Raw genomic sequence first — 72,089 nt, 5'->3', positions numbered from 1 at the left:
TTTATCTCTGTTAAAACCCTCAGCCTGATCTCAGCAATGTCTCAATCATCTGAAATTTTCCCAGATGATCCCATTACTGAACCCAGTTCAGAGAACATTGTGGGTGATGAGAGAAATACTATCCTGGTTGAAGCTGCTTGGAAACCCGAAGGTTTACTGAGACTGAATTAAAAGAAGAAAGTCAAACAGACAGCTCAGATGGACAACACAGTAGATGATGGGCACCAGTCCTCTAATATGATTGATGAGACTGGCCTTGACAATGTGACTGAGAAGAACAAAGGGAAGTGTATCACTGGCTGGATCAATTAGAAATTCAAGGAGAAATGTCAGAAAGCCCAAGGGAAGTGCATCGAGACAGAGGAGGACTATGGACATTCTTCACAATATGTTATATTGTTCATAAACACTACATTAGCACCTCACATGTTCAGCCATAGCCACCCTATGTAATATATTCTGGTTAAATGTCAGTGTTACTGTTTGACATTAGTCACAAGTTTGTAAGCCTCAGAGGTTTGGAATTACTGGAATTATTGGAATTTTCTTCTACATTTAAGTTATATGAATTATCTATTATTTATATTGCTGTTATTGGAACAAAACATCATATCTCATTTTTTGTTGTTTTTCAGTTTTTGACATAATTTGAAAATACCTGTTGCTCTTTACATTTTGCGTAACTTTCTTGAGGAATAATGTGAAAGAAATGATCCAAAATGACTTGTAAAAATGTCTAGTTCCATTGACTCATATTAAAAGTAACGCATGATTTTTCTTCTCCTGTAAAGTTACCATCTTGAGATGTGAGGTTTTCTTCTGACAACAGCGATATGTCAACACATAATTTATTATAGAAGTAGTTTCACACTGAATTCCTGTGACATCAAAAGTTTGAGATGGCACCTCCCACATTGTTCTGTTTGCTTTGATCAAATAACAAATGTGGCAAAAATGTATAGGATGCTATTTCTTTAAATGAAAACTACATTTTCATTCATCATAAAAATCATTTTAACTTCTTAAATGTTGTCACAGTGGAAGGAAAGGAAAGGATCTAGAGGCCAGAGTGGAATGAATGGAAAGAGAAAAAAAAGCAGAGAAGAAAAAACAAAAATCTGAAAAAAAGAGCAGGCCTGAAACTTCACTATTCTACCCCTCTGTATTTGAGGCCACCCATCTCTACCTGTTCTATCAGCTGTGCGCCCCTCTTCTGCATTCTTCATGTGTAATTCAGTGAGGCTGGGTGAATGTGCAGGGGTTCTTTAATGAAGCTGAGGAGAACACAGTCCAAAATATAAATCTGTTTAACACAGAAAGGCCTTTCTAAAACATCAGTCACAGGCAGGCAGAGATAAGTAGCATGAACACTGAAGCAAAACTACACAAAGCAAAACACAACCACACTACTGAGAGTCATCACACTCCCTCAGCCTGTGTTTATTTGAATGTAAATCAGACAAAAATAACCCTACTTAAATTCAGGTGCAGGTTATCACCCTGCACTATGTAGTAGTATTTGAGGTTCCAAAGAGTAGAAAAGCTTTCTGTTTTGGCCCTGATCAAGCTGGATTAGTTTTTCTGTGGAAATTAAGTGATTACATACATGTTTTCTGTGCTTTTAATCAAGTATGAATCTACAGTGTGGTATTTTTGACAGCAATAATAGGTCAGTATTGACAGTAACGACTTACAATAAATAAATAAAGAACTTACTCGCAAATAAGATCATGACAGAGATCAATACTAATTGATCAGTACAGATTTCACAATCTGATCCTTAAGTGTCCTGCAAAACTATGTGGAATATCTTCATCACATTTCCATGAAAAATCAGAGACGTCTTACCAAGCCATGCAGATTTCTATTCTATTCTATTCTATTCTATTCTATTCTATTCTATTCTATTCTATATTCATTTCTGATCTTGTGGTCAAGAGTCAGGAGCACTGATGGACCTGAAAATCATCAAATCAACCATTAGAGATAAGCACGTAAAGGTGATCCAGAGCACTGGTAATTTACTGCAGTATTGACAGAGGCCAGCAGGGGGAGGATGGCTGCAGTGAAAGCTGACCTCTGGATCTATTGTAGTTGTGACCAGGGGTGTACAATACTTTACTTACTTTACTTAAGCATTATGTTGCATGATCCGTACTTGATGCTAGGTTTACTGAAATTGTGTACTTGTACTTACACTGAATTACATTTCCAGGAAAACGCTTTTTCCTCCTTACATTTTTATTTAGATTATTTATTTTGTTATCGTCAGTGATGTTCCTACATATTTGTTGGAGAACCAGTGTCACCCATTTTTAAAACCATGTGCTGACTCTTCATTGTGTGTTAAACTATTTGCTATTTACCTTTGTACACTAGAGCTTGTTTAAATTCCAGGTTTTGGCTTTCAGTTTTAAATAATGAGATTTTGGAGCTGTACTCACACTTTCACTTCAGTATAGTTTTTCTGTACTTTTTCCACCTCTGGATATGGTTATAGTAAACAATGTATGGGGAAATTATAAAACTATTTTAATAAATTGATTAAATTTAATCTTTTTGCTTTTTTTAGTTGATTCCTCAGCTGGGTGACCAGGGTCCTTTCTGGAGTTTGTATGTTCCCCCTGTGTTTGTGCAGGTTTCCTCCTGTTGGTCTGGTTTCCACCCACAGTGCAAAGAGCATGCAGGCAATCCAGTTGTACATGTTAAATTACCCTTAGGTGCGAGTGTATGTGTGTGTGTGTGTGTGTGTGAGAGTGAGAGAGAGAGAGAGAGAGAGAGAGAGAGTGTATAGATGTCTGCCTGTGTGCCTTGTGATGGACTGGCAACCTGTCCAGGGTGTTTTCTGCCTTCTGCCCAATGACCACTGGGATAGACTCCAGCACCCCTCACAACCCAAAAAAATATGTGACTTAGAAAATGCATGTATGTATGTATGTATGTAAAAATAGTGTGACATTCTGTTGAAATTTTCTTTTCTAAGATTTCATTTGTAAAATAAAGTATCACTGAGCTCACGTGACAGCTTGTGCTCACTGCAACTACTGCAGTGCATAAACACAATAAACAAGCGTAAAAACAAACCTAAACATGTATCTGTTGAATTAAAACAGTGCTAATTAAAATTTAATTCAAGAGAAACATTTAGTCTTCAAAGATTACATTAATGGTATTTCAATTCAATGAAACTGCAACGCCATTTCCAAAAAAGTTGGAACGCTGTGAAAATATAAATAAAACAAAATGCAATGATGTGAAATGTATTTGAAAATTTGAAATATTTTTGAGAAATATATGCCCATTTTTAATTTGATGTCAGCAACATGGTTCAAAAAAAGTTGGGACATGGGCAACAAAAGACTGAACTGATGAGCAGGTGAAATCCTATATTATAAAATCATTTCACTTTCAAAGCAGCCAGTCTTCTCAGTTCAAAAATGCTTACAGAGTGTTGTTAAAAAACAGAAGAGGTGAAGAAACACAGCAGTAAACATGCCCCTCAGAGGCTGTTAACTAACAGTAGATGCCTGTAAGGTAGATAAGTAGTAAAAGTTCTTATTTAGATAAGGAATATACTACAACTGTTAATACAAAACTGTTGATTGTTAATTTTGAAAAAATTTGTTTACAGTATGTCACAATAAGTTTTTTTTAAGGATATCATGCATCGTGTCAGTGCTTAAGAAAACAGTTCCTAAGTGCAAGTTTGAATAAAAAGACAGCATAATTAGTTCTATAAAATTAGATTTAGTGCAGCATAATTTGTAAAACAATAAATTTAATGAATACAAAATACAAAAAGTTCATTTAAATTAATTAATCTTTACTGTGTTTTCTTTTCCTAAAACAGAACAATGGCTCCCAGAAAAAGAAAGGGTCCAAAGATTGGTAGGTATTGTCACCAAAAAGGCTCATTGCACACATTCATTGCACACATGAATAGTCTGAGACATTTAAAATTAGAACACCTTTGGAGTAGCAACTGGATTTTCTTATTTTCTTTCTTTTATATTTAGTTTCCAGTCTTCAGAACCACACTACCACACATGAAGTTGACCTGCCCAAAGCAAAGCAACAAGTACACAAAGTGCCTATCTACACCCTTCCACGTACAGTATTAAGTGAAGACCTTCACTACTCTGGCATTAGTACAAACAAGGACCAGACCTCACACACAAATCCATACCCTTTTCCTGAGAGTAGAACAGATACACTCACAGATACAAATGTTGGTTCTATTTCAGTGGACATGTCGTTGATCTCAATGTTGGCCTATTTACATCCATCCATTTTCTAAGCCGCTTCTCCGTCAGGGTCGTGGGGGGGTGCTGGAGCCTATCCCAGCAGTCTTCGGGCGGAAGGCAGGATACACCCTGGATGGGTCGCCAGTCCATCGCAGGGCAGACAGACAGACACAGACAGTCACTCACACACTCACACCTAGGGGCAATGTAGCATGTCCAATTGGCCTGACTGCATGTCTTTGGACTGTGGGAGGAAACCGGAGAACCTGGAGGAAACCCACGCAGACACGGGGAGAACATGCAAACTCCACACAGAGAGGAGCCGGTCACCCGGCTGGGGAATCGAAGCCAGGCCCTCCTAGCTGTGAGGTGACAGCGCGGCCTATTTACAGTTGGACAAAAATAAAAAGATGTGCCTTAAAGATGAGCTTAAAAGCATTGGCGTTCAACCAGGGCCCACAACATCAGTGACATCACTGCGCATTAAACTGTCTGAGGGTACTGTGATCACAGAATAGGAAGCCCTAGACTCTAGGTACTTCAACTCTGTTCCTGGAAAGCTAGTGTCCAGCACAATTTGATGATTTCCCTGCTCAAACACACCTGATTCAACTTGTTAATTGTCAGGTTTAGTAGAGGTATTTGAACAGGGTAATCACCAAACTAGACACAGGCTCAAGAGATAGAATTGAAGAACTCTGTTGTAGACAAAGGCAGATGCTTCAGACACATCAACATGCTCAATTTAAAGACATATATTAACACAAAAATAACTAGGTGGTCTTTATCTTTGCTGTCAGAAGTGGGCTTCCAACAATGTCCGTTCTATTTTCTGAAGGTGAGGCAAGAGACCTCAGCCAAAGTGTTGGCTGACTTGCTGCATACATTACATTCTTGGATGCATCAATGATTGACCATAGTAATCCAGCAGTTTCAGTTGGAAAACTGTCTTCTAACGTATAAAGTCATGGGCTAAACCTATTTTATCTTTATCTGTTAATCTTTTCCATTTCATTTTTTCAGTCAGGGACATGCTGCAGAGGGCTGCAGACTCCGTGAAAGCAAACAGTCTGTCACGATTGGCCCCTCCCAGTCTCCTCATGTGCTTTTTGTTTACTTTTGATTTTCCACGTGGGTTTGTTTTGGTTGTCAGTGTTGCCCCCTTCTTTTCTTGACTCCGCCCCTGATTCGTTTCACCTGTTTCCCACCGGTCTCTCGTCATCCTTGTGATTATTTAAGCCCTGTGTTTGCCCCTAGTTTTGGTTGGTCTTTGTTTGTATGTATGTGCTGTATATATTGTTTGCAGTGTTCTTGTTTGAGGTTCTGTGCTTCTGTTTGTCATGTCTGATCCACATTCTCTCCGTGTTGGCTGTTTGAACCTGAACCATTTTGACTATGACCCTGGATTTGCCCAAAATAAATCTCGCTTATCTCAGCGTATGCGCCTCCCTCGTCGCTCCTTGTTACACAGTCAACATTTCAACTTGGCTTCACATGGTTTGGGATGGAGCATGCTTGACATAAACATGAACATTTTCAACAAGTGTGTAACCCAAGAAACAGACAGGCTTCAGAGAAACAGGTTTTAACTGTACTGTTCACTTGAAAAAAATGAGGTTAGTGAGTATTTATTTTTGTTTTAAACTAGTGTTCTAGTTAATGTAGTGTACTAACACACAGTTTGGTTGGAATGACAATTTATTTGAATTTAGAGAGTTAAACAACAGTTAAAGTACAATGTAATCTACATAAACAATTTTTATTCTATCACAAATGTAAAACTTCACTTGTCAGTTGAAAAAAAAAATAATAATGTTGTTTTAAAAAGTGTATATATAAATCTACTGATCCTGAAATTACATAGAATATACCGAGCTCATAAAATGCTGAAAATCAACAGTTTTTCCTTTCAGTAGTTAATAAACTGCTAGGCTTGAACAGATTATTTACCTGAGCACTGTTCTGTTTTACCTTTCAGTAGTTAATAAACTGCTAGACTTGAACAGATTATTTACCTGAGCACTGTTCTGGATTTACGCTTTTTTCCCACTCTTTAAAGAATAGTCCTGGAACTTTGAATCTGGCCTGTGTGTGGATGACCTGCTATTTTAAGTTTGTAGTTATGCATATTATGAACAGCATGTTTTGCAAGTTCAATTTTTTGTGTGTAGTCATGCGATCTTGTAATTTTTTTCTTCTGGCATGTCTTAACATACTGCCCAAATGCAAGCATATGAGCATGCTGGACTGCAGTGTGTATTTCAGGCACCTCTCTGTTGTCTGCGCCCTCACACCAGTCCTTGAGATCATATATCATCTGTTTAACAGTTTTGCAGTGGTTACTGAAAATTGACTGATTTTCTTTTTGCATGCTGCTGTCAGTTTGTGGCTCAGTAAGCCCTAACAGAATCTCTGATAGCCTCAAACATATACATATTTCTCCAAGGCTATTTGCTAAACAAGTACATAGTTTAGCTTGCAAATTAACATCCTCAAATCCTCCTGAACTGTTAACATATACATGTTCTTTGTCCAAATAAAAAAGCTGTTGTGCCAATAATGAGTGTGCTTCCTCTTTCCTGTTATCTTTAACATCTGTGTTATTTTGCTTATGAATCATCTGAACAAATGCAATATGTTTACATAAATTTGCCCCTTCAGACACTGGGCATTGACATTGCTGCCTCCTCCACTGATGCTGAAAGACTCAATCCTGCGTCTGGAATCCGTTCTGCCCTATGGAGTTCTTCAAGATGTCTGTAAAAACGGGCAGCGGTTCAGTCTATAAACTCCACACTTTGTGTTCAAGTGCAGTAATAATCTAAAATATATGTAAAATATTATTCACATATTAAATATGCATTCTATAAATTTCTGGTAGATATGGAAGATACTAACCTGTAATACTTAATGACCTTCTCATGTGAAATTAGAAGTTCAACCACATGCTTGTTGGCATAACCACACAGAAACTGATACTTCATGCTGTAAAAAAATCTTAATAAAGAAAATAACTCCACTTTTTTATCTATATAAAATACAGCCACAATACAATTTTTTGAAAAGTGTCATGCAGCTAACCTCACCACCAGATTGTTTGTTTCACTGTTTTGATGAAATCCCTTCTGCCAAAATCTGCCCACATTTCAGCAGACTAAAACCACTGACCTTCAAGATATTTAGAGATGACAGTGCTGCCTGTTAGTTTGTTGAGGTTGTCTGTTACATCTTTACTTTTTTTGGCAAAGTCCTCGGCCTGTAATGTGAAAATATAGCAAAAATATAATGTATACAAGGTGTGCATGGGCCACTACTGAATACAGGCATTCTCATTACCTTTAACATACATACTTTTACACATTTCCTCAGGAGAGCCATGGAGCATATAACTTCATTTCTCATAGATGTACTTCTACTGTATCCTCAGTGTAGGGTGACCAGATTTTTGTTTCTGAAAAGGAGGACACCTTTTTTTGGGGGGGGTCATCGGTGTATCGGTGTATGATATGACACAAATGACATGGTGTCTGTGTAAAAATATAAAACATATGTACACCAACAAAAACATACACTGACATTTTTTGAGTGTAATAGTAATAGACTAAGAAAAAAAAAAAGAATAATAAAAAAAAGAAAAGGCTCCTCTTCAGTCCTCCTCTTGCGGGGTGTATGTAGGTATGAAAATCTTTGCAGGTCATGTTCCTGAAATTGTACTGGGTGCACAAAATCCCTTTCAGTGAATCCACAGACATGCGATTCCTCTCCTTCGTCCACTGCGCTTGCATCAGTGAAAAGATGCGCTCCACATCTGCATTGTGGGCAGGCATGGCAAAAAAAACTGTACCATCTTGAGCAGCTCTGAATGAAAATCAACACTTTTTGACCTTTCAAAAAATTTGGTCCACCTCTGATGTGCTTGTAGATCACTGAATTCTGCACCATTTTTCTCAATGAATTTCTTGAGATAGGTGACCTGATCAAAGCACTTTGCATCATCAACTTCGACTCCCTTTTCAGCCAGGTTCTTGATGCAGGCCTCTACATCATTCCAGTCTGGAATTTCACTCAGATCCATCCACATAAAAGTGGAGAACTCCTCCATGGGTGCCATCCATTTCTGAAGGTAGTCGAGACATGAACTGTACAGGCCCTGAACCTGAGCACTGAAATGGTCACACCTTTGCCCATATCCATCCTTCTTCTTTTGAGCCAGCATACTCTTGACTTTGAGAGGCATGAAGTTGTTCATCTTGTGCTCATGAAGGAAGCAAGCTCTGGACCTTGTTCAGAATCCTCTTCACCTCCACAACAGAGTTATCCTCCCTCTCCATCTCTTGAATATTGCACTGAAACACTGACATCAGTGAATGCATTTGCCACAGGTAAATCTCACTGAACTCATCCTCAAAAAACGTCTTCATCTGCACTGGTGGCCTGTCCTGGGACAAAAAGAATGCTTTCAAAGCTGGATACATTTGCAGTAATCGCTCAATCCCTGGGAATAATGACAGCCATCGTGTCTTGCTGTGAGAGAGGAGAGCCCTGTAATTAACATCAGCAAACTCACAATACTCCTTCAAATTCTCTGTGCGGACAGTGTAGATATTAAAGCGGTGATAGATTTTGAAAATTATTTGCTCAGTGTCAAGGTCTAGTGTGTCTGCGCCATGGTGAACACAATTGTTCAGGATATGAGCTGGATAGCCAACACCAATAAGAGCGGTGTTCTGCAGGGACTTCTTTAAATTTGCAAAAACATTCTTTCCTTCCTCTTTACGCCGGATTCCTCCAAACATTGTATTGCAATTATCCCCAGTAAATGCAATGCATTTAGAAAAGATTCCTTTCTTTTGCAGTGTGTCTTTTATGTACCGAGCAATGGTGCCAGCTGATTCATTTGGGGTGCTTTTGATTTCAATTCATTTGCTTTGCACACCACCATTCTGCCAGTCGTAATATTGGATCAGCAGAGGGGACAGTTTTACTGCTCCATGGTTGCTGCCATCAGTGGAGACGCCACAGTAGGGAATACCTTGAAGTGCTTCTAAAGCAACGTCAACAGAATCCGGGGCTATCACGGAATTTACAATGGCTTCAGTCTTCGCTCGGGCGCATGAGAGTTTTTGAGCTGTTGGGGAGTCTGTGAAAGCCTTCCTCAACAAGCCAGATGTGCAGTCCATTGACCTGGAGCTTTCGTGGTGCTTAACTGTATGAAAAGCGAAGCTGCCTTCTGCTGCAGTGACGGCTACACTGTCTGACTTTGTCACAAAGAAATCTGTGACTTTAGCCGAAGAGCTCTCGCCCCTGGCTGCTTTCGCGCGCTTTGTTGAATTGACGTGCACCTGCAGGTCGTTGGCACCTTTATTTGCCACAGACACAGGGCACAGACCTGCCTTACACGTCAAGCACTCTGCCTGATACGGATCACGACCCTGGCGAAACCACAGGAATTTTTTCTTTAACTCCTCCGTAAACGTTCACTTTCGTTTCGGCATTGCCGCAGAATGGGCGGACACACACGTGCTTTGGCTTGTAAACACTCGGGGGGAGACTGGCAAGCCCACGCCTTCTTCTTCACACACACACAACGCAACGTAGACAGATTTGAGGAGAAGGGCGTGGCTAATTTGCGATACAGAGAAACCTGGAATGGAGCGGAATGGAGCGGAGTGGGAATTCTAATCACAAGGCACTCTGCATGTGTTATGTTTGAGGCCGTCGAACAAAATCCCGGACGATTTGGAGATTCCCCCGGGACATTTCTTTAGGTCTCAAAAGGAGGACATGTCCGGGAAAAAGACGACGTCTGGTCACCCTGCCTCAGCGCCGTAGCATCCATCTATGACCCTTCCATGAGAGCCACATGAGAATACGGAGAATATAGTCTCCCAAATAACATCAGCACGGGGTTTACCAATATTATATTCATTACTAAAAATATATCACCCGGAGTTCATGAAACCAACAAAGCAGCAACTTAGCATGAGGAAATACACTCACTGGCCACTTTATTAGCTACACCTGTTCAATTGCTCGTTAACACAAATAGCTAATCAGCCAATCACATGGCCGCAACTCAATGCATTTAGGCATGTAGAGGTGGTCAAGACGACTTGCTGAAGTGTAAACCGAGCATCAGAATGGGAGAAGAAAGGGGATTTAAGTGACTTTGAACGTGACGTGGTTGTTGGTGCCAGATGGGCTGGTCTGAGGTCTTTCAGAAACTGCTGATCTGCTGGGATTTTTCACGCACAAACATCTCCAGGGTTTACAGAGACATTCACTACTTATCAGTCAGGCATCCAGAATTAGTTAACAGCCTCGGAGGCAAATAACAGTTAATACATCTTTATTTACATCTTTAACATTCAGTACATGGTTACCTGTCTGGCAGGCGTCTAGAATTAGTTAATAGCGAAACATCTTTATCTAAACAGTGGCTAGATATACTCCACAGCATATGAGGGAGCATTCAACACTGCTTTTATGTCTTGTAGGAACTCTTTAATAGTTAAGAGCCTGCTGAACACATCAAAGACACTTAAAGAAAGAGGTGAGCACTGTTTAGCATGGTCTAGCTGGTTAGCTAGTAATGCTAACTGAGGTATAACACTGGTGCAGCTCATGACTAGCAGAGCAAATCCACCCTCAAAGACATGATTTATACACCATATCAGTGACATGAAAACCGGTGGTGGACAGTAACTAAGTAAATGTAATTCGTTACTGTACTTAAGTAGTTTTTTTCTGTATCTGTACTTAAGTTTTTCCATTTTGGGCAACTTTTTACTTTCACTCCACTACATTTTAAAGTCAAATATCTGACTTTTTAGTCCACTACATTTTGAGAAATCTGTCGGTCCTTTTGATTTTTATGTGTATAAAAATGTAACATGTCAAAACAAAAGAAGCGCAAAGCGTCATACCGACCCGGTGCAGCACACGGTTCAACATCAGTGCAGCAGCACAAAGATTTGGGAGCACATACGTCACCTAAATGATGAACTAGCCTAACTTTGTGTAAAAAGACCACAATATAGAATTATGTACACATATGCAGTCGAGACTGACCTGTTTCTTTTTTTCTGAATTCATACAAACACTTTCATTTTATAGTAAATCAGTTTTGGTTAGTTTATGTTTATGAACAGGACCTACAGATCAACACAGTAAAGGAGGTTTGTTTAAAGCCAGTTTTTATTCAGCTTGTAACTAATTTACAAAGTAATCTGAAACTGATCTTTGCTTGTGTGTAAAAGTGATTTCAGAGCCACTCGGTTCTGCCTGATGGAAACTGTTTACCTTCAGTGTTTTGTTCTTATGATCATTTTAATAGACGTCAGCGTCACTAATTAATGACGTTCTATTAAAAGACTGGTTTACCAAGAGAGACGCTGGAGGACTTTCACCTAAACTGATTTCATGAATCGAGTCTTGTTATAAAAATGATAACAGGACATCAGAGCCAGAATTACTCTTTTAGTACTTTTACTTTATACTTAAGTCCATTTGAAGCCAAATACTTTTGTAGTTTTACTGAAGTGGAGGTCTCGAGTAAGGACCTCTAGTTTTACTGGAGTAGTGTTTTATCTTGGGTGTCTCTGCTTTAACTCCAGTACCTGGTCTCTGTACTTCGTCGCTTCTGGTAAAAGCGCTGTTTTCAGCTCCGCGTTGGAGCGCGCGCCTGGGGGGGATGTTCCGCCCCCCGCTGTTCTCGCGTTTAATTGGCTGGAATGCACTGCGTAGAGCTGCTCAAGTCGATTGTGGTTGGCTGTGGAGTCCGTGGGCGGGGCGCTAGCTGCTCTGCCTTGCAGGAAGCCCCTGTACTGTCGTCACCGGATGTTGCAGAAAAGGACTCCAATATATCAGGGTTGCCATGTCTAAACAAATCCCGTATTGAATTTGCCCTCGGACTTCCATGGTTTATTGACATATACTGTATTAGATATTAATATACATTTAATAAACAGAGCAGCAATATTACCAGTATCACATTTGACAGTTAACAATAATATTAATAACAACAACAATTATTATTATTATTATAGGAGAAGAAGAATATGAAAACCGTCCAGTAGGGCTAATATTGCTGTTACAGACATTATTACCCTATTATTGTCATCATACAGCTTCTTCTTCTGATTATTATTATTATTAGTAGTAGTAGTAAAAGTAACGTTAGCAGGCTTTGACATACACGTTAAGTGTATTTTTTGTAGTTCTCAGTTGAATGAAGTAGCCTTGGTCATGTGACCCAGTTAGCCAACGTATTAAATGTACTACAATAGCTGTAAATAATAAAGTGGATTTGTGAAACCCGGTGAGGTCGGACGTTTTTCTAGATCCGGGGGAGTTTATTAGAGTGTTTGGCAACCCTGGCTCTGAGACGAGCTGGGGTGGTTTAGAGGCTCTTCGGTTGCAGGGCGGTGTTTTTTCCAGCCCTGCTCAGGTTCATAACCACCCGGTCACGCTCGGACGCTGTGGTCTCCGGAGCTGAGGGTCAGTGGAGAAGCATGGCGGTCTCTGTCTCTCCGTTAAGGTCGTTTGCTCGGGCGGTGAGCATGCAGATGAAGAACCACCGGAGACCACCGGGGCACACCGGGCAGCGGCAGAGCGGGGCTGTGTGGAGGATCACACCGGCTCATGTGAGAGTTTCACTCGCTGACTCGTATATTTATAACTTGGACGTTGCTGTTTTAATCAGTGGTCCAGACTTCTTAACGACAGGCTGCTGTCATTGTAAGTTCAGCTGAGCGCTGCTCTGCTGACCCTGGACTTGTGACGCCTGGCAGCTTCAGCCGCAGGTTCGCCAAACCACATAACTTAGCAAAGCAGATATGGGCGAAAGAGCAGCGCGACACTGACAGGGCGACGTTTGTTTGAGTTCGACGTTATCTGCAGTTTGATCAGTTTTCATTTTTCCTCTATGTTTCTCATTCTGCGAACAGGAATAGAAACCATTCCAGATTCAGAACTTGTCTTCAGGCTTTCTGGCAAGATGTTTACAGCAGATTACTGGTTTTTAAAAGCATCATAAAATTCAGGGTGCACTGATTTTCTTTACACTCGGTGACTTAATATTACTACTAATAAGGTTAAGGGATACTTTTTTTGATCCCACAAACAGGGAAATTCCACCTCTGCATTTAACCCATCCCTGAAGTGAAACACCACATACACACTAGTGAATACACACACACACAAGGGGGCAGTGAGCACACTTGCCCGGAGCGGTGGGCCACCCTATCCACGGCACTGCCCGGGGAGCAGTCCGGGGTTAGGTGTCTTGCTCAAGGACACCTCAGTCATGGACTGTCAGTGCTGGGGATTGAACCGGCAACCTTCTGGTCACAGGGCCAGTTCCCTAACCTCCAGCCAACGACTGCACTCAAAAAATAAATAAATCTTTATTTATGTAGCACCTTTCATACAAAAGAGCAATTCAAAGTGCTTTACCGAGTACTAAAAGAAAACAACGACATTAAGAATGAATTAGAAACAACAAAAAAAAAGATTCTAAATACATAACATACATGTGGGTCTCTAGTCAGTGGTGTGTTTAATGTGTTGTGCTTTGGCCCAAATTAGGCTAAAACGACTGCATTCCTGACTGCACTATCTTATCTGGGATATGAAGCACACAAGAAGGTGACTTGTGCAGCTGTGGTCTTTGCACGTGACAAAGGTACGTTTTTTTTCTTTTTTCCCTCAATTAATTTCATATTTCCAGGTCATTCCCAAGGTACTTTAATTTATGCCATTGACACCAGCTTCTGCAATTTCCCTCTGGGATCAATAAAGGATTCTGATTCTGATTCTCACATCATCCTTTTGTCTCCCTCTGTTCAGCTGAAGAGGTTGTAGAGCAAGCTGATTACTTATACAGCTGCGGAGAGACAGAGAAGCTTTACCAGCTGCTGCTTCAGTACAAGGAGAGGTAAATCCTGGCTTCCTGTTGATTCACTCCTGATTAAACTTGGCCATTATGGAGAAATGGCTAACAGTCAGTGCCTGACACTGAGGAGAAAGGTGGGTGTTACTTGTGGCCAGTGTCCCTCAGAATGGGCTCTGTTTTAGATAATGAAAAGCTGAGACAATGGGTCTTTTCAGGGCCCAGTGAATTTGGCCCTGGTCACTCTTTGGTGACTCAGTATGTATGCCAGCAAAAGTATTTCTTCTTTTTTCGGTTTTATTTAAATCCTGTGAGAATTTTCCATAGAAAAGTCATAGAAAGTCGTTCTTAATTATACATTATACATTCAGTATATGTCCAAAACATTGTAGACACGTCCAACACCCAACAGTTCTTCTGAAATCAGGGGCATGAATAGGGAGTTTGTCCCTCTTTGTTGCAGTAACAGCCTCTACTCTTCTATGAAGGTTTTAAAGTAGATGTTGGAACACTGCTGTGCGGATTTTAATTGCATTCAGCCACAAGAGCATAAGTGAGGTCGGGTACTGATGTTGAATTAGTTCTGGCTGGTAAACGTCACTCCAGCTCCTCTAAAAACAGGGGTGTGCAGTCTTAACTGTAATGGGCCACTATGGCTTGCAGGTTTTCATTCCGGCAAAGCAACAACACAAAGCAGAGCAATTCTTACCCCTCATCTACTTGGCATCGGGCATGGTGACCTTCTATTGACCATGCTCTTCAAGGGAGCTTATTGCTGTTGTTGGAAGAAAACCTTATATCTCCCTTTTTGTCATTTCTCAGTTTTATTTGTAATTTGAAAAAAACATGTTACCCTTTACATTGTATGTAAATTTTATGATGAATGGACCAAAAGAAATGATCCAAAATTACTTGGAAACAAGTCTGGTTCCATTGACTTACATTAAAATGAATGTTTTTTCCTTCTGTAAAGTTACCATTTTGGAGACACAAGGTTTTCTTTCAACAACAGTGTTATGTAAGCCACTAACTGCAGTGGGTGCAACTTAATCTTAAACTAGCTGCATTGACTAATTTGAAGGGGTGTCTGGATTGGTTTGAATATTTTGTGTAGAGCTCTTGAAAAGACAAGATCCCATTAACTCTGGCCAGTACCGATGAGAAGCGGCCTTTTTTCAGCACTGTTGGTCACAGACCAAACTGAGAGAGGGAGAGAGTTGTTACTTTGTTCTGGTTTCTTTCAATAGTCAGCAGCTCCTACTTGTGTGAGCACACAACAACTGTTATGTCTATACCAGGGCAAACAGTTCAGTGCTGTTCAGCTTTGCGTTCCTCTTCGTAGACGATACGTACCTACAAACTCAGATAAAGGACAAGTAAGTGGTGATGTTTCAAGGTTATACTGGGTGATTCAAACAGATTCGATTTCAAAGCACATTATTTTTTACAATTGTGAGGCACCCAGGAACCAATCACATACCAGTTGAAAGCGAGGGCCATAGAGTTTCCGACTGTCCCTGGAAGACGGCTCCCTTCAGTCTGCGAGGAGACGGAGACCCCTGAGCAGAAAGCTTTTTGCATTCTCCACTTCAATAAGAGTGATTCCGTCATAAATGTGCAACCTGACTTTCGTTGGCAGTGAACCTCCAGCAGCTCAGAGCGTTTGTTGTTTGTTCCACAACACGGGATGATCTCCGAAATAGCATTGAAAGAGCCATTAGTGCAGTGACACTGACGTGCTCAATCCAGTATGGGATGAATTTGACTATGGTGTTGATGTTTGTACAGCTGGAGGAGGTTCATACTGAGCACTTGTAAAATGACATAATAAACTTTGTTAATTTACAAGTGAAATAAATCATTTTGAAATTGGATGAATCTTTTTGAATCAGCCTGTATTATTAAAATACAACTCATTACTGCAGCGACTAATTTAAGAGCGTTTGAGTTTTTTTCTCCTGCTGTGAAGGATGATTGTGTCATTTTAGTGATATAGACAGAGCAAACTTCAGTCAGCCTATCTGCAGCATTTTTGTACTCACCTAACGAAAAGGCCAAATGCCCATGTGCCCAGTTGGTAAACCCCACATTCTGTAGTACAGACCAAAAAAGGAAAAACCACGAAACATCCAGACCAAGAGCAGCATGTGTTCTCATGAAACTTAGGGTACAACGGTTCATTTTAAGTATAGTAAGTAATGGATTAAAGGAAATTATGTCAACAGTAAAACATGCTTGTGAAATGTATACAGTCACCGTTTAATTACATGATACATTGGTGAAAAAGTATTTGTGTTATGAATAACAGCCCTGACAAACTCTTATTTCAGAACTCATAAATAGTCTAAGTGCAGAAGAGTGTTTTGAATGCATCATGGGATGTGGTGTTCCTGCTCTTCTAGTGATGATGCTGAATTCCTGTGGAGGCTGGCACGGGCTTCACGTGACCTCGCTTTGCTGGCCAACATTGCTGCTGACCAGAAAAAAAGGCTCACCTATGAGGCCTTCGACTACGCCAAAAAAGCACTAGAGAAAAATGAAGCCTGCTTTGCTGCACACAAAGTAAACAATGTGCTGTATTGAATGTCAACTTGTCTTTCACAAGTGCTTCTCTTAACTGTACTCATCGTTTTGTGTGTTTTTTTTTTTGTTTTTTTTTTTATTATTTATTTAGTGGTATGCCATCTGCCTGAGTGATGTAGGTGATTATGAAGGGATCAAGGTTAAAATAGGAAATTCTTACATTATTAAGGACCATTTGCAGGTAAGCTGATCATGGTGTGAAAATAACTGTCAAACTGCTATTTTATAATGCTAATAGTGCTAGTAACAATAAATAAGTTAATTTTTTTAATAATAATAATTTTTTTTAAGGAGGCTATAGTAATATGATAAAGCTCTTTTGTTTTTACTGTAGAGGATGAGTATGGTCAATTTACTGCTTGTGGTCAGTGTACTGCTTGTGCAATGTGGTTGTACTGACTCCTACCCTGATTGATAGAACACAGCTTGTAGCTCCAACCAGTACAGTAAAAATATTTAACCTCGAGTCTTTCCTTTAAAGTAAATCTCATGTAAAACAATTTAAGATCAAGTTTAATAACCAATGTGTTAATGAAAATCCTCTCAAAATGAAACCAGCACGAAATAAACCGTGCCAGTGCCTAAGTTTTTTGTGATTAAAAGTAAATCAAGTGTTTATAAGTTATGTCAGGGTCTACTATAGAGCTCACACTGCTGCTGTAAGCTGATCATGGTATGAAAATAACTAATCTATGCAAAACACTTTCATATTGCATATGTTTCTACAGAGAGCTATAGACCTCAATCCTAAAGATGCAACATCGATCCACATCTTGGGTTATTGGTAAGTACGTGTTGAATAAAGTAAACTAACAGAGGAAACTGCTGGAACTATGAATTACAGAACATCTGTCATTTTAGATTTTTAGCTTTTTGATCGTTTCCTTTTTGTCAAATACATTGTGGTGAGCTCTGAATGAGCAAGAATGCAGTAAAGTTTTTCTTTTGTTTTTCATTCAGGTGTTTTGCCTTCGCAGAGCTGCCGTGGTACCAACGTAAAGTTGCAGCAGTTATTTTTGCATCACCACCCACTGCAACTTATGAGGAGGTAAAATGCAAAGTCTAACCTCAAACATACAGGTGTAGATTTTCTCACATTTAAACTGTATATGTATTTCCAGTTAGACAAGTAAAATCTTAATATGCACAGAGTTGCTTGCAGACATGACTCTCTTAACATCAAATATATCCTGTTTTTAGGCTTTGGCTTATTTCCTGAAAGCTGAGGAAGGTGAAGTATGGACATTTTTCAAAATGTCACGTTATATACATTTGCTAGACAGCTTATGATTCCATTTATGAGGAAAGGGAGATAATAGCAGCATTTTATTTGCTTGGTTTTTGTTCAGTTGACCCAAATTTCTATAGCAAGAATCTTCTGATGCTTGGGAAGACTTACATGATGCTTAAGGACCAGGAGAAGGCTGTTCTTTGGCTGAACAAAGCACGAGACTATCCTGCCATAACAGAGGAGGACAAACAGGTTAAGACCACTTTTGATCCTCTTTATAAAACACAGTAATAATAATAATTAGGTCAGTATCAGATACAATATACTGTGTACTGTATATACACTTTGTGTGGGATCTGTAGATTCATAATTTGTGATTCCCTTTAGGTTCACACAGAAGCACTTAACCTTCTCAAGAAACTCAGTGGCTGATGGAAGGATTTATCTTCAGGATCCAGATCTAACACAGACCTGAATATAATGCCTTCTATATATTTTTTTTTTCAATTTGTATAAATCTGTTATTTTGATTGTAACAGCCTTAAAAGGAACAAGTCATTTTCCTTGCTTTTGAGGTTAAAATAATAAAGTGTACATAGTTTTAACTACACTGACTGGGATCTAAGAGTGCCTTATACTTTGTATTTGGAGATGGCAGAGTTTGACATTCTTTTAAAAAACTTTAACATTTTGATTGGAGAAAGCTCACCTTTGAGACTGGTGGTCAGTATTTGAAACAAACTCAAATTCAATGTAAAGATGGTCATATACATTTATTAAATATGGTTCTCTCCACAGGCAAGATCCAACCAATAACCCCCTTCCCTCCCAACAGAAAAAAAGAAAATAAAAACAGCCAATATGCCCCACCTTCCCTCTCGTCTCTTTCCTCATAACAAAAATGAAGGGTAGGTTTTCATTTCCAGAAATCAAATTAGTCTTAACAAAATGGCTAAAGCAGATTAAAAATTTATATTTTATGCACAAGTCTCCAGCTGGGGGGCATTTACAGTGTTTACAGTGTCTGTCTACACATGATATGTTACAGTTCATCTGATAGGAACAAGGCATCACAGAGCCTGTTGATGTTGCTGCTCCAAATACAACCAATTAAGTTCTTTTCTAGATATAGGATCTTTTTTCTTATTTGTTAGAAAATCTTTTCCTTTCAATTTCAGATGGAAGCACAGTACCGTGGTGATGAGGTTTATTTAGCAACTGCTGTTGTTCAAGCCAACAGTTCCAGACAAAAAGCAATGGACCAAATAGTTTCAGTCTTTAGTGAGGAGAAGCTTACATTCATTATTTACAAGCCTAATGAATGAATTATATTTGAGCAACAGTGTTGAAATTTTACTGTAATTATTTGATCGTAACACAACAGCAGAAGCTTGCTGACAAACTCATTTGTTGAAGTGGACAGAGCAGCTCCCTGCTCTAGTTGTCTGACAGAAAGCACCAGAGGCAGATTTTGGTAGTTTTCACATTTAGAAAGAAAAGCAAAATGCAAAGAACTAAAAAGAAACATAAATAAATACAAGTGAGAAACAACCCCGCCTAACCAAACAGCCACTACAACTCCAGCTGCTGAGGCTTAGACTGTCTCAGGGAAGTTTGTAAAATGTACAAGTGTTTGTTACATGGTGTTTAAACAAAACAAGTTGTGGAGACCTGGGGTAAAGAGGTAAGAATTAGTTTTAAATCAGTTTTAACTGCCTGTGGAACTGCTAAAACTGCTTGATTGGAAAGTGATTCTTCTTGCTGTCCATGTGCTGGGTAGGGAACTTCAAAACTTTGTAAATAAAACTGCATAATTATGTATGTATACACACACTGCATGGCCAAAAGGGTCTAGACACCCCAAAATTTGTGAATAAAGCCACTAGGTGGTGCTCTCAATGTCACAGTGGTATAAACCTCTTAAGCAACAGAACATGAGAGGGAGTGTGTTATCACAAAATAACATCACAGCTGTGATTTGGTCGCAGGCACAAGCTGAACTTATATAACACACGACCTTGTGATTTCTATTGCTCTTATACAAGTTAAATAAATAAAGAAATCAATAAATTGGGTCGTGAACGTGTCATTTAATGTTTGCAGTTCCTTGCGCCAAATTATAGTTCCTTAACAAGCAGCTTGTTGCTACGTCAGAGTAATGAGCTCTGCTCACTGGCTGAACAGCCGGCAATTTGTTCTCCAGCTCCTCACACTAAACTCCTTAACTGTGATCACCACTCAGCAGCTTTTTGGTTTTTATTACTGAGTTAGTTTTATGGCTCAGTCCGATTTAGTCAGACTCTGAAGATGAGTCAACACGTTTGGTGAATGGTATTCCGTTCATTTCTAGCTAATTCCAGGCTGTTTGGGTGTTCTGTCACAGCTGCCGACGAAAAGCTTGCCAATGGTGTTGACAGTGTGGGAATGTAGTGTAGTCTCATCTTCAGAGGCTGACCAAATTGGCTGTTGGTCAAATGTGATCTTAAAAGTAAGAAGTAAAAATGTTCAAATGGCTTGAGCGTCTCCTACAGCTGTCAAACTCACTGCCTGACAACAGCGTCTTAGTGGAGTGATACAATGTTCGTGAAAAATCTGATGTTATGGCGCATGGTTAAGAGCGCTTCTCAACCAATCAGCTGGAACTAACTGTTGTATAATCAGAGAACTTGGAGAGAATTCCCACTCTGCAACGTCTTCCGGTTTTCCTCAAATGCTAGAGGGTACTCCAAGGGGAGGGGTAGGAAGGGGCCAGGCTTCTCATAAACCGGCTCTGGTACAATCTCTAGTAATACCCTTAGGTTCAGAGAAAGTGTTAAATGAGCAAGTGTCTACAAACTTTTGGACACAGTGACATTATAAATGTAATGAACTACATTAAACACTGTGTATATACACTATGAAGTCAATTATTTAAAAATGAGGACGCAATGATATTCAAATGGTCACAGGATGTCTTATAAAATCAGCATTTATATATTATTATATTATATATAATTTATATATTATAATATATATAATATTTATATATTATCTTAGCATTTAGGATTCTTAGTCAGTACACTTGCTAACAATGACAGGCTTGTTCCTCTTCAATGTAATTGTCACTGTTACAAATTTTGCCCAGAATCCTTGTGTTCATCACTTTACCAATCAAAAATCAAGAACAAAATCAAACAGAAAGTAATACAGTGCCCTCCACAATTATTGGCACAGCTCGGGAAGATGTGTTCTTAAGCTTCTAATAATTTTTTTCTTAATAATATGACAACAATGCAAAAAAAAATTCAAGTGCATTTATTCAGTGGGGGAAAAAATCCCACATTAAGAAATAATTATTTTACATTAAATCATCTGTGCCACAATTATTGGCACCCTTGATGTTAAATACTTTGCACAACCCCCTTTTGCCAACAAGACAGCACTTAATCTTCTCCTATAACATTTCACAAGATGGGAGAATACAGAGAGAGGGATCTTCAACCAATCCTCTTTGCACAATCTCTCTAAATCTGAGTCCTGGGTCCTCTTCTATACACTCTCCTCTCCAGCTCACCCCACAGGCTTTCAACTGGGTTGAGGTCTGGGGACTGAGATGGCCATGGGAGGAGCTTGATTTTGTGTCTGGTGAACCATTTTTGTGTAAATTTGGCCACATGTTTAGGGTCATTATCTTGCTGAAAGACTCAGTGATCTTCAGCTTTTGGGCAGAGGCCACCAGCTTTTGATTTAAAATATCCTGGTATTTCAAAGAGTTCATGATGCCATGCACCCTAACAAGGTTCCCAGGGTCTTTGGAAGAGAAACAGGCCCACAACATCACTGAACCCCCCCCATACTTCAGTGGGCATGAGGTGCTTTTCTGCATACTCATCTTTTGTGTTACACCAGACCCACTCAGAATGTTTGTTGCCAAAAAGCTCTATCTTGGTCTCATCTGACTAAAGCACATGGTCCCAGCTGAAGTCCCAGTACCGCTTAGCGAACTCAAGACGTTTACATTTATGCTTGTATAATTGAATGGTGTGTTCTCTTGTCTTTCCCATGTTGACGAGAGGATAAGAGAAATAGGCCTCTGTGTCACATCATACTTATATACCAGGGAAACAGGAAGTGATGAATTACTAATTAAAGGTAGCTAGATACTCTGATCAACTTTATAAACTACAGTAGAAAAGACAGAAATGCTTCAATTACATTTATTTTCTAGGAATTGTTAGGGATGCCATTATTTTATGAAAAATGATTTCTTAGTCAGGGATTTTTTTTAATTCACTTGAGTTAAAGGCTACATTTTTCTACAATTTTCAGTGTGAGATTATGCTTCTGAAATAATTGAATTTAAGGCTTTTAACACATCTTAACGAGGGGTGCCAATAATTGTGGAGGGTGCTGTAAATGAACTGGAGGGGAAGCAAGCTTGGAAGCAAAGCTTGAGAGGGCCAGTGTCACCACTTTATCACCAGTGAGAGTCCACACTCTCCCTCTCCAACCCAGAGGGACAGACCCTATCTAGCTAAAATTGGCATGATGGCACATCCACCATTGGTGTTTTACATTTGTCCAATGTCAACTGGCTGGAATAACACTGTACACCAAACTTGCAGCAACACTAAACAAAGTGTGCTAAAATTTCTCATTAGGCTGAACAGAATTATTGCCAGTCCTGCAAATTTTGCAGAACCTTGCAACAACGGCTGTGAAAAACTGCATTTGAGGGTGGAGCAGTTCATCCACAAGTCATGTCCTTGAGAGACTATCCGTCTTTTGTAATTTTTTTTTAGTCAGGGCATGCAAGCTCCCCCCCCCCCCCCCCCCCGCAGATTTTAAATCTTAATTTAAAACTAACTCAAGACACTGTCTCACTTCCATATTATGAGCCTCTTTATCTACAGAAGCACCTAAAGTAAACTCCCTAGTATTTAGATGTATTTCAACTTAACACTGATGCTCCTCCTTTTGATGGTTTCTGCTTTAGGAGATGCCAGCAAGAAGGCCTTCTGCAGCTGTTTTCAGCTGTTACAGACAGCTGGTCAGTCAGTGCACAGAGTCAGTACGCAACATCATGAAGACTCTGATATGCTGTAGTGAATGATGTCTAATGCTTCTGGAAGGAGGGTTTTCATTAGGCCTGCCTCCCCCTATTGCGCTAGTCAGGTATGACAAACTGGTTGGCCCAGCACATTTTGTGTGAACATGCTAGCATAATATTAATTCTTTTCCCTCAGTAGGAAAAGCAGTATGATCAATCAAATAAATATACTTAATTTTCAGTAGGATTAAACAGGCATGTTATGCAAAGACAGTGAGAAAGAAACAGTGAGTTATTATTTCCCTGTGTTTTTGTACTCAAAGGACTACGACACTGCAAAACTGCCCTCATATGCAGTGGAACATTAATATGCAGCAGCAGAGTGAAGAGAGAAAATACTTTTGGTCTAAAGTGACAACCGCAATACTGTCAGATAGAACCCAGGTCTCTTGGATGATATGCAAGTGGGATTATGGTGTGTTTGTGCATCTGCGAGTAAGGGAGGGGTAGGAGTTTGATCTTCTCTGGAGACAGCCATGCAAGCGCAGCACAATCACAACTGAAGATCAAAAAAAAAAAAAATAATAATAAAAATCAAAGGAAAAAAAATTAAGAAAACCCAGGCACCAGACCAAACACTACAATCATCCTTTAAAGAGCTCTATAAAACTAGAGCTGTAGGTATGGTTTAATTATAAAATCTCTCGATTTTTTTTTTTGTCAATCTCCTTTAAAAACAGCCAAAAAGAAAAGACTATTATTGTATTTAGATTTCTGCTTTTAAAAGATAAGAAAAAGCTGAAATGCTTGCATAATCATGGGGAGTACATGTTATGGAGATTGCTAAATGAGGTTTTGGATTAAGATTTGGTTTAAAATGACAAAATAGCTTATTTACATTGGTAGTTATCTGTGCAATTTTACTTTTTTGTGTATTTTATTTTGTCCCCCTCCCTCTCTGACTTGGCTGGGCACCACAGAGAGGAACTGCTCTCTACTCTTGGCCGAATCCTTCCGTTTCCTCGATTGCAAAAAGCAGCTTCTCTTTCAACTGTTCAAAGCTTTTGTAGGGGGGCAAGTCCAGCCTGTTAAAGCTGTAAAAATCAGGGGAAAAAATAAAAAAAATAAATAAGAGATGTTATCCAAATGTTGGAGTATTAAATGTGTGTTACTTTTGGAGTCAAGAAGTAAAAACTGAAAAAGTATTATAAAACTAATTATTCACCATGTGTGACTCCGAGGAAGCCAAGTGTCCTTGCCGACCTTCTCGATACAAAATTTCTGAGGTCCGTTACTCCCTATTAAAATGGCAAGAAGAATACAGAACATCATGTAGTCATCTAAGATAATTCACGTTTTAAAACTAGCATATTAGTAATTACTTGTACTACTGCTTTTAATTAAATTTGTGTGTTTAGTTTATTTTTTCTTTAATTTCTTACCCATGAGCTCAGCGAAGCCCCCCAGAGGCAGCCTGCAGGTGCCTGTGACAAACTGCAGCAGTCGCAGACGAACCTCATTGTCCACCTCCTTCACAAACTGCACAAACAGCACATTTTGCATTAGGCAAAACAGTTTCAGTTCCAAGTACTGAAACCAAGTGACAAAAGATTTCAGTGATATTAAATAAGTGACATTAAATGCTCATCCACACAGCAGCAAATGGCCACAATAGATTACACTGAAATGTAACAGAAGAGGAGTAACACACCTGCCAAAACCACATAATCTGTTTGCTGTTTCTGGTATAATGGCGATACACAGTGTTCCGCTGCCAGTCCTGCAGATCTACCTCCTGCATCCCACAGAGCATAACCTAAAACACACACACACAAACAAACAAACAAAAAAAAGTCTATAAATATATATTTAATATAAAATATATTCCATCTGAAACATACCATGTACCACAGTGCACCACCAACCCTTCTCCCAGAGATCTAAAGAGCTGCAACCTACTGAACGTTATGTTACTGAATAGCTCAGGTAACCATAAAGAAATATTAAATATACACAAAATAGAGAGAAAATATAGAGACAATATACATTTTAAAGTGACAGTGTTGTGTTATTGTTATTTGTATGTAACTATGTATTGTGACTACTGTTCAGTTCCTCAGTTCCTCTTCCTTTGCTAATGTCATTTGATAGGAAATAGTGATAGTGGCATGCGCCCGCCCCCCGGGCCCCAGTGATAACGGCAGCGAGAGCCGGCAGGAAGGCGGGGCCCACACACCCAGTGGCGACGAACCTCAACGAGGACGGCAGGGAGAGCCGCGAGTGTGGAGGTGGCAGAGCACAAAGCCCGAGCTCCCCCGACAGACGCTAGTCACAGGAGTGACGACGGGAGGAGGACGACGACGGCGGTGTCGGCAACGAGCGAGTCCTGAGCTCCGCCGCCTTGGCCCCGCCCCCTGTTTACGCAGCGAAGCCGCTTTACTACACCTCACGTTCGATCTGGGTGGCCAAGCTGCCAGTAGGGGGCGGTAACGAGGAGGTGGAGTAGCAAGCTCTCATTCCCTCTCAGCTCGGGTGCTCATGCTGCCCTTAATGAGAGCCAGCTTATTCTCATCTGGCTGGCAGCGTGAGCACCTTTTAAAAAGAGCTATGAGGGAACAGAGAAGGAACAGCTGTAACAGCAGAGGACTGAAGAGCTGAAAACCTCGAATAAAGGACTGAAAAGTCTAGCTAGCTTAAGCCACTGAAAAATGGCCAGCTTAACATATCATACCTTTTGGTTGTGTTTACTTTGTGTGCTTACAGTGGGGCAAAAAAGTATTTAGTCAGCCACTGATTGTGCAAGTTCTCCTATTTAGAAAGATGAGAGAGGTCTGTAAATTTTCATCATAGGTACACTTCAACTATGAGAGACAAAATGAGAAAAAAAATCCAGGAAATCACATTGTAGGATTTTTAAAGAATTTATTTGTAAATTATGGTGGAAAATAATTATTTGGTCAATAACAAAAGTTGAACTCAATACTTTGTAACATAACCTATGTTGGCAATGACAGAAGTCAAACATTTCCTGTAAGTCTTCACCAGGTTTGCACACACTGTAGCTGATATTTTGGCCCATTCCTCCTGCAGATCTCCTCTAGAGCAGTGATGTTTTGGGGCTGTCGCTGGGCAACATGGACCTTCAACCCCCCATGTTACAAAGTATTGAGTTCAACTTTTGTTATTGACCAAATACTTATTTTCCACCATAATTTACAAATAAATTCTTTAAAAACCCTACAATGTGATTTCCTGGATTTTTTTCTCATTTTGTCTATCATTGTTGAAGTGTACATATGATGAAAATTACAGACATCTCTCATCTTTCTAAGTAGGAGAACTTGCACAGTCAGTGGCTGACTAAATACTTTTTTGCCCTACTGTATTTGGGTGAATTAAAATAATGGCTGCTGCAGCCCTGAACCCTGCCTCCAGTGTCCTCCTTGAGCCCGGGGTAGCATATGCCGTGCTACAGAATCCTTCTAAACAAACCTACAGAGTCAGAATTGTTCATTGTGTGGTGATGGAAATGTCTGAATGAGCTTAACGCCTCTAAAAACTACAACTAAAGAGTTATTACATGTAATGTTTCTGAATACGTTACCCATGCCTGGACCATTGTTTTGCAATCTATCACTGTTCTACCACTTTCCACATTACATAAAACACTCAAAAGACACAGGCAGGTTTGCTGATCTTTCTGGATAAAAAAATAAAATGGCTACATTTGCGAAGTAGACCCCTGCTACTTATCACTGCTATGAAGAATTCAGTGCAAGTTTGTCTACAATCCACCATCTCACATCAAACCCCTGCAAAATGGTTGTTTACATCTCAAAACAGCTGCACCATGCATGTTTGGATAGACACAAACGCTGCAGAAAAACACATCTAAAGGAAGAGGGTTGATGTACCACTCATCACAGAAACTGTTATGGCACATATGCGGCATCCCACTTTAGTCTTTGAGGTCACAAACACAAACCTCACCTCCAACTCCTTCTCATCAAAATACTGCAACCATTGCAAGGGAACCACCTCATTGAAGCCATCCAGAAATGCTTTGGTCTGTCCCTCAACACCTCTTGAAAACCGCCATTCTGCCATCAGCCTGAAGAGGGCAGACAAAAACACATCTGCATTAGTCATCATTCGCAGGAGTCCCATAATGCTTTGCCTGTCTGGCTGTGAAGGGAACCGTCATACCCGATATATTCCTCTTTGTTCTCCTCAGTCACCAGGATGTTAGCACCGTCTGGTTTCAGGTCATGAGAGGTGATTTTGCCGAGGATCTCCATGTCAACAGAGAAATACATTTCCAAACTGCACTCCTCAATGTTGTTGTCCCTGCAACCACAGGCATTTTAAGACTAGTTATAGAAGCTCTCGCTGTTTAATTAAAAAAAAAAAAAAGGTATATTATGCATTTAAATGCATCTCATTTTTGAAGAAACTATCAAATCAATACCATGAAATGATCAGGGGGGAAAAAATGCAATCAAATATTGAACTGTAAAATAAAACTTTTCATGACCAATGATTCCAATATTTTATGCGACATTGAAAGCATTTATTTAATACAAACTGTAAACCAGATAAGGAATTTAATGTAAACTAGATGAGGTATATACAAAAAGACCTTTAGTGTTATTCAGCATTTTAAAAACAAAAAGCTCATAAATGTACTGCATTGTCCCCAACAACAACCAACAGAAATGAATTAATCTTCATTTTTGAGCACCGCTGTGAAGAGTTCTAGATGAACTTTATTCGCAATTTTGGAAAGTTCCATTCGTATTTAAATACTATGAAATTGTATATTACTAGCACCATAGTAGAATAATATATATATATATATATATATATATATATATATATATATATATATATATATATATATATATATATATATATACACATACATACATACATACACACACACACACACACACACACACACACACACACACATATATACACACACACACACAGTACATTATTTCAAACCATTTATCTTCACAATACATGCGTTTTTGTAATAAATGCAAATAAAGTAGAGTAAAAATAATGAACTTAAAACTGTGAACACACTGACCTATGCAAAAGCACCGCTTTTATTGCAATATTAATGTTTCTCTGAGCCAATATATCCTTACTGCCCAGATAAATAATTTTATGACCTCTTGAAAATGGATACAGTAGTGAACAAAAAGATCCAACAGTACCAGAAAAGGAACCAACTGAAGTTGAGCTTGAATTGAAACAACTGATACATGTACATGACAACTGTGTGCAAGAGAAGTATAAGCAGTATAAGCAAGTATAAGCAGAGTGCAGGCAGCACATACCTGATCCAAATCAAAGAATTGTAGAACTCTGGATCAATGGACTCCAAGTCTTTCAAGATGAGCTTCTTGTTGAGCATGCGTTTGTAGAAGGGCAGGGAGAAGCCTGTGTCGATAAACTTTCCGTGGAAGAGTGCCTACAGTACAGGACAACACTGGTTAACCCACCACAACCTAGCTCTTTTTTTAAAGATGTTAGAATGACACTAGAGAAAACACACATCGGCTACGATGTCTTCATAGAGATGGAGTATAATCATGAGGCCAGGGCAACATAATCGGATACACCTGAAGATGAAGTAACCTAATGGCAATGTTTAAAAGGTGTTAATTGCAGTTTTGGTGAAAATAACAGGAACATTTTGTTAAGAAGCTTCCTGCTTGTTCACTCTACTATGCACTGTACTGCTAGCTTTACCCAGCGGCTCTTCACCTTCTGCTTATTATACTTTACGAGCAAGTTTAAAATAAACTTCCACGTAAAAATAAAGGCTGACATACTTTGTAACACCAGCTTGCTTCAAAGTGATTTGCTGCTTTGCAGTAATGTTTATTATAACAGGGTGGTTTTCAAAAGATGTTTGGTTACTCCATGTAATTGTTTGCATTGTTACATATCCATGCATTTGATTAAAACGACAGTGAGGGTGATGTATGTGATTTACCTATATACAGATTCAAATTCTGACTTTACCACCAAGATCCATTTATTCCGTTTTCTGATTCAGGCAATTGTTTGATTCTTATTTAATTTTTATGTCTATATTTAGGGTGTTTCTACTGATGGCCTACTGCATACTGCATACTAATCACAATCTTTTGAGCTAAAACACATGTAACTACTTAAACAAAGGTAAAAGAGTGCATCATTTTTCAAAATTTCCCTATAATTAAATAGTTCAGATGTAAAAGGGCATTCAGAGTGGTTTGCTGTGAAATGCTACACTATAGAGAAACTTGCCAAGTCAGGACTTTTCACAACAGTTGTCAAAGAAACCAGAGTTTAATGCTTCTTAAACGTTTCCTCACAAAACGTTTTGGCCTAAAACATTTAACACAATCATGGTTGAGGGGTACAAGGAGTGTGTTCAATGGCAGTACATTTCCAACTGAAAACCTATTGTTTGTTTCCAGATTTAAAACATCAACACGACATGTACTAGTCATTTTGGGCAGTAAATAAAATGCCTACATTTACATTGTTAACATTGCTACCCCTGGTTCCCATCACCATCACTGTAAAGAAAACCAAACTGCTACATTTCCCTACAATGAACCATTTTACATCAAACCATGCTGAAAGACTTCATTTGCATCTCAACAACTTAATTATGCAGAAATGTAAAAATGAACAGTGGAATTTCCTTTTAACGTGTGATCAAAAACTCTGAAATTAGATCTTAAATATTTCATATGGATTAAGGGTTTTAACCCTGACCTTGAATTACCCTGTCATTTGAATGTGAGGAAAGTGAGTAGATGAAAGCACTTACCATGGCGATGAAGCGGCCGATGAAGCAGAAGTAAGACAGGTGGTCTGGGTTGATAGTGGAGGCGGGATTTATTTGAAGACAGTAGTTGCTCTTGCCGGCATACTCAAATAGACAGTACATGGGGTTCAGAACCTCATGTGAGAGGAGGAAAAACCATTCCCTAACAAACAAAACACACAGACCAATCAGTGAATATGTTAGGAAATAAGCAAATATTCAACAGTCCTACTGAAAAAGATGAGAATAACTGAGAACTAGCAATATTGTGGTGTGGGCCCTGTGACTCTACAAGCATCTTAACAAACCTGGCAAGGCCTCCATAATCTAGGCCCTCCTCCCCTCGAAAAATGACGTAAAGCCTTCTTCTAAGGTCATACGGCTTCAGAGCCATTATCTAAAAAAGAATAATTAACCCATGAGTGAATACACATGTAAAAGAATGCACAACATACAGCCATCTTGCAAATTTTTCCTAGAAACCAGAAAGATGTTTCACTTTACAAATATAAACAGAGCAAATGTGGCATTCCTGGGTGTGTGGCTAGTGCTTGTGCTGGCAACTGCTATATGTTTGAGATAAGTGAACATGCTCATGCTCAAAACTCTCTTACTTGCTGGAAAGAGTCTTCGAACAACGTCTGCCTAGAGACTGTGATCTTAACATGGCTGGGTAGTGCGTTGGACTGGAGAAGAAAAAGAAACCAAAGGTTGTGATGTTGAAGGGAAAGGGAATCGATATGTGCTAAATATGGCATCCAAATGCAGAAGACAGGCATGATTACAATGACCATTACCTGGCACAGGTAGCGGAAGTGAGCTAGTTTCCATCGGAAGCTACGCTCATACGCTATCTGAGGCCCTTTGGTGCTGCAAGACATAGAGAGAACGCTGAGCAAAGCTCACACAGATCATTTTGAACATTAAAAAAACCAAAAAAAAATGCACCAAAAGCTTTTAAAAAAAAAAAAAAAAAAGAAATTTTAAAAGTGAGTTCCGTGAAAATTAGATAAGAGGATAGAGGACAAGTGTGTACTCACACAGAGGACTTGCCCGTCCTCGGGTCACTGAATGTGGTGGTGCGGGTGTTGTGATCCACAAAGTAGCGAACTCCTTCCCGTGTGTAGCGGATCTCCCAGCCTTCTGGAAGAGGGTCCTCATTCTGCAGCCTACAGATAGGAAAAAGAAAAAAAATTATTGAATACAGTTCAGACTCTGTAGTAGATATTATGATACTTAAGAGCGAGAAATAATTAAAGATAGTCAGATGTTGCAGTAGACATGATGATCCTTAAAAGTTCTGTGCATTTGGCTGTACACTTCAAATCACAAAATGTTTCTATGACACTTTGTGTCAATTTTGCATGTGGAAATCAAATAGTTTTCTGTCCACTGAAGCAAGAGAACGTGAAATTTATTGCCATACACACTGCACAAAAAAAAATGCAATGTTTAGGAATTCCATTTGGGAGCCTGAGTACACCACGCTGTGTTAAGACAAACCACAGTCTTTTTTGTTCAGACGAGATAGTTTTCCTTTAAACGACAGCAAGTTCATCACAGTACCGAGCTGAAGTGTACTAAAATGTTTTCTTTTTTTTAGCTGAGGACTCACCCTTGTGTGCGAGGGTCTTCCCACTGGGTGGTCTTGGTATTGTGATTGACAAAATACACCCGATCGTTTGAATCCACACGTCGCTCTGGTGCAGAGAAAAGGAGGCAGAAACAAAAATTATTCCTCACTCACAACCAACCAACCAACTAGTACAAAAACTCTTCTCTCATACATGTCTGAGTCTGATCATGAGACAAAGCAGCAACTTACCCCAACCAGGAGGTAGTGGACCCAGGGGGTCATTTTCTGCCGACATCATTGAAGCCTGTGTCCGAAACCAGAACAGAAACAAATTAAAAGGAGGAGAAAGACAGACAGACATTAAACAAAATATATTCCAGTTTAACTGAGGCAATGGCTGGAGCTCTATCTGCTTGTCCTCCTCATGAACTGTGCTACTTCAACACCCTGACTATATACCAGCAGGTTCCTCAATGTTAAATAAGCTAATCATGGTCATCAAACTGAGACAAGATTAACCAGAACCTCCATCAAAGAGCAACACTTTGCAGAAGGTGAGAATCAGAGGTCGATTAAAGCAGGAGCTAATCAAGTCCAATAGGTGTGGAGTGCTCAATCACTCAGCCTGCACCTGGTCAAATGGCCATCAGAAGCACCAAAAATGTGTCATTTTAAATTGAGGGGAAAAGGTTCTAGGTTGTTCACTCAGAAATACTTGCAATTTGGAAAAAACTAAAAATCATACATGTGCATACATAAATGCATATCTGTGATTCTAAGTTAAGTTCAGAAGATGTGCATGTCATAAGACCACTGGGTTGTAACAAGTCTTTTTGGTTATCTGTACCGAGTAGAGGTATCTCTGGTTGAACTGGTGCATAGCTCCCTGTAGCTGGCTGCGCTGGGACTGCCACTGCTCAAAGTTGCGCACTGACTCCATGGTGGGCCTCTGCCATGTGGTTGTCCGCGTGTTGTGGTCCACATAGTAGATCCGGCCCCGGTCATCCACGCGCCTCTCCCAACTACACAACACAGCACACATACTCAGTCATCATTTCCACAATCAGGCCATGCATCAAAAGTGATGCTTCATCATTAATAGTGCTGTTAGGCTGGTGACTGACCCTGGTGGCAGAGGCTGTGGTCTTTCCCATGTTGTGGTTCTTGTATTGTGATCGACATAGTAAGTTCTGCCATGTGGGTCTTTCCTCTGCTCCCACCTACAGATACAGGGACACAAGAGGTGAAAAGCAAACAAATTAGGGCCTGACATTCAAAATTTGTACAGCACAACACAAACCCTCGTATATTAACAGAATCTATGATTGCCAGTGGTCAATCTTAAATCCTCAAAAAGAGAAACTCCTAAAATCTTAAAGAACAAAATATTTCCATGTCAGGGGTAGAAGTCACAAAATCTAATCATAGTGCTGTTTTATTCTCTTTCTAATGTTTTTTTTTTTTTTTGCATTTACATGGTTTAGTAATTTGAATCACAACTGTTCTATATTCTCACCCAGCATGTATTGCTATAAAAATGGTAAGCAATTGGTCGATATGTATAGTCTTAGCATCAGAACATGAAAGAACATGAAACTGTTGCTAATGATTAAGTAACTTATCTTGTTCCATCATTTAATATACCCCTGCTTGATAGCACCACAGCTGAGGAGGAGCTCACAAATTTTGCAGATAAAGAAATGGACTATAATCCATAACTTTACAAGTGCAACTATATGGTAAATGTGTACAATAAAATGAATAATGACTAGTGCACGCATAACTTGAATGTGCTTTGACAATATACATATCCTACCCGGGAGGCAAGGGGTCTGAAACGCCAGAGCTAGGGGCTTGCTGACGAGGTTTGGCTCCATCTGTGGCTGTGCTGCTGTCCACGGCAGCATCTGCCGTGGAGCTGCAGGATGCAGCAGCAGCAGCAACTGCCGCCTGGCAAGGTGTAGATATGGAAGAGGAAGAAGAGGAGGCAGCGGCGGTAGTGGCACTGGTGGGCTGCGTGCTGGAGGGTACAGCAGGCTGGCGTGGTGACACAGAAGAGGCAGATTCACTGCCTTCCTCACTCCCACCACCAGGGGGAAGTACCTCCTCAACTGAGGAGAAAGCAGCAGCAGAATTCTCCCCATTAACTGCAGACAGACAGAGAGAGACACAGACACAGACAGAGAGACAGACACACACACACACACACACACACACACACACACACAGAGAGAGAGAAAAATGGATGAACTGAGATGTCTTACCAACACATTCAGCAAGACTCTCACTTTATCCCCACAGATTTAATCCAACAGTAGCTATATTTAAATTAACTCCCCATTAAACATTGTTCATCTCCTTTTAATCTCCCCCCCGCCCCACCCCTTGAAATGCCAATCATGGAGACCAAACCCCTGAGATAGTGTCTTTGGTATGACCTGTTCTGGCTGCTTGCTCTTAGAACTCAGCTAAGCAGAGGTGCTGACAGCAGTATGGATTAGCAGGCACCTTAATGAAAATGAGCCCCAGCAGGGACTCCCTCTAATAAAACAGCAAATCTACTCTGCTCTCCACACACATACACAATCACTATGGAGTGTGCTGCAAAAAAAAATGACTAGAACACCATCACCAACAGAGCACCATGTACAAATTTTGTATGGAGGATACAAGGAGACTGGAGTTGTGTACCAGCAGAAAATTTCACAACATATACCATAACAGAAATGTCACAACACAGCACAGAAACAAAACACTGATATATATGATATAAATAGCTTTTTTGGCTAAACATCATCAGAATCACTAACCTGCAAACCTTCATAATTATGTCTAGATATGGAGTCTAAATATAGAAGATTCACTATAACCCTTGATGACCCTTGCATTTAGCCATTAGTACAATATATCAGTTAAGGCTCAGTTGAGTGACTTGCAAATTTTCAGAATGATTCCTAGATATGAGTCCTATGGTTCACCATATGTATCTGCTCAGATATAGCTGGCCATAGTATTTGATGGCTCAGCCACCTAATATCTCTTGTTTAAAAAAAAAAAAAAAAAAAAAAAAAAAAAAAAGGGAAAAGGAGCCAAGAGCTTGAGCGCTTGATGCAGCTGCTTCACCATGTTAGGATGTTTGTCATGCTCTCCCTGATTTGAATGCAGTACTTCAATGAAGTAATCTCAGATTTGAATGCAGTAGTCATTTCTCTTATACAATCATGCCCTTCCTCTGTTCCCACCTTTATGCACAGAGCCACAAATAATAAATAAATAAATAAAATAAAAAGAACCTGACCTGAAAACAAAACAAAACATTTTTTTTCATAGAAACAGAAAGAGATACTGATGACATAATTTTGGCTAATATCACTTCATATAGTCACAAACTGTTTAAATGTCAATACTTTAACTTGAAAGTTAAACGGCGCTTTATTGACTGATATGATTGACAGCCAGTTGTCAACAGTACATGGTAACTCATCAAATTCCTAAACTTAAATAGCAGAAACTCACATCATCTTACACAAACATGATAAACATTTCCAATATTGCCAAAGCTTAAAAAATTTTTGGGGAATATGAGGGAGTTGTGGGTTTGTACCAATATTTCATGGAAAAGTATTTCATGGAAAGGCAGTTGTAGTGGGAGATACACCAGTTGGAATTCTTCCTTTGGTGTTCGTTTCACTGATATGTCACAAATACTCCAGATAATGCAACATACAAACACTTTACCTGAACGACTGAGTATCGCTTCTTTCAGCAATCTTTCCGCTGTGCAACACAGCCTGAATTAATGTCAGTCCAGGTTGTTATCATTGAAGCAAACAGACACATATGAAAGGAACAGCCCCTTAGTCTGAATTTGGCCTTTAGCGCCATCAGCTCGCTAGCTAGCTCTGTATGTCCACTAGAAACACCTGCGGTGCAGTTCAGCTGATCAGTTGCATGACACAAGAGCAGGGTCTCATGGGCTGTTGCATCAATCAAGTAGAGAAATTCATCGCTAATGACCGAACGAGTGAAATATTCACTCAACTCCAGCACAGCCTGATGTGAATAATGAGCCAGCTGTGTAACATGTAACAGACCACAGGCTTCTCTATATACATATCATACAGTTCTATTATATATAGGGGTCAATGACAAATAAGGTTTTCATATATATATATAGGGCAAACACATACACACACGCTTAACCTTCTGGGTCATTGGGGGAGCTGGAGCCTATCCCCTCAGTCTTTGGCTGAAAGGCAAGACGAAGACACCCTGAACTGGTCGCCAGTCCATATATCTGCTAATATATTCAGATTATTATCTATGTGCAATTTATATCTCAAATACAGTTAGTGTTATCAAACCTAATGGTTTGATTGCATAATGTGACCTATCTGGTTAAGCCATCTGACTTTTTAAGGCTAATTTAAAATTAAAACAGAAATCTACTTAGACACTCAAAGAAACCTTTTGTGCTTCATCCATTTTACTTACATTTCTTTCAAATAAATAAACATTGTGTATTTATTATAACATTTTCGTGGTTTTCCTGAGGTTATCCCAATGGTATGTAAACTGAATCATGGTAAACTGAATCTTTGTAAACCATTTAACCATGATTTAAAAATGACATTTTTCCAAAATCTATGAAAGGATTACTGACCTTGGCAGTTCACCATGAAGGTCACTTTGGGTCTTTCTTTCTGACACAATACCTGGCCCCTCTTTTGTAAAAGCATGTCAAAATAAAAGTCATTTGTGGCTTGCACTTGTGCTGCCTGACTTTGTAGTTTACCCACTATTCTATTAATATCTATTGCTTTATCAATACAGGTGCTTGTGCTGAATAAATAAAATTGTAGTTTTATCAATGGTGACCTTTATAACAGTTCTGAAACCTGTGGAATACAAACATATGACAGTATCCCAGCACACAAATGCAGTGGCCCTTACCAGTCGTACTGGCTACGTCCCTGTCTGCAGGGTTTGGGATGGACGTGGCCTTAGGGCTTGTAATCTGATGTGTAGGTGTGGACTCTCCATCACCATTGATGATCGGGACAGAGCTGCCTTCGCTGTTGCCAGAGGAGGTGGATGGTGCCTCACTTTCCACTCCATTTGTGCCATTCACCGAGCTGCATAACGCACAAAACACAAAAGCACAGGCATTTACACAGTGCTGTGTAAGTACAAATGGCCTGACCTTTGCTAAAGCACAGTTCTCTTCCTATCCCATATCTTGACAAAAAGGTCAAGAGCTTACAGTGTTAAACCGTAAAGCAAACACTAAATGTACAAATGGCCAGTTGCAGGTCATCAACATCTAACAGAATTTATCTTTCACTCTCAGTTTTGAATGAAGCTGTGGTTACTTGTACATTCATGGCCTATACAAAAGTAGACTTAGAAATCTATCAACCTACACCTATTATTTCCCACATCAAATGTCTGAAAAACATACAACCAGTCTAAAGATTGCCATTCACCAAGTGATTCACTATATGGATATGGCTCACATCAGTTAAAAACCAGGTTGCTTAAGTTGGTTTGCTTTCTTGTTTAGACAAAAGACTAGCCCACACATTTGAAGCTAGACTTGGCAGACAGATCAACGTAGTCTGTTCTGAGAATGCAGCCATGCACACTGCAGCCACATGGCACAGAGGCAGGTGGCCTTTGGCCTGCTCAAAGTGCTTGAGAAAGAGGAAGTGGTGGCATGCATTTTGGCTTTGCAAGTGGGAGAAGAGAGGGCACTCATGACGCATTTTCCAGCCTGACATTGAGTCTATTGTTATTCACAACACAGAAGCAGGAGGGCAGGCCTGTAGATGAATCGGCACAGAACGCAGGGGACTCTTGGTGTCTCTTCAAAACAGCACTTCTTCAAAGCTGCTAGCAGTTTCGTACCAGGGACATGCATGCCAGGCTAAAACCATTTAAAGAGAGTTTGAAGTTCAAAGAACTGAAAATTGTTGGACATAAGCATCACCTTTGAAAATGTACCTTTTCTCTCTAGTTTGTTCATTCCATAAACATGCAAAATGTTGAGTGGCATTAGTCGAATGACATGTTTTGGTGAAATTCAGTAAAAATGAGTTGAACCTAACAGATCATGAAAAATAAACCTAAAAATGTCATAACTTAAAAATAACTCAAATTCAGTAACTCAACAATATTGTGCATTAAAATGTGCGGAAGTAGAGAATGTGTTATTAAATGTGAGAATTTGTAGAGAATGTGTTTTTTTTAATTAGAAATTAGAACATCACATGTACAGTCGTGGCCAAAAGTTTTGAGAATGGCACAAGTTTTGTTTTTCACAAAGTTTGCTGCCTCAGATTTTTTTTAGAACCTTCTGTCAGATGTTTATATGGTATAATTAAGTACAATTATAAGCATCCATATGCATGTTAACTTTTTATTGACAAATTCATCCAGTTTAAGCAAAGACTTAATACTTGGTGTTGAATTTCTTCTGTAAGACTTCCGCAATTTGCCTCAGCATGCTGGATATCAGCTTTTGGGCAAAATCTTGAATGATGGCAACCCATTCTTGCCTAATCAGTGCTTGGAGTTGATCACAGTTTCTGGGTATTTGTTTGTCCACCCTCTTTTTGAGGACTGGCCACACGTTCTCAATGTGACTGAGATCTGGGGAGTTTCCTGGCCATGGACCCAAATTTTCAGTGTTTTGTTCACCAAGCCACTTGGTTATCACTTTTGTGATATGGTGCTCCATCATGCTGGAAAAAGCATTGTTCATCTCCAAATTGCTCCTGAATCGTTGGGAGAAGTTGCTCTTGGAGGATGTTTTGATACCATTCCTTAATCAGCTACAAGATGGGGTCACCACCATTACAGAGCTTGCTCAGGAATGGCAGAGGGCAGGTGTGAGTGCATCTGAACGCACAGTGAGACGAAGGCTTTTGGAGGATGACCTGGTGACAAGAAGGGCAGCAAAGAAGCCACTTCTCTCCAAGAAAAACATCAAGGACAGACTTAAAGAAGAAGAAGGGTCAACACTGTAAATATTAAGTCTTAAACTGGATGTTTTTGTCAATAAAAAGTATGTATGGAATGCTTATGACTGTACTTCATCATACCATATAAACATCTGACAAAAGGTTCTAAAAACACTGAGGCACCAAACTTTGTGAAAATCAAAATTTGTGCCATTCTCAAAACTAGCAGTTCTAACTGACTAGCAGTTAGGTGTTACAGGTCAAACCTCAGGTCGTCATGGTGGGGCTCAGAGCAGAGATGTTTCAGCAGCAGGATGCACTGGTCTGACACTTTGACAAGTAACGACAATTCATGTAACAGCAATTTTTGACCGTCACAATTGCAGTGTTTCCTCTGACGCCTCAAGCACAGCATGAAACCGTTTCCCACATAAAAACACTTCAGACTCAGCAAGGACTGCAAGAACAGTTAAATCTAAACAATGCCACTACGATGGCCTTTGAGGGAGTTCTCAGAACTATGGTGGTGGCAATGACAGCTGGCATTCGCTGGTTTGCAGGCAATTGTCTGCCTGAAGAGGAAATAAATGCATCACTTCAAGACAATAACAGAGGGCAAAGAGGAGCTCTGCTGCTGCCAAAGCTAAAAAAAAAAAATAAAAATCACTAGGGAAAAAGTTGCACTGCTGCATTCTCAGTCTCAAGGATGAGGACAAATTTAGTCACACCACACTGATGTAATGCAGTACACTGCATTTTGGTTTCTCACATGGCCAGTCATCCTATGGAAACCACACAAAGTAAAGTGTATGTGTTTTTGTACCATTTTTAGGATGTACTTTCACTGAGCACTGAATAGTAGTGTATGATGGCTCTAAAAGAATGGAGTTGTCTCACCTGCTCTGGGCCCTTGTGGTGCTTTCCTCCCCATTCTCATGAATTGCATCTCCATTCTGCTGTACTTCTATTAGAAGATAAAGACAAAGAGCAGTTTAACCCAAGGGCATGCTGCACTCTTGCAAAACTGAGATGAAAGAAAAAAGTGAGTGACAGAGTGAGGAAAATGAAAGAGCTGAGTGCGAGAGAGAGCGAGAGAATTTGCTGACATACTGACAAATACTCACTGGTTGTAGTGGTGCCATTGCCATTATGCAGAGGCTCCTGGTCAACAGTGAGGCCATCCAAGAAGACTGTGAGCTCCCCAGAGGCCACCACTCCGTTCTTATTCTCCAGAGTCAGCTTCAGCACCTCCTTCACATTCTCAACTGCATGCACACACCAATATTCAGAGTGCAATCACATTACTGCCAGATTTTCTATGATAGCAGAAGGTGCATGTGGAAATGAGGGTAACACTTCTACTGAGTGGTGCAGAGCTTCCCAAAAAGTTCAGTTAAACATGATGTTTGCCCTACCATCTTCACCTGAATAAGATTGTTTTAACAAACCCAAATCTAGTCAGAAACTAATTAAATTCACAACATGGTAAATGGTCAGTGGGGTCACTATGTAAGACTAATACAATACTACTGTTACAATGTGTCAGCAAATAATCAGCTCTATTATAACGTACTATAAAATAATCCTACTAATTTGTGGAGGGGATGGTAGCTGCATCTGATCCATCAGTTTAAGCATTTCTGATACATGTCAAAGTCTTAACTGAATCTCAAAAAGTCTGAACTGTGGGGCATTCATTTGTTTATGTTGGTATCATACGTTTCCTATCGTGCTGCTCCAGGGCTTGTTGCAGGTCCAGAGTGGCTTTCCCCAGCAGTGCATCTGCCTTTAGAGTGTGATGACTCCATACGTTAAACTCCAACTGTGTGTGTGGTGTTACATTCCTGCAGTAAAACACACACACACACACACACACACACACACACACACACACACACACACACACACACACACACACACACACACACACACACACACACACACACACACACACACACACACACACACGTAAGTGCAAGGAAGAGGCACCATAAGAATGCAGGAGACACAAGCACCAACAGCTATCAGCAGGAGCATCTTGAATGAAATGCAGAAACACTGTTTGCTAGCTGCCTTAGGCAGAGAAAGTGTGAGATGTGGAATGAAGATTAGGTCATTGTGATCAGAGTTGGCATGCTGTGTGTTGAGATTTTTGTAACATAAGTGGATAGGTGGATAGCTTTTACTGAATCAGGAAGTTAGTATTTAGAGGTGTAATGACTTGCAAATTTATATACTATATAGGGGATACAAGACAAGGAAAAAGAATGACAAATTCTGGCATTTCTTTCACATTTCTTTCACAAAAAAACAAAAACAAAAAAAAAACAACAAAAAGAACACAGTATATACAGTATTGTGAGGTGTGTACATGTTACACCAAGACATGAGCTGATGGATGTTAATATCATCACAACAGGCCTCAAGCTGGGAGATTTTAAACATCAGAAAACACACCATCCACGGCTTTAAGATGCACTAAAGCCCATGTGTCAAACACAAGGCCCAAATCAGGCCCATAGCACAACCCTATATGGCCAGCAAAATGATTGTAATCTTCTATTAATATTAGCTCATTTCACCATGAGCTGCACTACAATCCCCAGCATGCAATGCAACATAATGTGCACTCTGACCTCCTTCTCCCAACAACAGTCTATGGGCCAGTGGTTAGACAAAAAGATGTGTCTAGTTTAGGCAAACAGGCAGTTTTAAAACACCTTACTTCTGGTGCCTTTTAAAGAGGTTTAACTGTTATCAGTAGCTACTTATTGTTTTATACAAAGCAATTAGTTTTCATTGAAAATTATTTTTGAATAGTTTAAGTATTCAGTGCCTATTTTGCTGTTGCAGTTTGGGCATGTTTTGAGTAAACAATGGCCAGTTCAGGTCACGGCAAAATATTAAGCAAAAACAAAAAAACAACCAGCCCACACATTTGATGGGATTTTTTTTAAATATGGCCCTTTTTGACAACCCAACCTTAATATGTTGTCTGGTTTCAAAACATCTATCAGCATGAAACAGCACTTTTTTGGCTTACCATGGCCATGCTTGTTAAACGAAGCTGTGCTGTGGAACTTGAATGGAACATCTTCCCTTGAACCTAGCTGGATTTACTGCAGCACAGGATGTGAAATGCTGAATATAAATCACTGTATTCACAGTTTTTGACAGAATTCATTAAACTGCAGGACTACTGGTTCCTTCTTGCCCATTCAAACTTGGATGTCAGAAAAAATAAATAAATTGCAGCAAATCCTGAATTGTGAGAATTTCCTGAAGTATTGTGATATATTTTTGCCTTACATCCTTTGCCGTATCTTTTATGATTCTAAATAGAAAAGAAGAGCCTGTTCATTTTTTCTGGTTTAAGCAGGCTTTTCTGTGGCATTAACAAATTACCTGATGCACAGAAATGGGTTACTGGAGATTTCTATAAAGAAGCTCCTCAGTTAGAACTGGGAGCTGCCTCTCAGTTAAAATGTGTGGCTCTTTTCTCCTCTGTGCATTGATAACGTGCTCAGATGGTAGGCTGATGATGCATATGGACCACCATGGGAAAGGGATTTATTTATTTTTTTGGCAATCTCTGTCCTGCCGCCATGCCTACCACAATACTATCAATAGGCAATTGCTAGGATTGTGATTGTGTGCAATATATATATCATCCAATCTCACAATTTTACTTACACCCCAATAATGTTAAGATGCATATCAGACTATGATCCAGACTGTGACTACTACATGAGAATCACATAGTAACATTTCAGCAACCCTTCTCAAATGATACCAAAGTGGTCTCCCTGATCAATATGTTCACTGGAGACTGGTCACAGACAATGAGTCTAATCAAATTTCACTCTCCTGTCTCTGGAGTTTTCCTTTGCAGTGTCAAGGCTGAGCCTCTCCAGTGACACAGAGGTGAGACACAGAGGAGGATGGGTGTAGGGAAGCACCGACCCAACATTTTCTGTCCTAAAATCGATTCTGTTACCTGAACTCAGGGTACTGGCCGACTTAAGAGTACTGATCTGCGACCAGTGCTCTGTTAGGGCACTGGAGTTTAGTTGTAGCAAAGTACACAAACATAAATGTACAGGGGAGACTAATGCAGTATAATGGCTTTGCTCATATCATGCAAATGTTTAACTATATTGCTTGTTTTATTACAACCATAAGTAAGAAACCGTATCAAATCTGCCCCAGTATATAAGATAGGTCAATCACTAGATGCCTTTTAATAGCTTCTCTTTTAAAGCATTCAATTTTCTGCCAACAGTGCAGAACCATTAATTCACCAATACACAGCATATTAACCACCATGTCTGACCAAACACCTCTAAATCTGTCAGAAGGACAAACTCTCTCTCTTTCTTCCTCTCTCTGGCTGTCTCCCTCCCTCCCAGCTCTTTGCAGATGAGCATGGCAGTTAGTATTCAGCACACAAGAGCTTTGGCAAAACAGCAGCGCTTTCTCCTATCCCCTCCATCATCGTCCTCTCATTCTCCTCCATTAGCTCAATCAGCAGCTACAAAAAGAGCCTGGAGTTACAGCTCCCATCAGCAGCTCGGAGCACTGTCTGACTGCCTGCAGAACCAAGCTGTCCCCAAACACAGCAGCAGATGAGCAGAGAGCAGCCAGAGGCAAAGCCACATAGATGGATCTGTAGATTTGTTACTTCAGTCTGAGCACTGGGCAGGTATTGTGACAAGTCATGGGCAGCACACCAAATCTATTGAAATAGCCCATACTTCACACCCTTAAGGAAATATAAAAAAATAAAGGCATCACTGCAGAAGGGGGGGGGGGGGGGGGGGGGGGGGGGGGAAGATAATCGACTTTGCATTAAAGCACAAAATATCTTAATTAGACTTTTAGGCTTATGCATAAATGCATTCTGTTTAAACAGGAAAATGTCTACATTTTCAGGCACTGCAGTACCCTGATGAATATGGAACACTATAAGCTGTGGTATTCACAATGCAAGAGAAAAATCTAACAAAAACAAATAAATTGTTTTATCTCGTCTTCAGTTTATATCTAACCAATGGTGAAACATTTATCTACACCTGTAGATGTAATCATGCCGTCCATGGGCTACGTGGGCCAATTCAACTAAGCTAATGTTAATGAAGATGGAAAACCGAAATCAGAAATCAAGATATGTCTGTTTTCTAATTGCATTCTGATAGCCTGAATTGAAAATACATCAAATCAAACTGTGGGGTACTTCGAAGTCTATGACAATCTGATGTTAATGACGTTACTGATGCATTGAGAGCCCCACGCCAAACTGCAGCAGTGACTAATGCTGCAGTTTTCTCTCACACCAGACACACACAGGGACTCCCTCAGACTAAGGCTTCTGTCAAAAGGCAGCTTAAAAACACCACAAGGATCTACGCCAAAAACGAGATTAGAATACAATACCGATGACTTGCAAAATATCTCCACGCCAATCCCCCTCCCTGCCTGAGCAGCACAGCCTCGCTGTGCCAGCAGCCTTTTGCAGCCCTGCTGGATTTCCTTCATAGTGGGTGGAAGTGTTTGCACAGAGAATTCTGCCCTGTACATTTCTGAGAAATGCAGCTGAGAAATAACAGTCCACCCATCCTACACAATTCATTCTGACAACATCTGACCATCGCTGGTAGACTGGCTTTAACCAGTGAAATGAGAGCCGTCTTTATTATGGACCGTAAAGTAAATCTATTCAATCAAGTGCCTTCCACAACTTTCAGTTCTCCTTAAAATTTGTGCTTTCCTATTGCTGACTTTGCCTGTAGCATTGAAAGTGTCCAAACAGGTGTGATTTCACATCATGTTTGAAGCTTAGTAACTGCCTTCTCTAACTGCAGTGCTTTTATATATCACATTCATGCATCATTCCTAGTTCATGCATTTCAGTGCTTCACCTGCTTGACTTCAAGTACAGGCATAAGAATACTACACGTCAACAGCTCTTAAGGCTCTGACTTGGAATGCCAAAGTTTTCCTTTGTGATTAATACAATCTTTCAGACTTCTCTAGGAATATGAACGCACATCCTACTCAGGTGAGGTTTGCCTGTGGGACACTTTCCCTCTTCAGATTTCACATTAACATCACAAGGTCCTCTTAGAAAAACAATTACTAAGAAAATCATTGCCAAGTCATGCTGAAGTACAGCAACGCATGTCTCACACAACTTTTCAAAATAAATTTGCAGGTGTGTGTGTGTGTGTGTGCTTAAGATGTTCTGATTCAAACAAAAGTAAAAGCAAAACAATTCTAATACAAAAAACAACCTGAGAAGAACTTTCACCCAATACATCATTGATAAATCTGGAGCTGGAGGCTCTCCAAACAAAGTTCTATAGATCTACTGCAACTGACCTTAAAAGAAAGCTCTAGCATATCTAATTCCCTGTATTTAGAAAAAGGACAGAAAACCTGTTTACTCACAGTTCAGCTTGTCTTACCATGTTTCTCTTACTGTATGACAGAGGCTTCCTTTATTGTTCATGATCCCCCCCCCACTTACACCCCAATAAGTGTGTAATTCATATTCTTATTGATGTGTACATTGTGACAAAATAAAAATCCCCAAATTTTTGGCCTTGTTAAATCATGTTTTTTACATAACAAAATAAATGCAACAGCAGCACTGAGAAACTGATAAATGGAGAAGAGCAGTTTATACAGCAAAGATAAAGACTTTTAGTGATAGGCTTAAGGGGTTAACTAAATACAGTGAAAAGCTGATTTTTTTTTTTTTTAAGTAAATCACACTTATGCTACAGTTGCAGCAGTGCGGAGTATTCTTTTAATACTTTAAGCTTCAAATTTTTGTGCTTCAAGTTAAACTCAACTACATGTTGGACATTTTGTTAGGACATTATTGACAGCAATGTCAATAATGTCAGATAAAACCTAAATCAAGGTTCTGCTGGAACTGGATTTGGAATGGGATGCTTGAGGAGAATGTTTCTTACAAAGTGAGGTGCTCCTCCCACTTGGGACTGGAGGAGCTATGGGACTTGGCTGTCTTCTTGCTCTCTCCCTCTGCTGTCACCTCCACATAAATGGCCGTCCCAAACCAGTTCTTCTTCCTCTTGAGTTTGGCACATGAAACTGAAGCGAAATATACCACACTTAACCCAAGTAAACTTGCTGGCAGGCTACACAGGTTATTTATTTACCCCCACAACACTCTCCATGGCATTCTGACATGTCTGGCTTAGACCCCCCCCCGCCGTCCTTTTTAGGCAGAACTTTACTTCTGTTTGTTTCATAATACTCCGTCCTTACCAATGGCATGTAGCTGTGACGTCCTTCCGTGGTTATTGCTACACTCTGCTCTGGATGAGGCCGTGGCCATGTCATATACAGAGGTGGAAGCTGAAAAAGGAGAGACATTTTTAGAGATGCATCATTGCAAAAGGAATCAGAGGAAATGGCCACATTTAAAGAGACTTTGCCATTTCACTTATAAGACTTTGAGGAGCCGCAGTATCAAAGAGTGGCTGAGACAGGGGGAGAGGGTCAGAAAGAGAGCGAGAAAAATACATACTTGTGTAGTTCACACTTAAAAGATGGTTAAAAGGTTCTTCAGTAAAGGCAATTGTTTGATGCAGAACCATGGAGGTCTATGTAGAACAATTTGCATGCCCAAAGGGTTCTTTGTATGAAATGATAGTGAACTGGTCCTTCAGATTGATGGAGAATAGCAAAGCTTTTAAAATGGTTCTATAGAGCACCACAAAGAGTTCCGGTATTGCTACAATGTAAAGTTTATAACAATAGCAGAACCCTATATATATATATATATATATATATATATATATATATATATATATATATATATATATATATATATATATATATATATATATATATATATATATATATGAATAAAACAATATCAGGCCCTATAAAATATAGGCCAAAACCTATATTTTGTTGGGCTACATAACAAATATTTAATTGTGTCATAATTGGAGTCACCAATTCTTCTGTGTTGAATCTAAATCACAATGTACTACCATGTAATTGTAATTCTAGCATTCTATCCATACAGTGTAGCCCTATTTACAACCACCTTTACCATAAATATAAAATGTTTAAGAACACACCCAAAGTAGGTCTTTTGTTAGAAATAGTAATGCAAATGGAGTCATTCATTCGTCAGTTACAGACTGGGGGGAAAACATCACAAAGGAAACTGTACCTGAGCACCTAGCAAGACAGCAGATGTACAAGTATTTTTTTATAACACAGTCAGACTGAGAATTCTCTCCGTTTACTCACAATAGGTGTGTGCAAAGCCCTCCAGATCCTCAGCCGACACCGTGGCCCATGGTTACCACTAGAGCAGAGAAAACAGGAAGCGGTTAGCAATGATAGCAATAAAAGATTGACGGCTGCAGGGATGAACCACAGCACATGAGTGTAGCACATAGAAACACTGAAACTTGCAGAGCTACACAGCTTCATTAGCACATTTGGTCTGATTAGGGCTGTGTGCATGGAGGGAGAAGAGCCTGGAGGCTGACACAGAGATAGGGGCCCAAATTTGAGCAGGCTTTAAGCAGCTTAAGAAGAACCCAATTAGGCCAGAGTGAGCTCCACACTGATAGCAGGGCAGATGGAGAAAGAGGGCTCAGAGAATGAGCCGTGTCAGCAGCAACACAGTCACAGTGCAGCAAGACACACACTTAATACTAGTAGGACACCATACAGAACCTAAAGAAATGCAACACAAGTATCTGAAAAACGAGTAAAATTTGTCCTTTATAATTTACCCTTGAAACCAATCTGCCCTCAGCATGTTTTTCTGCCTCTAGCCTCCTCACATAGGAGGTTCCTGCAGCACGCCTCCCACTTTTAACAGATTTTACAATACATTTCTGCCATATTAGTTTGTCTCCTCACTGTTCTTCATCCGACTTTCATTACCAGAAATTTAAAACAGTTATAATCTGGCACGCTGGAGTCATCAACTCATGCTGTTAACAGAATGTAGCACTGATGTCCATGGCTTCCATGAGAAAATAAATGAGAGGTCAATAAAACAGCAAATCAATTTAGGAAAGAACAGTTCAGGGCACCCAAAAAGAATATCAGATTCGTTTGGCCAAAACATATCTTTATAAATAAATTAGCTAAAATTGAATTTTAACTGAATTTTAGACAGCTGACTGCTTTTTATTTAAGTTTATATCATTTTTATTCATCAATAATGAATTGAGGTTTTATTCAGCACTTTGGGTGATAAGCTGGTCTGGGTCAGGTTCAGACTCAAAACATTACATTTACATTTACAGCATTTAGCGACTTACATGATGAGTGAGCGCAGGTCGAGCTGGGATAACATTTATTTGTCGGGTCAGACTTGAACTACGATAGGAAGTTATCAGGCTGTGTTCAGGTTCAGACCAAAATTTAAGGCCTGAATAAAACTATAGCATGCATAAGAAAACAGTTCAGTTTTCCTATAATTTAGTTCTAAACAATACAAGGATCCAGCCTGAGGCAACACAGATTTAGCCTTCACTAAAGATCAAATGACTCAGCAAAGAAAATAGACAAATTAGTGGAACTGTCATGGTGTGTGAACAAGCCCAGATGTTTTTGTTTGATGTTTTAAAAAAAACACAATATTTCCATGGATTTTACATCATGATCTATGCATGTGATTACTTAAAACTATAGACAACATATCAGTATTGTGCCATTAAGAAAAAAAAATGCTGAATCAGTTATTAGATTCAGACAATCTTCTAAACTGACCCACTATAATAGTTTTCAAAGAAAAAAAAAAAAAAAAAGATAATTGACCATCTCTACTTAAAACAGGAACATTATTTATCACCACCAAATAAGTTGCCCAACCTGACCATTTATTTTCGAAGTCATCCAAGTTTACTATCAGTTAACACTCAATCAGACCCTTTAGTGCATGTGACCAATCTCAGGCTTTAACACAGTCCTGTTTTCCAGTACTGTTTAAACTTGGACCTTGAACATAGTTTACCACATTTTCACAACAAAAGACCTGGAAAAATTAAAAGAACAAATAAATAAAATTGTTCCGCTACCTGTTTCTGCCAATGCACTTAACTAAAATACCTGCCCAGAAACTGCCCAGCTCCACTGTTCTTTGCGAGAAGACGAATAAATCACTCTATGGCTGTAAATCAACACAGGCCAGTGAACCAAGCTGTGTGCTTGCCTGAGGGAACATAAACTTACAAAGCAAAAGGTGAAAGGCCTCCTCCTACAATGAACACTCTCTGTACATTAAGGCCAGCTACTGAGAGAGGGCGATTGGTGATTTACAGTCTGAGGCCCAGATAAGACTACTTAACAGAGCATATCCAAGTCACAACTTCGATAATGCTCTCACACCTCGACACCTTACTCAAAATCTTAAAAGTCCTGAAAAAAAAAATCCTAGAAATCCTGAAAAATTAAACAAATTTACTGCAGTCTGTCCTGTACAATATCCAAGACAAAAACTGGTAGAAGATTTCCAATGCGCTCCATTTACACCAGCGCCGTAGAGGTGTTATGCTGTTTGACAACACAACAAAGGAAAAATCAAAGAAAAATGACCTCAATTGGGAATACCTATTCTGGAATGTCTTACCTACTGAGATCATATCAAAAATAGTGGCTCACACCATCAACAGTTATAGTCCAAATCTCTACTTTTAAATGAGATTAAAGTTGAGCTCAAGCAGGTATAATCAACATAATGAATACTTCAGTTACTCATATGTACAACACTCATATCACCAAGGCAGCATTAGAAATCAGAAAATTAGCAAATTTGTGGTCTGCAATGTACCACTTTTGGAAAATAAATATCTGCAATGCTAGTGTTTTGACCTTGTGTTGTTTATAATTAATAAAATAAAACAAATAAATAAGCAGAAAACTGCTGAATCTAGTCACATGGTATGCGAATGTGTGCCTACGGCGTTGCGGCATGTGTATGTGTAGTACACATTGGCTGCATTAAGAATGTATTAATATATTCATATTTTTAATATGCATATATTACTATCAGCCTGATACCCTATATCAGGAGATATTAAACTCCTCTGAGTACTGACAAGGCAATAAAACTAGATCAGGACATTCCTACTTGATGGCTCAATGGCTGTTGATTCAATGGTTCCACATGGAAAAATAGGTCATCATCCAGTCAGGAATCTCAAAAGACCTGAGATAAAAATAAAATAAACCCAATCTGATATTCTTGCCCAAAGTCCTAGACTACAAATACAGGACAACTGGTTCAGACAACATCAATTTAAACAAATTCTGGCTGACAAGAAGTATATGATCTGTCTTTATCGATTTCCGTACGATTTTGCAAAATTGCCTGGAACCTGGCATTCCAGGCGAAAAAGCTGTGTGTGCCTTAGACAAAAGGTAATTATTTATATATATATATAAAAATTATATATATATAAATTATATATATATATATATATATATATATATATATATATATATATATATATATATATATATATATATATATATATATATATATATATATATATCAGTTCATTAGGGCTCAATGAGTACCTGAAGCAGGAAGAAGCCATAGAGACCCAACCCTTTTACTTAGTAAGTCTACAGTCCACAAGCACAATCTGTATACTTGACACCAGTCAAGAGTTTGTTGACGAAACCATTTGAGCCAAACCACATGGCCTCTACACCTTACGCAGTGAGAGGGGAAAGAGGGGAGAGGCTATACAGACTGTGCTAAGCCTTACCATGTTTTCAGTAGGACCTGACTGATGTTGATTTGATACTAATAAATTAACAGGACAGTACTATGAATATTATGACTAATTCATAATACACTGGGCCTTACAATAACTGAATTGCTACTATGCTCTGTTTGTGGAATTAATACCAGAAATATCATTAATAATAAGGTACAATTCATGATACCAGTAGAATATAGAATTACTTAATTAGTTAGCTATTGCCATTTTATTATATACAGAAGAAGTAATTTACAGGCTGTAAATGCACAGTTTATTAAATCTATAGCAAAAACTGCCAAAAGCCAAAACTGCCCATTTATTTTCTCTGATTTAATTACTCCTTTGTGTGGTGTTGCTACATAACCTGTCATACTGAAATGTGTTACTGGAGAAACAGGGCTGCAGAAAAGGTGCAGCCTCTCAGTCAGAATTCACAACTCTTTTTTTCCCTTTTCCAGAACACAAGCTCAAACGATGTAGTGGTGCAGGAAAGTAGCACCTTTTTTTGTTGCAAAAAAACAGCTCTTCCTTGTCAATTTAACTGGAATGTTTGGAGCTTTAAAATGTATGACAACCTGAAAAGTTGAATATCGGATTGGTCTTACTTGATTAAAGAAGATCCACCAAAACTAAGACCAGCAAAACTAAGATTGCTACTACCAAACCAGTGTTAGTCTATACTAGAAGAAACCCGACAAAAATTACATAAATATATCAATAATTACTTTTTTTTTTACCTAGAAAATTATTTTTAGATAGCCTACTGGATGCCCTGCAGTGACTGAAAAACTATGGTAGCAAAACACACCTATAACCTAGAATATTATTAATCCATTAATGTGTGCAGCAAATATATCTCATAGAATGTAGGCCTAAGAGTTTGATTGCTATGAGTCTGGATATGCTACAGCTTAAAAAGCATGTACTAGCATGTCATATTCCCAAACTCCAAGGTGTGCTGACTGTACATACGATAAAGACATGAACGATTAGAGAATGTAGATACTTTGATGATGCTTGATTCATTTCCACACATTTAGAAATAAATTAATTCTCCATTTTTTTCCATTTCATTTTTTTTCCTTGTTGATGAAAGGTTTTTGTAACAAAGAGCCATCATGTTGACATCAGTTAAGCTGTCCAGCAGGGACCAGCAGAGAGACAGAGAAATATAGATAGAATGACACAGCATTCTTAAGTAAAATCAGAAACAGCTGTAATTAATAACTACATTAATAATTCTTCCGTTTCACAGAATTATTTTGGAAAGAAGCGTCAAAAATAAAGTTCAGTCAACCACTTGTGACTGAGCATTAGAGGTAATAAATACATTCACAAGCACAAACCCGCCCTTCTAAAGCAAATCCCAAGCCACTGATGCTGCTGCTCTGCCTGCACTACTGACCTCTGTGTGTCTAGCCAAATTCATCTGGCGGATACCTTACCTTTTCACTTCCCAGAGGACCACTGGACTTACAGATGAAACACAGAGTAATCAACAACCAAATATATCATTGGCATTAGGTGAAACAACAAGGGGATTTCGCTGAAAAGTTTAAAATGCTCTAAATTGGAGCTGCTCAAACGTGCACCCTCAGCACAGCAAATTTCATTTATGCCACTGTAGATAAAATGAGTTCTGCTAACACAGCAGTGTCCAACCCTGTACCCCCACCCCAACCCCCAGACACACACATACCTCCCCACCAAGTCCTAGAGCACACCAATCAGTTCATGTCTGCCACAGCCATCACTGAAAACTGAGAAGCCTGGGTAGAGGCCCTGCCCCTGAGAAAGCAGGGCACTCGCCACAGCAGGGAGCCAGCGAGAAAAACAACAGCAACACACACACTGGGTCAGAAAAGGTGGCTGCAAGAGCGGCTTTCGTTGTTTTCCTCAAGCCTGGAGTGAGACATGCCAAAATACGGTCATATTTATATATATTTCACCGTGGCTAACAGAAGTTACTATGGTTCATGCACCATTTTCTATGGGAAGGACACTTTGTCAAAAATGTAATTATCACAAACCTTCAAAGCATTTTCATAACACATAACTTTAATGGCAATATTTTGTTTTTCTGGACATTGGATCATTTGGATCGGGGAAAAAACATAGTGCCTCATGAAAAAAATATTTAAAGATTATGAGTACAATGATTTTAATTTCAAGTTTCATTAACTGCATTGCACTAACTCCAATTACACAGAACTTACTACATCTTTATAATGAAAAATGCAGTTGGTCAGAGCTCTTCAAGCAATATCATCATCTACAATATGCTTAAAAACATTGTCACAACAACAAAACATCTTGTCCAAACCGATGCAAAACATTGCTTTGCACTGTGCAATTTCCTTAGCAGTGCAATTAAGGCGCAGTTGTTGTCGATTTGTTTCACTTAAGTGATTCCACTTAACTTCATTTTAAAATCTCAGCAACTTATATACTTTCCACAAACTTCCAATTTATGAAATAACAATAAGTTAACGAACAAAAAGAATGTAAAAATGTGATGAAGTAATGTAAGCATGATTCTTTTATTAGGGTAGTTTAGAAAGAAATGCATTGCGGAGTTAATCTAATTGGGTCTGATTCATTTCAAGGTGCCGTGTATGCATTTGTCTCTGCATCTGAAGCAGCTGCCAGCAATTCTCTCATGCACACAATGCAGAGTTCTTCTGCAGCCCTTGCCAGGACTAGTCAATCTCCCTCATTAACACAGCTTCCAATACACGTGGTTTATATGCTTTAACTAAGAAACATATGCATCGAATCCACATTCTGGCACTGATTATAGCTTTGCCTGTTCAACTCCCAAAGAGCTTGATAATAAGCTGATTTCCATAATGTGTGCTGGAGGTGAAGAACCTAATCTGTGTAGCATTTTGAACCTTTATCCAGAGATTTGCACAACACTACGTCTACACTAATGTGTTAAAGCCAGGAGCCATGAGTCAGAATCACAGGAACGCAAACCATGGCAGAAAAGTGAACTGAAAACAGCCTGAATAGGTCATCCAAAAAAAAACAAAAAAAAAACCCTGCGTCAGCTAGTCAGTACAGAACAGTTCGTACAGAAGCTCATCATATCTATAGGTTTTTGAATGCAACAAAGGAGGATGCTAACTGCCTCATCCAATTATTTTATTATCTCGGCAGATCTGACCTGACTTCCTTAATATTGAACATTGGCATATATTTATTTGAATTCTGACATATACTTCACACAATTGTGATACTTTTTTAATCCTACAAACGGGGAAATTCCACCTCCGCATTTAACCCATCCGTGAAGTGAAACACCACATACATTAGTGAAAACACACACACTAGGGGGCAGTGAGCACACTTGCCCAGAGTGGTGGGCAGCCCTGGGAGCAATTAGGGGTGAGGTGTCTTGCTCAAGAACACCTCAGTCATGTGCTGTCGGCACTGGGGACTGAACCAGTTCCTTAACCTCCAGGCCATGACTGCCCCCAAGTAAAATGCAAGTATTTTAAAAAATTTACATTTTTCTTACACTGAATTCCTTCCACTGAGGTTCACTAAGATTTGTGTGGTTTTATGTACGAAACAGTCATAATTTATATTTGTGACTCTTTTCATTTATTTTCTCTGTATCCCTTTCATTAAAGCCGGCTGTTTTTGTCACTGCGCCTTTAAGAGGTATGTATGTAAACTTCCCCAGGTCCAATTGGCTGAACTGTATGTGCCCAATTAAAAAATAATAATAAATAATAATAATAATAAATAAATAAAAAAGCAGCCCTAACTGAAACACTGCTTAGCTGCAGTGTGAATGGGCGGAGCTACACTGCTGCGGGCTCAATATGTGAATATACGCAAATGTGCTGGTTTTTGTGACATCACAAAAACAATGAACTGACAGACTGTTTTGCAGCTTAATTTCCACAGGTGGCTCATATGAACTGGAAAATGAACAGTTCGTTTTGAACTTTGTTTAAATAATTATTTAGTTGTATTTAAAAACCAGGTTGTAAGTACTGTTTCCATTAGGAAATTAGGTTAGCAAAACAATTAGCCTCAGAAATAGGTTTTGTTTTGACATCTTTTTAATGGTCATTAATTATGTGTTTAATGTTGACCATTATGATGCAGAACAGATTTCATTTTTTTCACCGACTCCATTAAACTTACTTTGAAACGTTAAAATAAAATCTCTTTATGTGCAGAGAACACACTCTACAATGATACTTATAGGAAAAAAATATTTTTCAGTGTTGAGAGCATGCTAACAATTCAAGAAGCAGCCAATTTCTTTTTTTTCTCTTTTTTTTTTGTTTGTGAATGTCATGCTTCCATACTCCATCCTCAAAATCTTTAAGATCAGGACATCCCTGGCCATGTGCCTACTGTTCTCATCCTGGATGGGGAGAAGGGCCAAGTCCAGAGTGGCCAATTCCAGAAGGACCACAGCACTGCAGTTAGCACACCAGATTGAATCCATCAGATAATTATCAACCCTGCAAGTAGCTCAATCACATAATTACAGCAGGGAATATACTAAACACTGTTCCACCCCTCCAATGACCTGGCCTCTATTTCTGCAGTGAATAAGTATCTTACACCCAATTTCAAATATATGTCATTGTTTTCTTTCTTTCTTTACTGCCATCACACTCTGTCTTGCAATGAACAGCAACCCCTATGCATGGTTAACACCCCACCAACACATTCACAATCACAACACAATAGCTCCACAGAACATTATAGCAGAAGCGCTCGTGAAACTGCAGACTGTACAGATGAGAAGAGAAAAAAAAAATAAATTACCACAGGACAACAAAGTATGAGACGGTCATTATTTTAGTAGCTGAGTGATCTACTGAATATTATAACGATTGAGTAACCAGATTTTTTATATAAAAGGCCGAACAATATAAATTTATTTAACTCAACAATGATTAACTATGCAAAACCTTGCAGTTCCATAACATCTTATTGATGTAGACGTAGAGAGCCTAAAATATAAAACCACATAATGACCAACCAAGTAAGACTGTCATACTGAATTCATGACAAGTGTAGATTAACACACCACTGAGTGTTTGTAAATACTAAAGTTGTTTTCACTTCCAAGTAAGAAAAATTAAAGCTGATATTTGAGCAGGCATAGTAATGTGTGGAAAGATGCCACCAATTAGAGTGGATTTTTATATATATATATATATATATATATATATATATATATATATATATATATATATATATATATATATATATATGTGTTTATATATATATATATATATATATATATATATATATATATATATATATATATATATATATATATATATATATATATATATATATATACACATATATATTTTAGATTGTCCCATCCAGTTTGATTAACCTGCACCCTTACAATGATAATGTGCACATTTTGATCACTACTGGTCTTCAAAGGGTACACCATGCACACTTTTGTGAGGACACAGTAAGTGGACATTGTACAGGTTATCCTTTGAATGAGATATGGGCAAAATAATCAGTTAATGAGAACAATAGCTTTCAAGTAGATAACACTCTACTTATTTTGACAACCACAGAAACAGCCTGTACACTGCATGTTATCAGACAACATAGTTGCCCTATGTATGGCCAATGCACAAACCTTATTACTTAGCACAACATAATTTTTGCTCTTGAGAAAACTTAATAAACCCACATATGTTTTCTCAGACAGAACTAGATGAACTTACCACTCATTTGGCATTCATCATGAGAGCGTCCATCCTGTGCCATGTGGTTAGGCATTACTTGCTGGCAACACAGCCAAGCCTGAACCAGCAAACACGCATGTCGCTCTCAGTGAACAAGTGTGGGGCAATGTCAAAGTCCAGTGAAACAGAAGCACATTTGAGGAAAAGTACAGTGCTGCAATATGCACAGTCATTGTGTTCCTGTTGCAGCCACACAAATGTTTGACTCATGGTTTGAGCAACAAATAGGCTACTGACCACTATGACAACAAAAGACAGAAAAATGGGAAATGGCATGAAGCATAAACATTGCCTAATTACATGCTGAGTCTACAACCCCCATTAGGAGAACATGTTTGTACAAAGACAGAATCTTTTCTTCCCCTACTTGTATGGGGTGTTTCCAGTCAATCGTGGCAGTTAGCCTATTTATGTGCACTGTGTAAAGTACTGGTTTATAATTCACATAAAAACATGTAATTACACAAAACTGGACTTAAAAAAAAAAATTTCATAAAAAGCTCTGTAAGAGGCATAAGGGAAAGAACCTTCTACAGTACAGACACCTTAATCTTTTCTGTGCATATCATGTTCAACACTGTACAACTACATTTGTTATAAAAACAAGATTCGCAAGTGGTACAGACGACTGAGGTTTGGTTCTATTTTTAGGAGACAGAGTCTGAATCCTAACTATGTTGATCGTTTAAGACAACAAAACTTGTGCGGCAACATCAGGACTGTGTCAAACATTCAAATTAAAATAAAGTACCTTACTGATCTTTGAGAGTTTGTTGCCATTTTATAGTATTTTAAAGGGTGCATTTGCTCTGTTCCAACTGATTAAAATTGAGAATAATTACCTATTGTGGGGGTGGGGGCAAACTGATCTAACCCTTTAAAAAATCCAGTCTGAAATAGCATTCACTCACACTAGGTACTGTGATATTGAGGCTATAAGAGTGTTTGATGACAACAGATAACTAAACTTACATCCTCCAAAGACATATTCATCACCAAGTTTTAACTGAGGTCTTTGTTCAACGCACTCACAATCATTAGATTCAAAATTCGACAGTTGACGTTACAAAAAGCTCTTCTGCACAATGCATCCAACTTACATGGCCACAAAACTTCACTTAGTGAAAACTCTAGTGTACTGTCCATTACAAAAAATGACTTTTTTGCTATTTTTGAGTATCCCTATCTTGAGCTACTCTTCAAAACAACACCACAGAAGCATTAAAAATATATGCCTCATGAAACATTAAACAGCTCCATATCAGAATATAATGCATAACATAAAAAAGTAAAATTTTCTTTCCCTCAGACTGAGCGCTGAGACTACTGGACACTACAGACAGCTTCAACTGCTGCTGTCAAACAAATGTTGCTGTTGAAACAACATTACTGTTAGGAAATAGGATAAAAGTAGTCAATTCCAATTGTGATACTCAATTCAATTTCATCTGTATAGCACTTCTCACAATCAAGATCACAAAGCAGCCTTAGAGGCATTGTATCGGAACCAAGACTTAGCAATTGAGTGGTAAAAACAAACTGATTTGATTCCAAGACATAGAGAATATTAGTGTTGAGATGGAGATATTAGTGTAAGTGGACAGCTGCTGAAGAGTTGAGAAGAATAAAGGATATGAAGGTATTTCCGCTTTACAACAATATAAGAGACCTCAGAGACGCAGCTGGTGTGAACAGCCAGCCATCAGTGCTACTTTTCTTTACTTTGGCACCAGCCATGGATCCACACTGCAGGGTTACAGACACATATCTCCAGCATTCTCAACAGCTGTTCCTCTGAAAAAGGTAAACAGCGAGGACAGCGAAACCAGGAAGCAAAACAAACATTTTAGGAGATCCAGAGGCGCTTCTCAAGCGACAACCTCCTGTAGCTAATTCCCTCATAGCGTGGAGGCCAAAGCCCACAAGGGCCGTGGTCAATGGGAGATGACCAACAAGGCTACTGTGTCTGTCTCTGCTGCACAAAAGTCAAATCTGTGAGTAAGAGCTCGATGAGCAGCTGAAGAAAGCAAGTCCCCCAGCTAAAGCACAAACTCCACACAAAGTAGAGGCTTAATGCATGGCAAATGGCAGTGCTTGAATGTTGCTCTAAGCACACACACAGCAGGGGGCCTTCAGCCTGTGAAAAAGACAACTCACTGCCCCACACACACGCTCACTCTTGAAAAAGATGGTTCTTAGGGTTAGGGTTATAATAACAACAGTTCTATATAGAACTATGAACACTCAAAGAACTCTCTCAAACTGTACTTTGCATGGTGAAATTGTTCTTCTGATTGATGGAGAGCTGTACTTTTTTTACTATTATTATTGCTCTATATGGCACCAAAAAGCATCCTGTAATTGTCACCATGTTAAGCTTGTAAAAGCAGAACCGTTCTGGGGTATATTTAGAAACATTTTCATAAAGGTTCTGAAAAGAACCATAACACACTCTCCATCAATCTGAAGAACTATTTCATGCAAATTGTTCTATATAGAACCATCGTCTACTAAACCCTTGAAAAGCCGCTTTTAAGAGCGCAGTAACTGTATTTTGTTATAGTTACTGCTACTGTCTAGATGTTTGTCAGCTGCTTTGCTGCGATTTTTACGGGTCCTCTAATCTAAATGTTCGGTCTTTTTCGCACCAATCATCTTAAATTTGGTCTGTTTGCTCGATTACTGCGATTTAGCTAGCCATGTTATGTACAAGTCTGGCTGGTCACGTAGGTTAGCTTGTCTGTTAGCTAGCCAGTCCAAGCAAATGACCGCTTCACTAATATTAACGGGACTTACCTGTCTTGTAGTTATCGCTGCAGGCGTCGATAAAACGCAAGTTAACTGTGAATACGACTACTGGTTGCCAATGCCAGCAACACAGCTACTTTTGCGGTCTTAGATTAAATATGTTAACACAATTAACTTGCTCTGTTCTAGGCTGAACAATCAGCGGGCTAGCTCACGGTGCTGGCTCGGCTAACGCTTGTTTTGAACATTAATGGGCTGCGCTGTGACATGCTAACGCTGCTAACACTAACGTTAGGTTAACAACTTTGACGTTTTAAAAGTCAACGACATCTAAGCAACAGGCTAAGCGACGTTATTGTTGTCTACTTATCTGCATATCCAAACACATAGTTTCTGAGTTAGCCCGTTCGCTGTTTTTCACTTCTCATGAGCAACCAGCCAACTTAGTTGTTGGTAACTAGCTAGCTCTCTAGCTATGCTAAGAGAGCTAGGCTAACCCAATCTGGCCGGGTTAGATTAAGTTTCCTCTGTGACAGAGAGCAGCTGCTCTCAGATTAAAGCTCAAAACCATGCAACTATTTTAGCTAGATAGACGGTTGGTTGTGGGCACTGGTCACCTACATTGCCGTTTCAGCCACTACAAGTCACACGGGGATAATGAGGAGTTATAATTGCGCTCATTCAGCTTGACAATAACAGGCGCCTCAACGTTACATACAACTGCGAGTGACGTTATAGTGCTAACACAAGTTAAACACGGGACAGAGCCCCACATAACGGCAAAGGGCCTGCACTAACGTTAGTGACCGCCATTTTCACTCAAACACCAGCTACTGGGTCTGAAGTTGGCTTCCTATTCGAATTTTCCCATTCCACCTTAAATGGTGCAGCAGTTCTATCCTTGCGCCTCAGCGCAACGAATGGAACTGCTGCACCATTTAAGGTGGAACGGGGAAATTCGAACAACAAGCGAATAGGAAGCTGACTTCAGCTTCGTGCTTGAAGCTTTTGAACGCAGCTCACATCATCCAGGGATCTCCTAAGAATCACATTAACCTGCTGGATAACTCCGGGGCACAGCTACTGGGGGGGGCTGCACCAGTCATGCAGATACGTACAAAAGAGGTTTAAAGGAAATACGATGTCCAAATCAGAGCTCTGATTAACTCACCGAGTCCGTCGCCCACCCTCCCTCCTCTCAGCGGAGAGGTCACCGCAGTGTGTGTGCTGTCCTGCTGAGCCGACGGACCGACTGACTGCGTCTGTTCGCCGAGGCTAGACACACACAGAGTAGAGCTGCTACGGTTGGGCCATTTCTTCCTCTCAGCGCTCTCACTGATAGCCAGGTTCAGTTCACACACTGTAGCTGTTTTTTCACCCCTTTTTTTTGTTCACACACCGCAGAAAACCCGGACGCGTTTCGCCTCCGAGTGACGTCATTTAAAGAGCCAAGTAACTCCGATCAAAGTTAAAAAAAAAAAAGAAAAGAAAAGAAACTCTACATTCATTCACTTTTACGCTGAAGGTGCCATCTGACTTGTATGTCGTTTTAAACACACTGTGCTTTTTTATTTCTGTGAACGACTCAACAGGAGTCTGATTCTGCTGTTTTCCAAGTGCTGCTGGAAATCAGACCTGACCACTGTATGTCCCAAAGTAGACATAATCTGCTCATTGGTGAGTTCAGCTACTTTAAGCTGCGTCCATTTTGACACGAGTTATATCTCCTTAGAAAAGCATTGCCACTAAAATGGGACGCTCTGGAGCAGCCACACATATATATTATAATAATGATGACATTTTATTTGATAAGCAACTTTCTAGACACCCAAGGACACTGTACATTAAAGATAACAGAAATTACCTGTAAGACGATTCTTTGAACTTAGGGATCGAACAAGCACACAGCTCACAGGGGGGACTATTCCACAGCTTGGGGCCAGCAACGCTGGATGCCTTTTCACCAAAAGTACGCAGTTTAGAGGGAGGAACTTTGAGCAAATGTCAAAAAAAGAGTCAGAGGTACAAAGAGTGGGTGATGGAGAGTATGACGGAGGCAGACTATCAAGGTAGGAGGTAGCAAAGTCATACAAAGATTTAAAAATCAGCACAAGCAATTTGTATTGAACACAATAATGTACTGGGAGCCAATGAAGATGCTTTAAAGTTGGACTGGTGTGTTCCAAGGGTCTAGTGTAGGTTTAAACCCTAGATTTTGCACATACTGCAGGCTATTCAGAGCCCAAGCAGGGAGTTCATGTAGCACAGAACTGCAGAAATAAATTCTAGATGATGCAAAATCATGGACAATAGTCTCAGCAGCCTAAGATCACCATGCTCAATGCCAAGTGTCAGACAGGTACAAAGCCCCCAGCACTGGGCTGTGGAGCAGTGGAACTGTGTTCTATGGAGGAATTGAGCTCCATCCAATATCTTTGGGATGAGCTAGAGTGACATTTGTAATCCAGAACTAATCATCCAGCATCAGCACCTGACCTGACTAATGCTTCTGTGGCTGAATGCCTTGAAATCCTCACAGCAGTGTTCGAACACCCAGTGTAAAGCCTTCCCAGAATAATTAAGGTTATTATTGCAGCAAAGGGGTGCAAACACCATATTAATAGACTTGATTTCAGAAGAAACGTTGGAGTAGGGGTCTACAAGGTGTCTACACGTGTCTAAACCTTTGTACAATGTATCTCTTATGGTCCTGTTTTGGTATGTTTGACTCTATTTGTATATAGAGAATCTGTTTCAGTCTATTTGAATGATTGACTGTTCAATTCCAGGTCTGTCCAAAGAACCACTCAACACTCAATCACAACAAATGCAACATTCCATATTAGTTCAAGATTAGATCAACCAGTGCAAGATTAAAGTGGAATTTCACATATTTTTTTTTATCTCAATAATTCAGTAATATATAAAAGGAATAAGGGGCCACAATATCTGCAATGCAAATAAATATATTTTATTTGCTGTCCAAAACTACCAGTGATAGTACATGTCTTCTGAGTCTGTATGTGCAGTGTTGATAATGGTATGATTGTGGTACTATTTTGCCTTACAGTACCCTGAAAGTATCTGTCCACTGTATGTATACACACACACACACACACACACACACACACACACACACACACACACACCCAAACACAAAAAGGTGAAAATCTCATCTTAGGCATTAGGTAACATTCTCTGATCTTTTAGAGGTATAACATGTTTTTGACATCTGGTTCCTATTACCTATGTTGTAAACAATTTTGACTTTAGAATAGAGTTTCTTTGGAACAGATGCACTTCATGCATCATTGATTTATGTCCAAGTGAGCCAATGGGAGGTCTAGAGCGGATTCTGTGTGCAAAACCTGAAGCTACAGAATACCTTTGCATCTGGACTCTGTGTTACTTTTGCTCAACATAAGGACCAAGGAATTCTCCAGCCTTGGAGTAAACAGAGAACTACATGTGCTGCATACCCTGACTCCTACTTTCTTGGACATTTTGTTTAAATTCAAGGAATTATTCTTTGATTCTCGTCATCTATTACAAAATTATTGATTCTACCTTATACTATCTGCATCCCGACCACTGCAAAACTACTTAAACACAATTTTGACTTCTGAGAGAAAGGCAAAGAGTGAATATTTTCATGACTGTATATTAAAAAAAATCAGAGAAAGAAAGAAGAAAGGAAAAGAGTAGGGAAGCTCTGAGCAATAAACACAACAATAAACTTCTAAGAAAAAAATTCCTTTGGTGATCACAAATCATCCTGAAAATAAAACGGTGCTATAAATAAAAAGTGACACCACACATAAAAACATCAGAAACCTCCAAGATGATCCTTTGACTGCTCTGTTTTTTTAGGAAACTCCACTGATGTCCGAAAGACCTTAAAAAACAACTAATGGATTGAAAAATGCAAATATATTAGCACAACCGCTCCATGATGTTTGGCCATAACCTTTTATAATTGCAGGAGATGTTTATTGTATCTCTTGCATAAGATGTAATCAACTTTGGCAAAACAAAAAGAACAGTGGCTAATTGTTTTGTTGAGCAGTTCTGAGGCGTCAGCCTTGATGTCTTTTCATTTCATGGAGTTAGACACTTTATCCTCAGTGGGCATAACAATAATTATTTTATTGTTAACATTGCTTGTTTTGCAATGGCAGAAATGAAGTTAGGAAACTTAAGGAAAAAGTACATCTGTACACACTCTTGATTTGGAGCCCCACTGGATTGAATGTTATGCTTTAAACATTTAAACATGTTGAAATTTGAATATCAGCTGCTTCACCTCCACCATTAGAATCACTTTGCTTGCATGGCTGATGAAGGACCTTCATCAAGAATAGTGACAGTATAGGCCTACTAATTCTTTACTCAGTCTGGGTCCTGGAGGACTTCTGCCCTGCACATTTTCAAGTTTCTCCTGCTCCCAACACACTTGATGCATCTATTAACAATGCTGTCTTCTGCATGTGATGCAATCAATGTTGCATTGGAGAGACAACAACAACAACAACAACAAAAAAACACTGACAGATTGTTTGTTTAAGCAGTTCTGAAGAATCAAAATAAGATATTTTACATAGGAATTTTATCTCCAGTGGGCATACCATTAATTATGTTATTCTTAACATTGGTAGTTGGTGCAATTCCAGCAGTGAAGTTAGGACACTTAAGGAAAAAAGGAATACCTGAACTTTGGACTCCCCCAGGAGTGAATGTTGTGCTTTAAACATGTTGAAATTGTAAAATTGTCTTGAATATTAGCCAATTCACCTCCAGTACTACAAGCACTTTGCTTGCATGGCTGATGAAGGCCCTACATCCAGAATATTAACAGTATAGGTCTACTTATTACTCTGGTTCTCAGTCTGGGTCCTGGAGGACTCCTGCGATGCACATGTTTCAAAACAGGAGTGAAACAGGAGTTTCTCCTGTTCCCAACACACTATGCACTAATGTTGTATTCTGCATGTAGATGTTACAGCAAGGAAAATGCTACAGTACACTGTCCAGATCCAAGACTGAGAACCACTGTTCTATGCTATCTCTATCTGTAAAAGGTCCATAGACCTACATAGTACAATAGTGATACAATGACAAGTAGATGGCGCCACAGCACAGCATTTCACAGAGTAACATTAATTTTAGACCCTTTTTAAGATTTAGCTCCACAGTGTATGTTGATGTTGCATTGCTCACTGGGGTTATTTGCGCTCTTGTCAGCATGTACTCTGTTTTGATGAAGTGGAGTAATTTAAGCAGTTTGTGTTCCAAAAGATCTGCTGAGTTGTTTCTGACTTAAGGTAGATTTCCACTAAATTATTCTTATCATCTTAGATGTCTTGCATGTGCAAAGTTGTCAAAGATATATCTAAACTCCAGGGAGTAGAGAGCATGTTTACATACATTAATAATTGGTTAGGCCATCCAGTTAACCTGGACTGTACTGCCACGTTGTGCTGATAAGCCTTAATTTATATGTTCTGTGCATGGCTGGGGTTGATTAGTAGAAGTTAGAAGGGAGGAGCCCTCCCTTCCCCGTTCTCTTGCTGGCTTCTTTTTGGTGGTTTGCAGATGCACAGCATATGGAAGAATTCTGTCTTTCTCTCACCCAAATTTTACACAAAACATAAGTGAATTTTATGGTCAGCATTACTAAGCTCCCTTTGTTTTTGATTTTCCATTATAATTCTTTGCTCTACCACATGGTTAATGAGCAGTGAAATTGCTGGGCAATCTGGACATGATCATGTGTTCTATGTACAGCTTGTTCGTTCTGGAGATCTTTTGTGTTTCACAGATAGTTCTAGGAGCTAATACCTCTTTGGTGTTGAAAACAATGCATAAGCTGATTCCACATTGGAAACCAGAATCGTACAGCCAGTTATAGTTTCCACCTTAACTATTCCTCGGCTAGCCTGTTCAGTGTTGAGGAAGCTGGAGTAAATGTTTAATTTCCCTTCACTCTTACCAAACCAACCCCATATGTCCTTCTATCCCCAAGCTGAAAACAGAGCCCATCATGCGATGGAAATAAGAATAAGGTGTCATATTTGGCAACTCATATGCAAAGGTTTGGGCACCCCTGGTCAAAATTTCTGTTTCTGTGCATAGTTGAGCATGTAAAAGATGACCTGATTTCCAAAAGTCATGAAGTTAAAGATGACATATTTCTTTAATATTTTATGCAAGATTACTTTTTATTTTCATCTTTTATAGTTTTAATTAAAATGGAAAACAAGCAAAGCAGAAGTTTGGGCACTCTGCATGGTCAGTATTTACTAACACTACTTTTTAGTAGTACAAGCAGGCAAGTAGTACAGCTTGTAAATGCTTTTTATAGCAAGCTAAGAGTGTTTCAATTCTTGTTTGGGGGATTGTTCCTCATTCTTCCCTGCAAAAGGCTTCTAATTCTGTCAGATTCTCTGACTTGCATGCACTACTCTTTTGATGTGTATCCACAAATTTTCAATGATGTTGAGGTTCGGGGGACTGTAAGGGCCATAGCAAAACCTTCAGCTTGTGCCTCTTAAGGTAGTCCAGTGTGGTTTTTAGGTGTGTTTAGGATCATTGTCCTTTTGTAGAAGCCATCCTCTTTTCATCTTCAGCTTTCCTTCAGCTGATATGATGTGTGCTTCCAGAATTTGCTGATATTTAAATGAATCTATTCTTACCTCTAGCAGTGGAATGTTACCTATGCCACTGGCTGCAACACAAGACCAAAGCATGATCGATTCATTCCCTTGCTTAACAGCTGGAGTGGTGTTCTTTTCTTGAAATTCTGCACACTTCTTTCTCTAAATACATAATTGCAAATTATGGCCAAAATGTTATATTTTTCTACAGAAGCTTCCAGGCTTAGATGCTCCTTTGCAAACTTCTGACATTGAATTTTTATGGTGAGGACAGGAAAGGTTTTCGTCTGATGGCTCTTCCATAAAAGTCATATTTGTGCAGGTATCACTGCACAGTAGAAAAGGTGCACCACCACTCCAGAGTGTGCTAAATCTTACTGAAGGTCTTTTGCATTCAACTGGGGATTCTGATTTGCCTTTCTAGCAGTCCTACAAGAAGTTCTCTGAGAAAATTTTCTTGGTCTTCCAGACGTCAACTTGACCTCTGTTTTTGTTGACAGTAATTTCTTAATTACATTACAAACTGAAGAAACAGCTATGGGTCACTGCTTATAAGAGCCCATGGCTGCTCATTGTTGAGACAAGGTTTGAGGAGTTAGTATATTTATAAATCTTTGAAATTTGCCTCACCTGGACTTTCCTGACAGCAATTGTGAACAAACCATATCTCCAACAAGTTAATTCAGGTTAAGGAGACTTTGGTAAAAGTTAAGAGTTCAAATCTGTTTTTTCAGATTTGGCAGTATAGATGGGGAAGTGGGATGTCAGACACAGAGAATGAAAGCTTAAGAACAAAGTCAAGGAGGTCTTTGCTGGGTCCAGGCTTGTTCTGCAGTCTGATGCAACTGATATCTCAGCTAAAGAAACAGGTAAATTCCCTTTGAGAGTAACTAACAGACCAGTCTTAAAATGAAAAATAGTCTAAAAATTCTAATAAAAATTAGACAAAAAATTATAATAATAACTGATTGACTGATTAATGCGACTGACCACATTCCAGATAAGAAGTTTGTTCTGTACTTTGTTCCAGGACTTTTTTGAAGCCTATGTAGCTTTTTTCCTATGTGCATGTACTTTGTTGTTCTTGAAACAGATGAGAAATTTGTATTATGTGGTTACAATTCTACTGTCAGACACTCCAGGAAAACATTGGAGTGTGTGTGCTGGAAGTTGTTTGTGGTTTTTACTACGAAGTTGTTGCTTTGAATTCATTCCAGGGATTCCAGGAATTAGAATTTGAGAATTGCACCCTATAATAGAGATCCAGCTAGAATCACTTGAATTGGCTCTGCTCCCTTGGCAAAAGATCTTCACTGTGATTTACTTTCACGTACATACGTAATGTACATCAATATATAATAGTTATTTACAGTCATTTGCAAGTCTGGGCACTTTTGATCAAATTACATTTTAAAAAAAATTTACATCCTTTATATAGAACACACTTCTGCACATTTTAATGCACAATTACATACACAAATTGTGCCATGTGTTATATTTCAGCAATAGAACACGAGAGGGAGTGTGGTATCGTGAAATAACATCACGGCTGAAGATGAGTGCCATATTCTATTGTTTTTATACAACAGATAAATAAAGTAAGAAATTAATAAATTGGACTGTGGCATTTAATATGGTTTCATTTTAGCAATTCCTTCCACCAAATTATAGTTCCTTAACAAGCAGCTTTTTGCTACATCAGAGTAAATATTTCCAAGGTGTTAAACTCAACAAACAAATAGAAACTGTGCACTAAAATTTGCCAAAAAATGACACATTTCAGTTTGTTCCATGTACTTGATGTGTATCAATATATTCTCACTTAATCATCAAACTTATCATCAAAATCATCAAAATATATCAACTGATCAGAAGAGTTTTGAATACCTTACTAAAACTTCCAGGAAATCATTTACAGTAACTTGACATGTTTCTATTTATTTTTTATTTCAGTTATACACAGAAATGAGCAACAATGCTTACAGAGTCTAATTGGAACATTCAATCCCAAACTGAATCTAATATGTAACGACACAGAGCGCTAAACAAGTATTTGGGTTTCTATGGCTTCTGGCTTGAACACTCAAGACTGACTTTGTTTCTAGCATTACTAATTGGAGTTGTTTGGCTTTGCATGAGTTGGTGTACGGAATGGTGCTCTGCTGTCAATTTATGCCCTTCATCATGCCCTTACATATCTCTGCTGTTGGAAGAAAACCTTGTATCTCCATTTCTGTAATTTTTCAGTTTTTGACATCATTTGAAAATGACTACTGTCCTTTACATTGTATGTACAGTTCATGATAAATAGACCAAAAGAATGGCCCAAAATGACTTGGAAAAAAAGTGGGTTTTATCTTCTCCTGTAAATGTAACATTTTGGAGATACGAGGTTCTCTTCCAACAATAGAGGTGATATGTAGGTTAGGAATTATATAACATAATTGACTTTCTTTTGGTGCATAAAAGCACACTCAAGGCAATAAGGCCTTTACAGATGCACTCAAGATTCTCTCCTCTGTTAATGTTATCAATGTGATTTTTATTCTCTTACTCTTCTGTAAGGCGGTTTGGACTTAAGTGATAATGTGCAATGTCTTCCAAAATGGCAAGGCTCTTTGTTTCTTCACAACAAATGCTAGGCCTCATTTCTGTATAGCATTCCCCACTGACACTCTTAGCAAAAAAGGCTCCAAAACAACAACAACAACAACGAAGAGTCTATAACAACAGCAGAACCATTTTTCAACCCACTTTTAACACAACCCAACATACCTTTAAGTTTTGGGTCACATTTTGTTGTAATTGTTATGGCTTGTTTTTGGAGTTTACACCTGCAATAAATAGAAATGCACTCTAAAAATAATGGAGTCAAATCTTAATGACCAGAGATTTTATTGTTTCCAGTCTAAACTCACAGAGCTTTCTTTACAGATGTATTATCATGGGATAAAATGTCACAAACTTAACCATGTATCATTCTCTGTTAGTCTACTTCTGCTATGATTGATGATTTTTTTTTTAGAAACTACATTTTCTGTCCTGAAAAATCACATCAAACCGTCATTTGAACAAATGTAGTCTCCACAAAACCCATGTCTTTGGCAAGTTCAGGACCAAGGAGTGCATGTCTCTGTCATGAATGAGAAATCCGTTCAGCGGGGAGTCAACAAGTCCCGCTGTGCTGACAGCTGTCTTTATATCAACTTGAAGCGAGTCTGAGATGTGTGGTAGACTTGCACAAGTACAAGGAGTCAGCTCTTTTGCAGACTTAACTTTTTCATTCCTGTGGACATGTGTCACAGTGGATCCTTTCATTTATTATTCAGCTGCGTGGATTGAAAAACAGACAAATAATCCTTTCCTATGGTTCAGCTGGCAACTGGCAGTAAGAACGCATCTGGAAACATTATTCACTGACAAATCGAGCTCTTACTTGGGAATGCATATATTTTCCAAAAATGCATGAATCCATTAATTATTTTGAGAGGACTAACAAAAATAACTGAAGCTGTCTTACATGCTGTCAGATGGATTAAGGAAGATACATGAATTTTGAAAAGAAAGTTATTTATGACAAATAATTATAAACACAGATTACATCTGTAATTTACAATGAATGCACTTTGTAGTTCTTCAATTACAGACTGCAGTCCATCTGCATACTTTATTAGTCCCCTTTTATCCTGTTCTTCAGTCAGGACCCCCATGGACCCTCACAGAGCAGGTACTATTTGGGTGGTGGATCATTCTCAGCACTGCAGTAACACCAATGTGGTGTGTTAGTGTGTGCTGTGCTGGTACGATTGGATCAGACACATCAGTGCTGCTGGAGTTTTTAAACACTGTCCACTCACTGTCCACTCTATTAGACCCTCCTACCTTGTCAGTCCACCTTGCAGATGTAAAGTCAAAGATTATAGTTCATCTGCTGCTGCACAGTTTGTGTTGGTCATCCTCTAGTCCTTCATCAGTGGTCACCGAAGGCTGGTGGACTATGGTGGACTATTCTCAGTCCAGCAGTGTCACTGAGGTGTTTAAAAACTCCAGCAGCACTGCTGTGTCTGATCCACTTAGACCAGCGCAACACACATTAGCACACCACCACCACATCAGTGCTACTGCAGTGCTGAGAATGATCCACTACCCAAATAGCACTTGCTCTGTGGTGGTCCTGTGGGGGTCTTGATCATTGATGAAAGTGTAAAGCCACAATCTGTAATTGTAGAGCTACAAAGTGTGTCCAAATGGTAGGTGGATCAGATAAAATGGGCAATAACTGCATGCAAGGTAGCTGTACCTAATAAAGGGCTCAGTATGTGTACATGTTTATATACAGGTCCATAAGTATTTGGACAGTGACACACATTTTTGTAATTTTGCCTCTATACACCACCACAATGGCTTTGAAATAAAACAGTCAAAAAGCTTTAATTCAAGGGTTTTAATTAAAATATTGCATTAACTATTTAGTAATTAAAGCCATTTTTTACATAGTCCTTCCATTTTCATAGGGTCAGAAGTAATTGGACAAACCAACATAACTATAAATGCAAGAACTATTTTTAATTCTGCATTAAAATGTTCAGAAGTGTGTTGTCTGTTCTTTCAAAAATGTTTGTACTTCTGAAATGACATCATGCCTGATATTTACACATTACTGATATAATTATTGCATCTAAATATTAAAAGTGTTGAAATTTGGTATAGTAATATAACCAGAAAATACGTGGACACAAATCTGTAGCTGGAAGGGTGCAAAGAATTAAAAGTAATTCTGCTATAGAATTGTGGAGGCATGAGTCTCGTTAAAAAAGACTCAGTTTGTGACTTTAATAATATATTTGGTAAAAGAATATATTGAAACACACAGTTAGATGTTTTCAAGCAAAGGGTTACTTGATATCTAAAATGCAGAAATAGCAGAGCAGAAGCGCTAACATTAACCTTGAGTGGCACTTCTTAGAAAGATTTATAACAGAATTCATAGGTTATGTCTGTCCCATATAAAACTATCATATATCTTTCTAGCAGATGTTCAAAATGATGGTCCACTTGAGCTTAGTGGGATCAATATGACCCAATAGAGCAGATGTAGGTTTGTTACTGTGTCCAGCAGTAGTTTGCCATTTCTGAAAAACAACCACCAAACAAAGGAGAAAAAACCTTAAGTGAAGGAGCATTAAACAATGATTGGCTCTGTTTGGTATGTCTTTGTCAGCCTGTCTGCCCCACATCAGTGCAACCATTTAGAACGTCTCCATAACAAGTACAGAGCTGCTCATTAAAAAAAAGCCAAGAAATTTCACTTGTAGCCTTTGCTCCTAGTAACTGATGGAAATGTTAGTCAACAAAATAGTTAAGAATATATAACATGTCTGAGAAAAGAAAAAAAAAAGATGTGACTAGTATAAAAAAATAGAAATGAATAGTGATAAAAATGACTTCATAATCACTTCATCATTTGTAAATTTTTCTTCTCTTGACAAATTTGATGATCAAAGGATTAACAAAACATACAATAAATACATTAGGATTTCCCTGTTGTGGGACTAATAAAGGATTATCTTATTATAGAAGGAATGTATGCATGCTTATCTGAGGGGAATAAGCACTTCATGCAGTACAAAATCAATATAAGCTTGTCTGAGGCACACTGAGGGAAATGGTTTATAAGAGGTCATCTCTGTTCAGCTGAGAGTGAGGCAGACTTGCAGGTTGTGACGTAGCCAGGGTTCAGTGTATTGCGCTTAACAGTTTGCATAGACTGTATACCACTGCTTGACCATCAGCAATTATAGCTGCTTTGTCCACTGCTTTGTGTGTGTGTGTTTGCACATGTTTGTGTGTGTATGTGTGTTTAAGTCTTTTTCTGGCAATGGCGGCCGAGTCTCCAGCAGTAGCAGATAGAGTTGAAGAATCGGCAATGGCAAGATGCACAGGGATCACAGCAGCGCGAGTTAGGAAAACAGCTTTCTGACACTCTGGAGCAGCGAGGAGTCGCCGGTACTGCATCCACACGAGGTTGCTGAATTAAACACACACATGGACACGATTGTTTTTATACAGTTTACATATGTCTCCCATATGTATATGTATGTGAGTCATAATAATAGTGTGACACATATTGTGTATTCTATATATAGTGACCACCCCGTTGACTTTTAATATCTAGTCAAAACATGAAGAACAAGTTCTTCATTTTTCAGCATCAGGAAACAAATATTTAACAGAGAATTACACAGAAGCCTTAATAACTATTTTAACTATCTATCTGGTATTTTTTTCAGTATTTAGTGTGTCCACCCATTACTTTTATAACAGGTTCCATTCTTTTCAGGAGACCAGTCTTTTAAAGCTTACAGAAGAGATATCTTGCTTCTTGTAAATGCTCCAAACTTCAGAAAGTTCAGTCTCAGAACTTGGTCGCGTTTTCTTCTTCTCATGATCCAAATAATTCTACAAATGTAGAATCATCAGTTCAGTTAACTATACTCCACATCTCAGATGTCCAGTTTTGGTGTACATGTTGTTCTTTGTTGTCCATTTCCTTTAACATTCACACCCATAGTGTCGAGTTATCTTCAGTGACATCCACAGTGGAAGGATGAAAACACATGGATTTTTTCATATCTGAAGCAGCTTGATTTTCTCCTCTCTCTCAAAAGATAAAAGGTTTATCTGATGGCAACAGTAATGGTGGTCTACCAGGCGTTTCACAATTTGTTAGGAGTTACATTTTCTCTTTATGTCTATGCAATTAGATTAACACTCCTGTTTTTCAGCTTTTTCCTTTAGCTTGTTTTCTCCTT

General features: G+C 39.1%; 3 protein-coding genes across 6 annotated transcripts in view; 1 reads left to right on the top strand and 2 right to left on the bottom strand.

Annotated features, from left to right (window-relative positions):
- Window positions 1–12,616: 12,616 nt before the first annotated feature.
- Window positions 12,617–18,819, top strand: rmdn1 (regulator of microtubule dynamics 1). Its single transcript, XM_017704427.2, has 10 exons — window positions 12,617–12,889; window positions 13,833–13,929; window positions 14,094–14,181; window positions 16,539–16,698; window positions 16,811–16,900; window positions 17,448–17,503; window positions 17,680–17,767; window positions 17,920–17,950; window positions 18,069–18,202; window positions 18,338–18,819. Exons 1-10 carry the CDS (start codon window positions 12,758–12,760, stop codon window positions 18,380–18,382), a joined length of 921 nt encoding a protein of 306 aa, XP_017559916.1. The 5' UTR covers window positions 12,617–12,757; the 3' UTR covers window positions 18,383–18,819.
- Window positions 18,820–23,600: 4,781 nt separating this feature from the next.
- On the bottom strand, window positions 23,601–60,023 carry LOC108431353 (NEDD4-like E3 ubiquitin-protein ligase WWP1). 4 transcript variants are annotated; one of them, XM_017704438.2, is made up of 25 exons: window positions 59,796–60,023; window positions 46,645–46,702; window positions 45,646–45,735; window positions 45,330–45,468; window positions 40,072–40,196; window positions 39,477–39,617; window positions 39,250–39,316; window positions 36,344–36,525; window positions 33,207–33,537; window positions 32,515–32,610; window positions 32,238–32,412; window positions 31,640–31,694; window positions 31,430–31,514; window positions 30,855–30,983; window positions 30,612–30,684; window positions 30,429–30,500; window positions 30,123–30,211; window positions 29,818–29,977; window positions 28,328–28,461; window positions 27,186–27,326; window positions 26,970–27,090; window positions 24,691–24,795; window positions 24,422–24,518; window positions 24,205–24,277; window positions 23,601–24,073 (listed from the first exon to the last, which is right to left on the bottom strand). In XM_017704438.2, exons 3-25 carry the CDS (start codon window positions 45,713–45,715, stop codon window positions 23,974–23,976), a joined length of 2,760 nt encoding a protein of 919 aa, XP_017559927.1. In that variant the 5' UTR covers window positions 45,716–45,735; window positions 46,645–46,702; window positions 59,796–60,023; the 3' UTR covers window positions 23,601–23,973. The 4 variants fall into 4 exon arrangements, with proteins under 4 accessions (XP_017559927.1, XP_017559942.1, XP_017559936.1 ...); XM_017704453.2 differs by lacking the exon at window positions 59,796–60,023 and adding an exon at window positions 59,246–59,355 and having other exon boundaries at window positions 23,974–24,073; XM_017704447.2 differs by lacking the exon at window positions 59,796–60,023 and adding an exon at window positions 58,673–58,951 and having other exon boundaries at window positions 23,974–24,073.
- Window positions 60,024–69,706: 9,683 nt separating this feature from the next.
- Window positions 69,707–72,089, bottom strand: part of LOC108431043 (agouti-related protein-like) — a 7,387-nt gene continuing 5,004 nt past the window's right edge. The window contains exon 3 of the mRNA XM_017703927.2: window positions 69,707–71,305. Within this exon, the coding sequence (XP_017559416.2) occupies window positions 71,138–71,305 (168 nt within the window). The 3' untranslated portion in view covers window positions 69,707–71,137. The remainder of the gene's footprint in view (window positions 71,306–72,089) is intronic.

This window comes from Pygocentrus nattereri, chromosome 3, assembly GCF_015220715.1.
Source record: "Pygocentrus nattereri isolate fPygNat1 chromosome 3, fPygNat1.pri, whole genome shotgun sequence".
In the NCBI taxonomy this organism is placed as follows: domain Eukaryota; kingdom Metazoa; phylum Chordata; class Actinopteri; order Characiformes; family Serrasalmidae; genus Pygocentrus; species Pygocentrus nattereri.
This window is presented reverse-complemented; position numbering and strand designations above follow the sequence as displayed.

Excerpts from the sequence above, each read along its gene's own strand:
- rmdn1 (XM_017704427.2), top strand. The coding sequence starts at position 12,758 with ATGGCGGTCTCTGTCTCTCCGTTAAGGTCGTTTGCTCGGGCGGTGAGC. Across the intron at positions 12,890-13,832 it reads GGAGGATCACACCGGCTCAT|GCTAAAACGACTGCATTCCT; the intron begins GTGAGAGTTTCA and ends GGCCCAAATTAG. Across the intron at positions 18,203-18,337 it reads TAACAGAGGAGGACAAACAG|GTTCACACAGAAGCACTTAA; the intron begins GTTAAGACCACT and ends GATTCCCTTTAG.
- LOC108431353 (XM_017704438.2), bottom strand. The coding sequence starts at position 45,715 with ATGGCCACGGCCTCATCCAGAGCAGAGTGTAGCAATAACCACGGAAGG. Across the intron at positions 45,469-45,645 it reads GTCACAGCTACATGCCATTG|TTTCATGTGCCAAACTCAAG; the intron begins GTAAGGACGGAG and ends ATTTCGCTTCAG. Across the intron at positions 24,278-24,421 it reads GGGCTTCGCTGAGCTCATGG|GGAGTAACGGACCTCAGAAA; the intron begins GTAAGAAATTAA and ends CCATTTTAATAG.